The sequence below is a fragment of the Benincasa hispida genome, chromosome 1 (assembly GCF_027475165.1).
Source record: "Benincasa hispida cultivar pf3 chromosome 1, pf3_genome.v1.1, whole genome shotgun sequence".
NCBI classification, from domain to species: Eukaryota; Viridiplantae; Streptophyta; class Magnoliopsida; order Cucurbitales; family Cucurbitaceae; genus Benincasa; species Benincasa hispida.
This window is the reverse complement of record NC_143478.1, coordinates 8,756,897-8,828,985: the sequence shown is the minus strand read 5'-3', so window position 1 is coordinate 8,828,985 and position 72,089 is coordinate 8,756,897. Positions and strand designations below refer to the sequence as shown.

General features: G+C 34.0%; 5 protein-coding genes across 6 annotated transcripts in view; 3 read left to right on the top strand and 2 right to left on the bottom strand.

The window, feature by feature from the left end:
- The first annotated feature begins 11,719 nt into the window (after positions 1-11,719).
- LOC120083284 (BTB/POZ domain-containing protein POB1-like) lies at positions 11,720-17,683 on the top strand. The gene is made up of 6 exons (XM_039038962.2): positions 11,720-12,423; positions 13,071-13,196; positions 13,465-13,586; positions 13,700-13,763; positions 13,864-14,143; positions 16,524-17,683. The coding sequence occupies exons 1-6, from the start codon at positions 12,171-12,173 to the stop codon at positions 17,338-17,340; spliced, it is 1,662 nt and encodes a 553-aa protein (XP_038894890.1). The 5' UTR covers positions 11,720-12,170; the 3' UTR covers positions 17,341-17,683.
- A 1,750-nt stretch (positions 17,684-19,433) lies between these two features.
- On the bottom strand, positions 19,434-22,021 carry LOC120092349 (uncharacterized). Its single transcript, XM_039050511.2, has 2 exons — positions 21,113-22,021; positions 19,434-19,691 (listed from the first exon to the last, which is right to left on the bottom strand). Exon 1 carries the CDS (start codon positions 21,862-21,864, stop codon positions 21,121-21,123), a length of 744 nt encoding a protein of 247 aa, XP_038906439.1. The 5' UTR covers positions 21,865-22,021; the 3' UTR covers positions 19,434-19,691; positions 21,113-21,120.
- A 1,355-nt stretch (positions 22,022-23,376) lies between these two features.
- On the bottom strand, positions 23,377-26,004 carry LOC120069321 (CURVATURE THYLAKOID 1A-like protein). Its single transcript, XM_039021056.2, has 5 exons — positions 25,739-26,004; positions 24,502-24,599; positions 24,238-24,345; positions 23,977-24,048; positions 23,377-23,649 (listed from the first exon to the last, which is right to left on the bottom strand). The coding sequence occupies exons 1-5, from the start codon at positions 25,884-25,886 to the stop codon at positions 23,584-23,586; spliced, it is 492 nt and encodes a 163-aa protein (XP_038876984.1). The 5' UTR covers positions 25,887-26,004; the 3' UTR covers positions 23,377-23,583.
- A 28,826-nt stretch (positions 26,005-54,830) lies between these two features.
- On the top strand, positions 54,831-58,583 carry LOC120075757 (uncharacterized). The gene is made up of 8 exons (XM_090312476.1): positions 54,831-54,959; positions 55,073-55,779; positions 55,831-55,882; positions 56,177-56,441; positions 56,533-56,777; positions 56,843-57,073; positions 58,209-58,280; positions 58,389-58,583. Exons 1-8 carry the CDS (start codon positions 54,831-54,833, stop codon positions 58,581-58,583), a joined length of 1,896 nt encoding a protein of 631 aa, XP_090168602.1.
- Positions 58,584-71,566: 12,983 nt separating this feature from the next.
- Positions 71,567-72,089, top strand: part of GBF3 (G-box binding factor 3) — a 5,665-nt gene continuing 5,142 nt past the window's right edge. The window contains exon 1 of one of the 2 annotated variants that reach the window (XM_039043265.2): positions 71,567-71,754. The gene's annotated coding sequence lies outside the window, so the exon portion shown is untranslated. The remainder of the gene's footprint in view (positions 71,755-72,089) is intronic. The other variant, XM_039043273.2, reaches the window with a different exon arrangement.

Genomic DNA, 72,089 nt, shown 5'->3' with positions numbered 1-72,089 from the left:
GTAGGTATGAGTTTAGTATGAGAAAAAGTGCATTGCTTGTAGTTGGATGTCTGCATGACACACGTGGGGGCAAGCCAAAACGAAGGCAAGGCACTTGGATCAGCGCAAGGTCAGGAAAAAATAACAATGTCAAGAAATATGCAAGAATAAAAATCAGTTGACACCTCGGTGGAAAAGTTTTCTTTTTGAAATAAATCATGCGATGTCCCAGAATTTAGTAAAGTCCTTTTGAAGCTTAAGCTTGCGGTCTCTAGATCTTAGAAATATTTTAAGAGGAGACTTGAATAAGACATAAGGAATTTTTTGTATATACGTTTTGAATGAAGTATTCTTGAGAAATCTAGGAAAAGAGAATTGCGGTCGACTTGCTAAAGGGAATCTTTAGCTTATGCTTGAGGACAAACATTGTTTAAATTTGGTGCCTGTTATCACATGCTAAGTTCTTAAACAAATGTTAGCTTGCGTTGATAAAACATGTTAGATTATGTCCAAAAAGCATCAAATTCATAATATTGCGGTCGCATATGTTCATCGCATAGAAACAATTTATTTTTGTATTTTTATGCAGAAAAGCGTTGATGCAAGGCGAAAAGAACGATTACAGGAAATAATTGGTCGAGCGTAGCATTACCACAAGGCTTTCGATGATTTATGTTCACAGACATCTACTCAAGAAGGTCTGCCGCAAAGAGCCGACGCAACTTGGTGGGCGTATCTGGGTGAAAGGCATAATTAATCGCGATGGAACAGAAAGCTTATGACAGTCGAATCCAAATTAAGTTGCCAGCTGCTAACGATAACAAGTACATTCAGCTTTTCGGTGACAAATATTCGATGCATCAGTCAGGGAATTAAAGTCGTCTCATCTGTGCAATCATAAGAGATAAGCCGCTTTTCACCCTGGATGTTCTATAAATACCGAAGGCATCCTTCAGAAAAAGGGTTCACCAGTTTAGCTGCTTACGAGTTCACAAGTTCTGTTGATAGTTTAACCTTGTTCTTAGATTTTCTTTTATTTTAGGCAGACGTGAGAGTAGGAGGTTGTGCCGAAAAATCATTCCAGTAAGCTTGGAAGAGCGCTAGAAGCTTCAAGATCAGAGAGAGGGTTAGTTCCTGCGGAAGCAGGAATATCTTTTGAATCGAATAGAGATTGACAGTGTAAAAGCCTTGGTCAGCAAGGAATTGCTACCAGGCTCTCTACCTTTATCTTTCATTATTATTTTGTATTCAAACTCATTTATAGAAATGGAATTTACTTCTCTATATCTGTTCACTCTCTGTTATTTACGCATGAGTAGCTAAATCTGTTGAATGAGTTGAGAAGCACTTGGCTAGCTTAACTAGGGATCTTCATGCTATGCGATTATCTTGTATTATGTATGCTTCATTCGTCCATTAGAGATATTTGGGAGGGTAGTGTAAGGACAAGATCTAGGCTTGGGAAGGTCAGGTCAGAATCTAGGCTCGGGAGAGTCAGATTAGAACGCATAATCAAGAGATAGAAGCTTAGGAATAAGCATTGTTTGCTATTAACGCATCACATGCATCCTAGAGATAGGATATGATTGTGTGCGGTCACCTTCCCTTTGTGTATCTTGCATCATCGCATAAAAAAAAGTAGAGACTTAGGAATAAGCTCTATGGACACTTTTTCATTCAACACATGCGTCCTAGACTTAGGAGCATCGCATTTGCATTGGAAAATGACTTGCTGTGCATAGTTGTAGCATGATCGCATAGTCTGACGCATTCCCAAGTAACGCTAGCTAAAGACCTTCTCAACCCGTTTATTCGCATACTCAGTGCATCTATCACACAATCAGACTTTTCTCAAATCCGCCGCATTTGTTTATTTTTCATTACCGCAATCAACAAAAACAAACAACTATTTGAGTTACCGGTTATCGCAACGTTTTCTAAAAATTACCACCGCAACCTGTTTTCCCATGTTCTTGAGTTCGACCCTGGACTTACCAGGAACTCATGGGGTTTACACTTGGATTCCACTGAGAAAACTTTGAGTGCTCAATGCATTTTCATCATCGCATTTCATCCACAATTCCACATCATAAAATAACGCATCAGATGCCCATCAAGGAATTGTTAGCAAGGGTTGAGACTCCTAGAAGCAAAAGCTATGAGAATTGGTAATTTCGAGCGTAAGGATGCCTCGTCGAAATTTGTTGCCCCTATGAAGAGCATGTCAAAGAACTAAACAACTCGCAGAAAGCGATAATTCAGATGGTGATTGAGTTATTCAAAGACTTTTGGGCCACTCTCGATGTCGTCCTTGCAAAGATCACGGACATCAATGCAAGAGTTAACCTAACCATGAGACCGGTGGCAAACCCCAACTGAAGGTATAGTCCAGTTCAATAAGGTAAAAGTACCTGAGCCTAAGCCCTTCTGTTGGGCTCGTGACAGGAAAGCGTTAGAAAATTATATCTTTGATATGGAGCAATATTTCAGAGCTACGAACACAGCTACTGAAGAGTCAAAGATCACTTTGGTGACGGTAAATCTACAGAGGATGTCAAGTTATGGTGGAGGTCCTGTTTTTTTTTACATCCAAGAGGGTCGGTGCACTATCGACACATGGGAGAGACTGAAACAGGAGTTGTGTTCTCAATTCTTTCCCGAAAATGTTGAAATTTTGGCAAGCCTAAGCTACGATAATTGAAACATACTGGCACTATTAGGGACTATGTGAAACAATTTTCTAGGTTGATGTTGGACATACGAGATATGTCCAAAAAAGACAAAATTTTCTTTTTTTGTCGAAGGTCTGAATCCGTGGGCAAAAACAAAATTATATGAACAGAGAATACAAGATCTCCTAGTTGCATACGCAGCAACCGAATGATTGTTCAACTTAACTCACGAATCTCAAGAGATGAGGCAACACTCGAGATCCTCAACTAGAGGGAATAAAAGAAACTATTCAAGCCCATCGAGAAATAGTGTGGGAGATAGAGACACTAGTGGGGATGGAAAACCACCTCAACAGAAGACTGGAAATACGTGGCGAGGGACAAATCAACAAAGTTTTTATCAACCCTCATTATGTTATATATGTAAGAGGTAGCACAAGGCAAGCGGGTGCCCAAAACAAGCAACCTATAATGCCTTTAGCCTTATTAGCCTTGGACTCGAAAGGTAAAGTTGTTCATACAGAGGGCGAAAATATACAAGCAGAGGAAGATTAAATCCCACGAGTTAAGGCCTTAAGATTCTTAGCTGCCCTCCAGAGGAATATGAGAGAAACAAAGGAACCCTAAAAAGGCGGATTGATGTATGTAGATGCTTGGGTTAACCATAGATCGACCAAGAGTACCATGGTCGACTCTGAAGCCACCCATAATTTTATGTCTGAAACAAAAGTCAGACGATTGAATCTCCATTGGGAAGGAGGCACAAGGAAAATGAAAGCAGTGAACTCTACGGCCTTGCCTATTACATGAATGGTAAAGGGAACAGTCGTAAAGTTGGGGGATTGGAGTGGCTATGCCGATTTCGTGATTGTTAAAATGAACGACTTTGATGTGGTGTTGGGGATGAAATTTTTGCTGGAGCGCAAGGTAATACCGATACCCCTCGCCAAATGCTTAGTGATCATAAGGTCTACGCCTACCATTGTGCATGCTGGGATCAAACAGTCGAATGAGATAAAGATGATCTCGGACCTCCAGTTGGAGGGGGACCTTACCTATGACTCAGTTGAAACCATGGAAGGGAAATCCCCTCAAGACATTCTGTTTGTCTTGGAAAAGTGTCCCGTTGTCAAGTCGAACAGCTTACACAAGTCCCTGACTCCAAAGAGAAGGAAAAAGAAGCCCAGACGCCGAGAGTTCCTACCAAGGGACAAAGTTCGAGTAAGATTACGCCCATAACAGTTTCGATTGTAAGGCCAAAGAGAACGTCGCCTTATGAAGAGATATGAAGGACTGGTAAAAGTCATAAAAAGGTTGGGAAAGCCTCTTATCGGGTGCAATTACCGTCGTGGATGGAGATTCATCCTATCATCCATGTAAGTAGATTGAAGCCCTATCACCCTGACCATGCTAATGAGCGATGTAGTGTTGTGACATTTCTACCTGCCACGACGAAGAAAACGACAGAGGAAGAAGTCAATGAGAAACTTGCTAGAATAAGCTGAAGGAACCCTTGTGAAGGGATCCTTGAGCAGAAGCGGATCTTCCTAAATTCCAATTTTTACAAAAATCTAATTTTAAAGATGAAAAGAAAAAAAAATGCATTTACAAAGACAAATATAACATGCTAATTTACAAATAAAATAAAGAGGGTTTAGAAAACCCTTACCTTTGAATACTTTCTTCACGTATCATTCTCCCATGTACAAATCATGAATACACTACCATTTGGAAACCTTATTATTCTCTGGTAAGAATTCAAGAGGTGTGGGCTCTGATAATTTTGGATTGAGAGGGAAGGGAATTTTAGAGAGGAATTAGGATTACAGGAAGAAAATCACAGAACTCTGTCAATTTGTTATGTGTGTCTCTAAAAACTCTTTAGGAAGAAGATGATAAGATTTCAAAAAACCAAACTCCCACTAACAAGTAGTGGAGAGAAAAAATGGGAAGGAGTTACAACTCCCTCTCTTAAATTAATTTCAATTAATTTTAGTTTTAATTTAATATATATTATATGATAAGTTATATTATTATGATAACTAACTTATCATATAATATATATTAAACTATATGTTATATTAAATATAACATATAACATATAACCTATAGTCTTAATATCGTATCATATACATTATAACATATAGTTTCTTTTCTCTTACCAATGACATTTAATATAAATCATATTTACATTAAATTTAACAATTCGAATCCAATTCATATAATCAATATTTGAATCATATTCAAATATTTATTTCCTCTCATAAATAATATAATGTATTAAATATATTATAGAAATTATAACATATATAATTAATTCCTTTAATTAATTTGAACAATTCAAAATAATCCAAAAACTGATTCTCATTAAATCCCGTTGAGCTACTGAGGGGACCTCATGAACCTGTAGCTTGAAGCTCCAATGGTACGTGAATAATTAATTAAACTCTTTAATTAAATTATTCACCATCCGTTAACTATCGGACACTCCACTCAAAACTAACAGCTACACTCTTCGCACTATAGCACTATAGATATATTTCTATGTCCATTGGATATAACCAATCAACAGTACGATGACCTTTCACAAATTGCTCGTAAGTATAGCTGGACCAAAATTACCGTTTTGTCCCCATAGTTACATCTAACTCCTTAAGTAACTCTAATCTATCTGATAAACAATAAATCATAGTCCAACTATGACCAAACCCCTTTTGGGTCAAGAGAAGGTGTGACACCACATTGTTCAAGCCCTAGAATCAGCCCTTAAAGAAGCAATTTATCTATTTACCCCGACCTCAGGGAAAAAGTGAATTCTTTCTCGTGTAGCTGTATTCTCAACTCCTCAATTAGACGAATCCTTAAAATGGTAGGCTTATTGAGTCGATGATCTGACCATTCTCACTCGTACAAATCAAAGGACTGCCTTCATAGGCAGGAGTTCACAACTCACTCAGGATTCAGGTCATGTTACCTATGGTCATCTTGATGAAATGTAAGTCTCTATGAGATTAAACATTTCATGGTCTGGTCTTATACAAACTCCTTTGTATAGAATATCTCCGTTCACATGTCTCCACATGAATGATCAGGATCAAATCATTTGTAGCACTTTACAACATTTGTAACATCTACAAAGCGGGTCATGCTCATAGTGTTACCAGGATATGGTATCCAACCTTATCCATCTACTACATACCATTTAGGTTATCACTTAAACATGATCCACTCGTATGTCTCTACATACATGTTTAACCTACAAAATAACCTTGAATGTTAGTTTATTGATTTGTGGTTAATGCAACTAATTTTGAAATAAAATATCAAAATTTTATTACATAAATAAAATGTTTGTACATTACAATTACAAACTATAGGACCCTACGAGATTTAGAACATCAACCCCAACAGTCTCCCACTTAACTTAAAGTTAGTGAGGTGTATAGTGTAAAAGTCAAACTACAATACAAAGTACTCATAGCAATAAACTAAGGCACAAACCGCCCAATACAAATCTCCCACTTGCCCTAGTCTAAACGTGGCCTATCTCATAGACCCATATTTTATAGGTGACCCTCAAACACCTTAGTGTGAGGGTCATAAATGGATCAGCAACAGCATGCTCTGAAGCTATCTGCATGACAATCACGTCTCCTCGATGCACAATCTCTAGGATGAGATGATACTTTCGCTTTATGTGTTTCCCACGTTTATGACTCCTAGGTTCTCGAGAATTAGCCACAACACCACTATTATCACAATAAAGTGTGATTGGCTTCAACATGTCTGGAACAACTTCTAGATCCGTCAAGAACTTACTCCCCTAAGTTGTCCTATTTATAGTTGTCCAAGCTTGCCCAAATTTTGACACCTTTACCTTCTTGCATGTCGAGGTGCCTTCTCCTTGCATTGCCAACGCCTCCCCTTGACACCTATGCATGTCTCTTTGTGCATCCACCTCACCTTTGTCCAAGCCCAAATCACCCTTAGTCAACCACTTGTCCAGATTAACTGTCAATCTAATATTGTTCTCCAAGTCACTCTTGTCAATGCATAACACACCTTAAGGGCCGCATACCCATCTCGATCGCATGGAATTATTCAACGCTTAGCTCCTCTTGCCCACACTAAGCTCAAGATCGCATGCTTCTCATTGGCCGCACACTTCTTTCCACGCATGGCTCTCCTTGGCGCATACCTCTTTGGCCAACGCATCCTCACATGCGCTCACCATCCACATTTAGGCTTTTGCATGGTCTCTTCATCACATGTCAACCTAATACAACGCCAAGTATCCTCGCCTAGGCCATCCTTGTCGCATGCATCCATGAGGCTTTCCTATCCTTAAGATGGCTTAGCCATCATACTACTTCAATGCAAGGAACATGCCTCGTCTCATTCTTGCGTTCAACCAACCTCAAATCACTTAGTTGTCGCGCATCCTATCATTCCTAGTTCTTGGCAAGGGCTCGACCACATAACCTGAAAGAATCCTTGATGATCGCATACCTCATGCATCCACTAACCTCCACGTCTTCCTCTTCCACCCTTAACCAACAACTTAACTCCCCCAATGACAAGGTCAACGCCTAACCTCACAATTGCAAAGTCATTGTTTTCCAAGTCCTCACCCAATGCATGGCATCAATGTATGGTTCTCATATTTAGCCAAATTTTTGTCCTCTTACTTTATTTACCTACAACTTATGTTTTAGCCTTTAAAGTCTAGTTTTAACACTTAAGGCATTTTTCTCCCATTTTATTCCTCTTCATACGTCCTTGCTATCCAAGTTCTAAACTAATTTACTTAGGTGAAATTTCGAGGGTTTACATTTTTCCTTCAAGGCAAGACTCGCATACTGGTAAAGAATTTTCTTTTAACTCACTTAGAAGTCCATTATTCACCAATGTCTCAATCCTATTGAGATTGATGTATCCTAGTCTTAGGTGCCAAAGATGGACATTTTCTTTAGGATAAATTTCAAGTCTTTTATTTTGAGTTACCATAGATTTAAACATTTTAGTGTTATGGAATGCCTTAGTTGCTAACGATCTTAGCACATAAAGGTTGTTTTCCAGTTTTGCAAAACAAATATCAACACCATTTTTGGAAATAAACACTTTATTTACATTGTAGAGCAAAGACTTTACAGAAATTAGGATCCTTTTTAAACTAGGAACTACATAGACATTTTTTAGTAAAACAAATTTATTCTGTAAAGTCAACTGGAGACCTCCATTGCCACAGTCGAGATGGTGCCCAATTCCAACCTGCATCATCATCTCCCTAGCATCAAGTTACTACCAGGAACTGATTCCCTGAAGGTTGAAATGAAGAACAAACATGATTAGTGGCGCCAAAATTTATAATCCAAGCAGAATCATCATTCTCCACTAACATGTTTCCAAAACAAGCAAATCACATTTACCTTACTTGGTCTTCTTCTTTTCTGTCAAGTGCTTCGGACAGTTCCTCTTCCAATGTCCCTCTTGGTTACAATGGAAACTGATTCCCTTTGCAACATTGGCTTTCTTTTGAGTAGCAGCGGGTGGGTTAGCTTTCCCCCTTTCACCTTTCTTCTTCTTCCACTTTTTGGTGCCGAAGGAAAAAGGTACAGACTTTGTTCCAGAGGTCGAATCTCTGTGAAACTTCTTAGAGGATGAAGCAAAATTTGTTGAACCCTTTTCTCCCTTGCTTTTCATCAAGAACTGGAAGGTCTGTAGCTCATTGAGGAGGGTCGTTAGGTTATAGTCAATCCTGTTCAAAATAGCATTGCTACAAAAGTGTAGGAAACTTCCAACCTTCAGGTAAAGATTCCAAAATGATGCTAACCTGATCGGCTTAATCAATGACAAGCCCATTCGTTTCTGCCATGTTAAAGTGAACCATCGTGTTGAGAACATGTTCTCGAACATATGCCTCTTCTTGCATACGGGCATTGAAGATGTGTTTGAGAGGGTCATGCTTGAGCTGTACGGACGGTTGTCCGAACATTCCCTTTAGGGACTCCATGATCTCACGGGTTGTGAACATGGGTTCATGCTTCTTGGCCAAGACTTCAAAAAGACTCGCTAATATATACGCTCAAACCTTTTCTTTTGCTTGTGTTCAATGCTCATATGCTTCTCGAACATTTCAAGCAGCATTTGGAGCTGGAATGGGAGGACAATCCTCCATAAGGACAAAATGAAGGTTATCAATTATAAGAATTGTGTTGATCGTGTTTTTTCATGAAATGTATTTTTCGCCCGTTAATTTTTCAGCGACAAGTAGATTTAATGTCACAGAAGTCATATTGATAAAAGATTGTTGAAACCATACAAATTATTTATTGATAGGATATACAAGCATGCAACGGAAGCAAACAGAACCAATAGACACTCTAATTACATTTAATTTGAGTTCCAAAGCATGCTTTTGCAGAAAATCACAAATGGGTTTCAAGTTTCACATACCTTTGATGAATTTTCCCAAATCCAAGCTGCTCTTCAAGTCAATTCAGCTCCAAATCGTTAGTGAACCACCAAGAGATCTTCTCTACTATTCTCAGCCTTGAATTTGAATGGTGGAACTCGAATTTGAGTGAATTTGTTAGGTGAATTTTTCTGGGTTTGAGAGGGAGAAGAAGATGATGTAGAAAATATTTTTCCAACTTCTACCCTCTGTCATCTTCAAAATTAAGCAGCTTTTATTACTCTACAACATGCATCCATTTTAGGAATGGATATGGCCAGCAACTACTTCAAATTGGAATGTGGGATTTGTGTGTGCACCAAGGAGGAACACCTCCTACTATGTTCAAAAGTGGGAGAAACCCACTTAGAGCATTTTTTTATTTTTTTTCTTTTCCCAAATTAATTTCAAAATTTCAAAATTTTAGTACTTTTAATTAATTCTATAATTAATCAAAATTTGATTTAATTAATTATTAATTAATTAAATCTAAAATTACAAAATCCAATTTCTTAAATTGAATTTAAAATTGGAAATTCATTTGATTTTTACTTAATTAAACATATTTAATTAATTAATTAATTTAATATCAAATATTAAATTAACCACACACTTAATTTTAAACATGAATCTCATTCATGTAATTGATATTTAAATCAATATTTAAATATTATAAACTCTTCAATTTCGTTTAATTTCAACAAATTAAACGTTAATTATATCGAATATAATTAAACAAACCCTAATTTGAATTTGACCTTATTCAAATTCAAACACTAATTTTAATTCGAACAATTTCAAATTGAAATTCAATTTGTACAATTCAAATTTGATATTATTCCAAATTCACTCAATTTAATAATTCAAGGTGTTCATATTTTACGAGCTAGTAGAGGGACCTTATGGACCTACAACTCATAAGCTCCAACAATTTAAGATTAATTAACTAAAACTCTTTAGATCAAATTAATTAGTATTTGCTAACCATCAAGTCATACCATTATAGCTCGATAGTTGCACTATTCTTACTGTAGATATATTTGTGTCCACATGATATAACCATAACCAGTAAGTTGACCATTCACAGGTTGTTCGTAATACTGGTTGGGTCAATGTGTTGTTTTACCCCCGATATTACGTCTTGCTCCTTAAGTTTCACTGATTCTCTTATGAACAATTGGTTTATGATCCAATCATTAAACTAGATCTCTCTCGGGCCAATGAGAGGGTGGGGCCCCTAGTTCAAGACTTGGATTCAGTACTTAAGAGAACAACCTTTCTCCTATCCCTAAATCGGGTAGGTGTGAATTCCGTCTTGCATCCTATGTCCCCAACTATCTACCCGATCTTACCCCTAAAATGGGAGGCTTATTGAGCCGACGCTGTTGAGCCAACCCTCACCTATGCAAATCTAAGGATAAACCCAAATAAACAAGAGTTCATAGTTAGCTCAGGATTAAGATCAAGTTACCTAGGTCATCTAATCGAAATAATCAGTGTTAAACAGTAAACAACGTTATAGAGTAAGAATGACTTATTCTTTTATCCGATTTTAAGCAAACTCGTTGCATAGGACACCCTCACTCCTCATGTCAATCCATGATAACGTTCTCATTTCTCATTTCGTACTTTTAAAGTCTATAAAAAGAAAAAAAATTATTGATATGTTTGATAACGTTCCCATTTCTCTTTTTTTGAGAAATAAACTTGGCTATTATCGTTTCTTATTTCAAATCTTTAATAAATGTTTCTAAAAATGGTGCAAACTTGAGGATTAGAAAAAGTAGTTTTTTTCGAATCCATTTTCATTTGCTATTTATATTCAACATTTCGTTATAATAATCAAACTTGATGATTGATTTGTTGGTGTTAAGTCACGTATGAGTTAAACACTTTCAAGTTTTGGGTTTGAAACTCAGTCTCGTAATTCTTTTTTTAATGATTCTAATGGGAAATGGGAAGATGAGGGCAAGAGCGAAATGTTTGGAGAGATGAGGAGATTGGGGAGATGAAAGCAAAAACCGGATAAATGAAAAAAAAAAAAAAAACCAGAGAAAGGAAAAAAAAAATTAAAAAATTAGAGAGAAAAAAAATAGAAGGAAACAAATGCAAGAGAATGAAAGAAAAGAAAAAAGAAAAATGCATGCAACATAACAAGAGAGTACAAAATTGAAACTTAAAAAGATTCTAAAGTTGACTGATTATCACTCCTATATTTACAAATGATCTAAAGAGCTACCATATTTTTAGATTTTTTTTTTGTTTTATTGTTCATCTATCACAAATATCCTTTATTTATTTGTTTATTTTGGCAACCAACTAACTTATTTGTTTGTTTGTTTTTGAGTGGAACAATGTTGGAGGTGAGAATTTGTACAATATTCGTAACTAATCTAATTTTCCTACCAACCTAACACTTATATAATGTTTAATTAAAATTTGTATACTGTTTACCTTCACATATTTTTAATATGAAAATTATGAGATTAAAAAATGGTATAAAATAATAAACTTACAAAGAAATTAAAGAGTCAAAGAAAGAATAAAGAAATAAAATAATTATTAAAAAAATGGAAAATGGAAAGAAAAAGGAGATTAGATGGAAATAATTAATGAAAGAGAAATAATTAAGGGGGAGAAGTAAAGAGGAGGGAGGGGCAGTAGTCCCAGAAATGGGACAGTGTGTTCGGGACAGGTCATGGGAAAATTGATAAATCCAATCCACTTTAGGGTGGGAAATTGTTAGGGGCGCCCTCTTATTCCCATAACCAAACAAATAGGCAACAAACGGATGATTAACTTCTTCTTCTTCTTCAAAGGCGCCTTGTTAGCGCTTTATTTGTTTCTTCTTCTCTCTCTAGAAATTCTCTCAACGTTTCTCGATTGCCGAGGGCTCAATCTCAAGCCTGAGTATCGTTCTTCAAATTGAAATGTAGCGCCTTCCATTCCATTAGGGCTTCGAAATTGTTTTTCGTGTTTCGGTTGATTCTGGAGATTTAGGGTTTTTTTCCCCTTTTCTTTCTTTCTTTCTGTTTTGGTTCTGGGGGTTCAGTGGGGGTGGAGAAATGAAGGATTTGAACTCGGATATTTTTGACCCCACGGCCGGGATGGATTCGGATTATTCGCGTGCTTCTTGTGCTTCATCGTCCGACGCCGATTTTGGATTTGCTTTTAACGACAGTAATTTCTCTGATCGCTTGCTCCGGATTGAGATTATGGGGGAACCGGCTGAGTCCCGTCCCGATTCTGTCGGATGTACTAGCATCCTCGATTGGGCTCGACGGAAGAGACGGAGAGAGGATTGCAAGAAGGACAACGGTAAAACTTTGGTTTTTATTTTCCCCCTTTTGGAAGGAGATAGCTACAGCTTACAGGACTAATTTATATTATGATGATTGTAAAAAAAAAAAAAAAATGATGGGAGACCTCAGTTTGCAAGGTGGAAATAGGAAACGGAGAATAGTGGTTAATGTTGTTTTATTAAAACATGAGAACTGAGCGTCGCTGGATTTTACATTTTCACGATTGTGTATAATGGGGAACGGTCGCCACAGCAACGGATGATATACATCGGCAAGGGATTTTATTATAACTTCTTCATTATGTGATTTTCAGATACAATGAACCTAAATAATTTCAGTTTTCATAATTTTATGTCTGTTTTCAGCATCTGAAAACGAAACTATTGATTTACCTCATAGGAATTGCTCCGGTTTGTTTTTCTGTTGTTTTGATAGAACTGATCTGTGACCAAGAAAGTCTCTTTGTTGACCACGTCTTTGTTCTGTAGACATCAAACTGACTATTAGTCTTATATTGCATTGTCATTAATTGGAGATGGATATTGTTAAATTGCACCGTAATTTCAATTATTGTTTTATATGGCCTTTTGTGCGTATTCACTGTGCATTTGGTTCCTCTTTTTGTTCAAATTTTGTTTTCTTTATGATCAATTTTCCTTGCAGTTGTTGATCTTAATGGATGCCCCGAGGAACAAGTTTTAAATGGAAACCAACCTGATATGGATGATGCCATACCTTGTGACAATCTAGACGATGAACCTGCTCAAATGATTGAAGAGTTACATTCAGGTATAGACAATGCAGCTGAGGAGGCGAGGCCAACTTATGGTGTTATTTTGGTCTCCTTAGTGCAAATGAGTTTTCTTGAATTTTTTTTCTTCAGCGTGGTTCAAATCCTTATGTATGTGTATTAAGTGTTTATCAAAGATTTGAAGTTTTTTTGTCTTCTGTAACTTACTCTAAACTGAATGGTCAGTATCATTGAAATGGAGCTGACAGCCTATTTGGAATCATTAGATTATAAGAGTAAGATGTCTTCAAATTTCATGTACTGCAGGTGATGAAGCTGCAAATGGTGATGAATCAAGCTGGGGGATGGATTGTTCTACTGTTATTAAAGTTAAAACGCTGCACATCAGCTCTCCAATTTTGGCTGCCAAAAGTCCTTTTTTCTACAAGGTAAAAGCAAATATGTGTTTATATGATTCATAAAGTATATAGTTTCTTCTCCAGTTACATTTTGTAGGAACTGTCTTCCTTTTCTCTTATCTGAGAAATAATTTTTTGTCTAGTTGTTCTCTAATGGGATGAGGGAGTCCGAACAGCGGAATGTGACTTTACGAATCACTGCCTCGGGTACACATACAAAATTTCACCATTGTTTGTCTGTCTATCCTGTTCTTTGTTACAAACCACAATGTTTCTAATTTGTTTTCTTATTCCTTCTATCAAACAGAGGAAGCTGCACTAATGGAGTTGCTGAATTTTATGTATAGTAATACCCTATCTTGTAGCACCGCTTCGGCTTTGCTGGATGTGCTTATGGCTGCAGACAAATTTGAGGTTGCATCATGCATGAGGTATTGCAGCAGGCTTTTACGAAACTTGCCCATGACACCTGAGTCTGCATTGCTGTATCTAGAGCTTCCATCCAGTGTCCTAATGGCCGAAGCAGTCCAACCATTGACTGATGCAGCAAAGCAGTATCTTGCTGTTCGCTACAAGGACATTACCAAGTAAATTTCTGATTCTTTTGAGTTATACCTAGTCTTTTAACTTTCCATTGTTTTTTATTTCACCCCACACCCCACATTTTTAACCTTTGTTATGGTGGTGGTAGTAGGTGGAATGGGACCTTCCTGAGGCCATTGTTCCCTTTATAAGGAAACATATATTTATCAACATAATTGTAACCATGAAAAAATATCAACTACATCCCAAATGTTAGTAGTATGTTAGGATTAGGATACCACCTAATAAGAAAACTTAGAGAAAGACAAAGATACACAAAGATGGTAATATATTGCAATATCAAGAGAAGTTACGATATACCCATAACCTTAACCATCATGGGTTAGCCTAGTGGTAAATAAAGGACATGAGTTTGATAAAGGACTATGAGGGAATAAGTTCTATTCATGGCGGTCACCTAACATTTCACAACTAAGAAGCACAAGCACGGATATGAATACAAGATACGGATACGCGATACGATACGGCGATATACCAATTTCTAAAAAAATTAAGACAGATATGTTGAAGATGCGTTATTTTATATATATACACATGTGATAATGCCCAATTAATTGTTATACTTATTTTAAGTTAGATTAAAGTAGATTCAAGAAGAGAGTGAAAGCTAGAAAGAAAAATCCAACAACGTGGTTGAGCAACTAGAGTAGAGACAGGTAGGAAAGAAGTAGAAGATGAAGATTGACGAATGAAGTTGTGGATGAAGGTGGGTGTGAATCATGATTTAGATAGTGAGAGAAAAGAGAAGAATGAAGATTTAATTATGTTTAGTTTTTTTTTTTCCAACTTTTTATGTTTTTATTCTTTATGTTTTTATGATTTTCAATCTATTTTGTTTTGGAATGCTAGATTTAAGTGGACTTTTAAATAAAATGTGTTGTGGGTTGGGCTTAAATATGGAGGGGAAAAAAAGATATAACGTATCCCCTTCACATCCCTGGAAGCAAATACGCTTATCTGAAATTTAAAAAAATCAGATACTTCAAATCATTATCTATCACGTATCTGGACGTATCCGTATCTGATACTGATTCTCTACACGATTAGAAGTATCTATGCTTACTAGTTCTACAAGTTTCCTTGACACCCAATTGTTGTAGGTTCATGTGGGTTGTCCCGTGAGATTTGTCGAAGTGAGCACAAGCTAGCCAACTGGGGGATATAAAAAAAATACCCATAGCCTTTTGAGAGGGCTCTCTCTCTCCCAAAGTCCCACTATTGAAATTTCTCTCCAAAATGATCCACACCCTTACTAACCCTAAATCACCTTATTTATGACTAAGATCCCCTACCTAATTATCACTATACCTCTTACTAATCCCATACTAATCTTATATATGTAGCCCTGGCCCTAACTAGTACTCTCACAGTGGTAGTGGTAGTGCTAGATGTTGGACCTTCAGTCTTACCTAAAGTTTGATCAATGGAGTTGAATAGTCCAATTATTTCAACTTTATCCATGTGTTTGGAAGTTAGAGAATCTTGATTCTGTGGTTAGTGCAATGTTTTCTTCAACTAATACTTTAGCCTCATTTTTAGGTCTTTTTAATACTTTCAGGTTTCGTGGTCCCGCCTCACTAAGAAAGTTGGTCTTTATTTGCAAGAAAATTGCCTCAAATTCACTTAATTTTGCATTGTGAACCTGTTAGGTGGGGTGGCCAACTAATGACCTGAAAAATAACACAGAATATACACTTAAAACAGAGGATATTTCCAAGTTCGGATGCACTGGTGATAGTGAGAGTTCTTCAATATCCAGTGATGAGATATTCGCATTAACAAGTTTAGATAAGAACGATAGCAACCAAAGATAACATAACAACCAGCTCCTTCAAGTGGTGCTGTCAACTCTCTCCACAATTCCCTTACACGATTTCCCTAATGCTTCTCCTCTCCCCCAAAACAATTGTGTAGCCTCACACCCATCCCCACAGTTGTACAATCCGCCCCCACTAACTGTCCCTGTCCCCTATAAAATACCTCTCTTGCCATTCCAGGACCAAGTACGGTTGCGATTGATTGGAGGCCTTATAGTTTAAGAATTAGGTTAGAAAAGATTGAATAGGTAAAGGCAGGTTAGAAATTCATCCATTGCATCTTCATGATATAACATGAACTGAAACATTTAGATAGGTTTAGAATTTGGTTAGAAAGCTAATTTGATTGTTTTTCCAGGAATCATCAAGCTATATGTTAAGATAAAAGAAAACTTTTAGACAATATTTGCGATGTGGATATTGAGTCTAATTGTTTCTTCATGTTGTTTATGTTTGAAAAAATATTCTTTTCCCCCTTGCGTCTTTCATTATTGGGTACTACTGGGAGGGAAGCAATTTCTCAAATAGGCTTCTTGCATTTGACCAGGTTTCAGGACGAGGTTATGGCTTTGCCTCTTGCAGGAGTGGAAGCAATATTGTCCAGTGACGATCTTCAGGTTGCATCAGAGGATGCAGTATACGACTTCATCCTCAAGTGGGCTAGAACTCAGTATCCAAAGTTGGAGGAGCGACGAGAAGTGCTGGGGGCTCGACTTGCTCGTTATATTCGATTCCCCTTTATGACATGTCGAAAGCTTAAGAAAGTTCTGACCTGCAATGACTTCGATCATGATGTTGCTTGCAAACTTGTGCTTGAGGCCCTTTTCTTTAAAGCAGAGGCTCCTCACCGGCAGAGAATCTTAGCTGCTGATGAGGCATCTACCTCAAACCGCCGCTTCTTCATCGAGAGAGCATACAAATATCGTCCAGTCAAGGTTGTTGAGTTCGATCGTCCTCGGCAGCAGTGTGTGGTATACCTGGACTTAAAGCGGGAAGAGTGCACAAATTTGTTTCCATCCGGGAGAGTGTATTCTCAGGCATTCCACTTGGGTGGTCAAGGATTTTTTCTTTCGGCTCACTGCAACATGGATCAGCAAAGCTCATTTCATTGTTTTGGGCTTTTCTTGGGAATGCAGGAAAAAGGATCAGTTTCTTTTGCAGTTGACTATGAATTTGCTGCAAGATCAAAGCCAACGGAGGAGTTTGTAAGCAAATATAAGGGCAATTACACGTTCACCGGAGGCAAGGCGGTTGGCTATAGAAACTTATTTGCAATACCATGGACTTCTTTCATGGCTGAAGATAGTCACTACTTTATAAATGGAGTCCTCCATCTTAGAGCTGAACTCACCATCAGGAGCTGAACTTCCTTGACCACATTTCTGTTTGATCGGTTCAGTCTCTAAAGTAACCAAGGGTATTATTATTCTCAATTCTCTCTGGTCTAGGTTGTCTAACCATCTAATTTTTGTATGGCTTTCTTTTCTTGTTTGCCGTTTTGACATCCATCCTTCCCTCTACTCGACTAAGACAATGTAATAGTAAAGCTGTTTTTTAATATTAATACTTGGCTCTCAAGTATGTTATACCAAAATCTCTCTGGGGATTGCTTTACTTTCCTTCGCCATACTACTTAACATCAACATTTGTAACCTGGAGTTCTGGTATCCTTGGATCTTTGAAATGTATTTGGTAGGCTTTGAAGCTTGACTGATGTGTTGTTATTACTATTATCATTGTTATCACTACTACTGTGGCATGTTCATTCAATGAGCTGTTTTCTAAGAACAGTGGTTGACTTTGACATGCCTAATTTCATTTGTTGTACGCAGTATTAATTGACTAATAAAATATTTCAATCATCCAAGTTCAATGAAGCCTTAATTTACTAGTGGAAAACAAAAGTATATGAAGAATTTTGGCCCAAAAACAGAAAAAGATCTTGCTCGGCCCATCAGAATCTTGTCATCAAACGGTGCCATTTCTTCTAGTGTTCCTCTCCATCAGTTCCTTTCGTCTTGGATGAATCTAGCAGGGTGGCCTTCTCGATGACTAAGAGTTGGGAATATGTTGTTAAGGGACATTATTATTATTATTTTATTTATCTATTTTAGTATGGAAATAGGAGATCAAATTTCTAACTTCTAGAGAGTGAGAACATATCAATTATCGGCTATTAGTCCACAGCATTGAATAACAGCTTCACAATGTCTTTGTTCATAGAATCATCCAAACATGGACAAATTTGGACAATGTTTTGCTTATTTTGGAGTGATTTTAAAATTGTTAAATTTGTTATCAAATTTTGAATCACTTTAAAATTTGCTTTTAATATTCAAAATTGGTTTTTGAAGTTTTTTTTTTATAAAAAAATTTATTTAAATAGCAAACGCTACTAATGCTTGGTTAATAAGAGGGTTGATGAACAAATTTACAAAAAAATCCTTCTGGCTAAAGAGGAGAGCCAGAAAGGAAAAGAATCAGTCCATAAAAAAGATTAAACGAGAAAAGCAAAAACAGCCAAAGAGTAAGCAGCGGAGTTGCAAGTTCTATCTTAGGGGAATGTGATTACAAAAAGGAAGAAAGCTTGCCTAGTGAGGCTTGGCGTCATCGAGCCAAACACCAATCTCATTTCTAAATAAACTTTGGTTTTGAATGAGAAGCTGAAAATCAAGATCCAAGGCTATTGAAAGACCAAACTAGATGGTTGCAAGCTCCAAATCTCAAATAAATCTTTAGATATTTTGTTCTTGCTTAATTCTCTGTGTTTTCTTTTTCAAAAGGAAAAAACAAAAAAAAAAAAACAAAAACAAAACAAAACAAAAAATACTAGTTTAAAAAAAATAAAATAACTCATATTTCCCAAATATAATATTTTTTTAAAAAAATATCTCCACCTAAAAAGACGATATCTTTCATTCATGGAGTGTTTTAGGAACTAAAACATATTCAGCCCCTAAAAAATCTCCACAGCATTTTATCGTTTTATTACACAAAATATGTATGATTAAAAAAAACTATGCGTTATCATTTTTATCTTCTAATGGATTATTTTGAAATATAAAAAAATGACCAAAATATTTCCGGATATAACAAAATTTCACTGCCTGTCTGCAATAGACGGCAATAAATTACTATATTATGATATTTGTTAATATTTGTAAATATTTTCAATAATTTTTTCATTTAAAATAATTTTCCTATAATTTAACCTAAATATGTTGTACCATATGAAGAACAATTAAAATATATTTATAAACATTCTCAAATGCGTTCAATTAGCTATGAGTTATCATCAAATATATATGAGTTGATTTTGGTCGAAAACTTACAAGTTTTAAAAGTTTAATTTCATAGCAATATTTTGTATTGATTGTCGTTAAAACAATGAAATTATAATTTAGAAAGTTCTCAACGTGAAAATTCGATTTTGCTCAATGTGAAAAAGGTGCGTCAATTTGACAAAAGAAACCTGTGAATTTAAGAATATCACAAAGCCATCGAAATCAATCCAAAAGCTCAAAACCAAAACCCAAGAATTTGCTTGAAAGAGGCTTGAAGTTACAGGAGTTAAAAATTCAGGAGATTTTATTGTACCAGACATCCAATGATTCGTGGCTGGCTTTCTTGGAATGGCAACCACCTGCTTGGTTTCTAGACTCTTAACTGCTACAAACTCTTCTTTTCCAGCCTGCAACCTTCATCTACTTGTAGTCTAATGCAACCAGAGAAAAATAGAAAAAGAATCATCAGACACAAAAGTTTAATTTATCATATGGTATAAACATAACCAGGGAAACCATGAAATCTAACAAATATTAAGCAACTAAAACACATACCAATTTCTTGGTATAGATGTTTCCTAATGTCAGTGATTCCGAAAGACAATTACAATACTTATTCATGGTCAAATTTGCATTTTTACGAACAAGGCAGTAAGATGTCAGTGTATTCTCTATATGGTGATAGTCAAACGCACTATAAAAAAAAGCCAAATTGTATGTTTCCTTTAGGTGTGAGACCAAAGTACCTGGTTACCGAGTGGTTTTCTGATATTTGACCAAATAAATCAACGTAAATTGAACGAGTACTTATGAGGAAGAAAATGAAAATTCTCCTGGATAGCCATAGCCTGCTCTAGGTTAAGGACATAATGGGACCCTTAATATTTGTTCAACTTTGAAGCAAATGGTGGGAGGAAAAGGAAAATACCGAATTGAGAGTTGAGATTATAATTCTACATTGTTTTAATTTTAAAAGGCATTATATGAGTTCCCAACAATTTGAACTGCGGTGCAATTCATAAAACATGTCTTTGCGTTCCTATGAACCCCTTTCAGCTTCAGCTATTCCATACCAAGATATTAGGAAAACAGGGTTGAATTCATCTAGAAGATAAATTGCTTTAAATTGGTTCATTAGCCAGGTAATTCATGAAAAATGTTTTTGCGTTCTTTACTATGAACTCCTTTCAGCTTCAGCTATGCCATACCAAGATCTAGGGAGAACAAGGTAAGATTCATCTAAAAGATAAATGGGTTAGGTTCCTTAGCCAGGTAATTCATAAAGCATGTCTTCGAGTTATTAACAATGAACCCCTTTCAACTTCAGCTATTCCATACCAAGATCTAATGAAAACAGGGCTGGATTTACCTAGAAGAGAAGCTGATTGTTCCTTAGCCAGGTAATGACAAAAATCATCCTAATAATGAAAAAATTGCACATGAAATTTCCTAAGATGAATGTGAGGAGCACAAGTCAGCGATTCCTCAGTTGAGAAGGTAGAACCCTCCCCTCCAATCTATATTAAACCCTGGAAGTTGTTCCATAAACTAGTAAAGGCTTGATAAATCAATGCTAAAAGAGAAGCCATGCTTCAAAAAGTTTATCAGACAAAAGAAAAGCACCAAAATGCATACTTTGCTAAAATGAGGGGAAATTTTCGGTTTTCTTTTTCCTAGTTAGCTCATCAGTGAAGTCAGATAAGTTTTATAACTCCATTCAGATTTTGATTCAATATAAGCCTAGACTTGAGCAATGCATTCTCTGAAGATATCACCACAACTGGAATAAGAAAGAGGCCAATCTACGGGATAAGTTTGGTAAATTAGAACACAAGCAAAAGAAATCTCTGACCTCTCAGATTATCTAAGCTTCTCTTTCCCGCTACTCCTCCTCGCAGCCTCCTTGACCTTTTCAATATAGCCTTCTATCGGAGGCGTCAAAGTGGCCATGAACCGGTTCGCGGGGAACAATGTCAAATCTGGGACCAAAGCAGCAGCTTTCAAATGCTCTGGTAATGCTTCAATAGCCTCTTTCTTCATCTGCAACAGCGTCGATTCAGCTGCCCGCCTTGCACGATGCCGCCTCATCAACACCCGACTGTATTCCTTCGCAAGCCGCCGCCCATCTTCCACTGTCAACTCGTACTTCGGAATCTTATCCGCATCGACCAGACCTAGGGATATCAAATCCAAACCTACAGTTCCAATGATCGACGGAGTATCAGAAACCCCCAATTTCGATTTATCCATCTTCATCATCTCAATCTCGCGTTGGCGCTCTTTGCTGATGAGCCCGAGCTTCTCCCGTTCGGCCTCACGTTCTCTGTCTTTGGGCTTCAAGAACCGCAGAGGCGTAGGAGCATTTAGGCATTGGTCATAGAGCTTTTCCTGTTCGGGAGGGATTTTTCTTCCTCCTCCTCCTCCACCACCTTTGGATGTGGCTCCGCCTTTCTTGACGGTGATTTTGGAGCGCTTCAGCGGTTGGCCAGCTTTGATCTTCGATTTGCCTTTGGCAGTACCACTAACCCAGCATCTTTGGAGCAATTGGTGGCCGCCGGAATCTGCAGATAGGGCCAGAGATTTGAATTTCGTGAAACGGATCATGTCTCAAAGCTCCGAGCTAAAACCCTTCTTCACCGGCTTCAGCATCAAATCTAAAAACAGAGTCGAAGGTTTCTAGGGCTTTTCTTGAAATACAGTAACGCACTTGAAGCAACTTGAACCACTGCCCGCGCCCAAAATGAAAACTGTTTCAGGTTTTTTTTTTTTTTTAAAAAAAAAAAAAAAATTATTTATTTTATTTTTATTGGGTATTATTATTTTGATAGCCAATTTAGTTAGGTTAGATACATCAATTAATCTCTTAAAAAAAAATCATTCATTTCAAAATCAACACGAATTTATTATACCATTTTAAAAATTGACAATCCAAAATGACACAATTAAATGGCATAATTCTCGAATTCTCGAAGTTCATGGACTATATTTATAATCTAACGATGTATTTTTTTTTATTTATGAAAAAATTCGATTTTACCACTAACTTGTCGAAGTTGTAACAATTTTTATCCTAAAACCTTTTATTTTATCAAATTTTATTCTAAAATTAGATAAATGTTATGATATTTACCATTTGTTCAATTTTCACTTGTGCACTCATAAATTTTAACAATAAAAAATGGATACAATGACCATATAAACGGGCTCATTTCTATGAAATCAAGTTTTGCAAGTGTGGTTTATTCATAAATTTATCATTGAATAACTTTTTCACAACTCACATACTTCAACAAAAATTGACTATAAAGCCATTCTTTGAAATTTGATCTATATAACACAACTATGTATTTTATAATTCATTGAATATGACAAATAGTACATTTTTAACCATCTTAGGAATGAAACTTATGAGATGATAAAATTTGCATCTAAATTTGCATCTATGTTTTAAGTTAGATAGTAACACTTATCTAAGTTTGAGGTGTAATTTGAAGAAATTTAAGATTTAAGGTAAAAATTGATACAACTTGTACAATGTTATGGGTAAAAATTGATTTGTTCTCTTTACGTGTATACCTCTAAATTTGGAGATTCAATCACTTAAAATCTCAAAACAATGATTGTATAAAATAAACCTTCATCTATGAATCAATTAGGCCTTGTTAAGAATATATTTTAAAATCGTCAAAGCACGATCCTCTCATATATATATATATACAAACTTCTGCAATGAACTTAATTTTAGAGAAACATATGGAAATAAAAGGCATAGTAGTAACTTTCACTAAATTGTATGGTTTTGTTTCTCTTCCTCTAATTTTCTCAACAATATATATACATACCCATAGTTATACATGTATAATAGTCAAAATGTGGCTACCTATGTTAATGAAAATCTATAATGGTAAAGAACAGTGGTTATTCATGTTAAATCTCTTGATGCTAATCTGTGCTTGATTTATTATCAATGGCACCAATGAGCTCTGATTGAACCTTGCTGTGCTATATGTATGTATGAGAAGCATGCTACACCCAACATTTGTGCAAAGCAAACTCAAAAAACTAACATCAAGCCATCAATCAATTTCACCATTTTCTTCTGAAGCAAGAAGTAAATTTGAGAAAAAGGGGGGTTTCCCATTAATGAACTTGACAAATCTTATTACACAGATGTAATGAAAGGGAACATGAGTTACAGGGATTAAAGCAAAACCTATTCCACATTACATGATTTAGATTACCTCTTATAAATGAGAGAATAGAGTACAAAATGATAATAAGAGGAACCAAGCATGTCGAACATGGCACCCGATAACACGCATCTTATTCGGTTCCAGCAATCTTCTTCTTCAATGCTTCAATGTCATCAGCTAGTTCTTTTCTGCTTGACTGAGGAAGGTGGAAAAAGAACATACAAAGAACATTTTTTCAGTTAGTATCTAGTTGCAGAGCCAATCAAGATCCAAGATTTCTATGGTTTCTTAGAACTCTAGATTGTATTCGGCATATTGATCCATTATAACATCGGATTATTCTAGCCTGACGATCTCATGAGAAACATGTAACTAGAATTTCAAGATTTTTATTCGCAAACAAAACTTAGAAACTATACCAAAATTCCATTAAGGGTGAAGCTTGGGAAAACATGAAAAATTAAAGTTTTGATAGGGTGCAAGACCTTGTTTGAAGCAAACCATAGTTCTCTTCTCAACTTACCTTGAAGAGTAGATATCGGTACACAAACCACCCCGTATATCCAAGTCCTACCAACTCCAGGATCTTCGGAAGCTGATGAGAAGATGGATGGAGAGTAAGTGTCAAAAGGCTTTAGAAGGGAAGAAACAATTTCGAAGTATAAATTTGAAAGCAACATTTTTTGTGGATAACAAGGGAGAACATCAACTAGCAATGGTGATATCGATCAGTGAATATAGATGATAAAAAATACAAAAGCGCGAGTTTGATGGAATCATATACCAATGGAACTGAGTTGATTGCACCAACAAGAATTGAAGAAAGCCAAACTGCAACAATCGCCCCACCTCCGTAGAGAAGTACCGTGGATTTGTTCTCAAGGGCATCCCACTAGTAAACAGTAGGATGAAATTATATCTTAGAGTCATCTCAGAGTCAGTATTAGACCATAAAATGAATGATGAAAATTTATAAAGAGATAAAAAATCAACAACTTTCTCAGAATTATGACAATAATGGGCCTCGTTATGTTTCCTGTGGTTCTACCTTTTCTTTCAAGTCTGTAAAGAGCTCGGATGCATCAGCAGCAGATGATTCTTCTGAAGATGAGGCTCGGGTTTGAAGCAGAGACGATCTACGTGACTCTGTCACCAAATGGTAGGTTGGGAAAATCCAATAAAGTTTGGGTGTAAAGGGTTAAAATCAAGAAACTAATGTGCCCAGTGAAAGTTCACCCAATTCAAAATTCAGAAATAGCAATGAACAATAAAAGAAGACAATTTAGTACACAAAAAGTGAACAATGATCTTAAACAACAGGCCTCATTTCCAACTTCTTTTTTTTAATCAAGGTGGGACAGGTTTTCCTCGATGAAAATTGTTTCTATCCGAAAAAAGGGGCAAAGGTTGCTAACAAAAAGATTGGCTTTGAATTCCCGAAGTGCATATAATAATACACCAGTCCTCTAAAACTTAAGTTTCAAAAGCCACACAAATCTAAGATATTTAATGGATTAAAGCTATGCATTTGCACATTGAATATCTTGATCTAAAATTCACACATGGCATGGTTTCTCTTCAAAGTAAGCATGTTTATAGATTTATGATGCGTGAAATCGGTTTGAAAAACTTCTGGATGCTATATCACAGCGCATTAATCCGTTTCTTCCAAATTTAAGGCCCCTGATAAAAAGACTATGGTCAAATACCTAGATGTATAATGCAAGATTAATCAGCAAACTTAACGCATCCAATCTTGTAGCAGTTGAGTTGCCAGAACTGAATGAACTATAAAACTAAATACACTTCTGGCTCCAATCACATGAACAACAACAATCCATTTTCCGACACAATGATAGTATATGCTCCTGTTCACCGTTCGGTCACAAAATGGAACTGTCTCCAAATTTAATCACCTAGAAGGCCACTTGTGCTCCATAAGAAAAAGTACAATCTCTTCTAATCCAAAATTTTAAGGAACCCCAATCTGAGTCCGAGTAGCTAGCATATTAACGTAATGTATTTTGAAAATCCAAATTGCATTGACTCCATAGTTGCATTTCAGTTACCTAGCAAATTTTCTTCATGAACATATAAAAGTGATTTGAAGGATAGATATTCGACCAAACTCAACCAGTTAATGTCCAACTAAGAGACTACCCAAATAAACAAAACAAAACGAGAAACGAAAAATTAGAAGTCAAACAGACCTCAATTTTCGATTCCTACAAGGTGTTCGACGAAATGCCTCAAAGAAAATTAATGGAATTGCACGAGAAATTTACCTGAGGAGAATTTGAGGGAAGTAGAGAAGGACGGGGAGCCGAAACGAGGGGGAAGGAGCGGCAAGACCGAGCGGCGAGTGGGTTGAGAAGCAGCCAGAGAAGGTCTCAGAACGGCGGTGGCCGCTGTGGGGGAGGCCGTGGCTGCCATTTCTTTCCAGAAAGTTAAATCAAATTAAGAATCAGCGCCGGAAAGAGAGGACAATACTCAATCAACTGGCCGTCAAGGAGCAGCTGACGACTTAGCAGAGATTTTTTTTGTTAATTTCGCCATTTTCTATGCTCAGAAATGGCTTGTTTATCCGCGATCGCATTTTGGGAAGATGGCCTCTGGTAGCGACACGTGGAGAGGTCCTTCGTTGTGATTGGTTGGTTCTCTATCTGAAATCCTTTTTTGAGGACTCTATTTTCTCCCTCACGAAATTGGGTTTTTTGTTAGCCAATACATTTTTCATTTTTGCCTTTTTTTAAAAAATGTTAGCCAATAAACTTGTGCCACTCCAAATAAATATTTATACTTTATAACTATTTAATATGTAGAAATTTGTCTCCAAGTCTAGGCATAAGATTATTGTATTCTAAAATAAAATATTAGGTTTTTGGTATTTATTTGGTTTTCGAGTTAGAGGAGGGATATTTTAGTCACTTGAATTTGAAAACAATTATAAATGTTCTTTGACCTTATATTTACTAGTAGTGCGTTATAAATGGTGACAACCATGTTGATTGAACTCTAATAATGTGGTAATACATGTTGATTGGATTTTTTATGTGGTTGTGTACTTTCACTGCTTATTTTCTCTATTCTTCTTTCTCTTTATGAACTCTCCTTTTCATACTCCTGTATTGAATTTTGGATTTGGGCTCCAGGGGTACCCATGTTTTAGAGGGAGTGAGGACAATGTGAGTAAGGTGGTAATCTCACACATACGCCGTCCGGACGTGGCGCAGCACATGTGTGATTATTTCTCTTAATAAAAATTATCATTTATTATTATTATTATTATTTTGTTATAATTATTATTTTTAAAATCTTAATTAAATGGAGTTGGTCTTCTGCGCGCATGCTCTATGGCTAAACGCAATTCCCTCCTTCAGTCGTTGGGTTTTGAGGTTTATAAAAGGCGCAACATCTCAACATTTTTCATCATATTAGTTTTCTATTCTCTTAACAACAAAATCTCTCCCTTCCATTTTATTATTTTTTTTCTCGTTTTTCTCGAGCAAATTAGTTTGAAGGTGTGAGTTTTCAATCGGCAACGGTGCATTTCCGATCGATACCTTTTTTTGGGTTGTTTTATCTTGGGATGACGTGGCAGTATCATTGACCTGCTTACATACTTGGGCAGAGTCGTGAAACGTCTTAAAGAGAGCGAGATCCGCGGTTCAGCCTGTAATGAGCTTCTGTTTTGCAAGTTCCATTCTTTGCTCAACTGCCATTACCTGACCGTTCGCTACTATCCCATTTCACCGTCATAGGGTTTCCATTTACAACAATTTTAAGACGCTTCGTCTACCAATTCTGTAATGGCCCTCACAAGCAACAACAACATTGTAACATCCGACCTCAACCGTCCATTTCGGTTTGAAGGAGCGAACTTCAAACGGTGGAAGCAAAAGATGCTATTTTTATTTACCATAAAAAAAAGTTGTCGACACTTGTACCACAGATAAGCCAACCGTCCCGATAGAAGATCCAACTAAACAACAGATAAAAGAAGCTACTGACTGGGAGGAGAAAGATTTTTTATATAAGAATTTTATATTAAATGGTTTGACTGATGGTTTGTATGACTATTACAACACAATGAAGACAGCAAAGGCAGTCTAGGATGCCCTGTAAAAGAAGTATGACACCGAGGAGGTCAGGTTAAAGAAATGTGTTATCAGCCATTACCTCAAGTTCCAGATGACATATGACAAATTTGTGGAGGCTGTAGAAATATATCAGCAACAGCGGAAGCAACAAGAATCATTTAAGCACTCTAATTCATTGATTTTGGGAAAATATAAAGCATGCTCTTGAAAACAAGTGGGTTTCATGACATACCTTTGTAGAACCTCTTTAAAACACGATCTCCAGCTGCAATCTTCTCCGAATCTTGTTGCATACCACCTCAAGATCTTCCCCACTATTCTCTTGGTGCTCTAGATTGAGTTGTGGGACTCAAAACAAGCTTAAATCAAGAAATTATGGAGAATTGCTCACAACAACAATCTTGTTGAATAACACTTTTTTCAACACGAATTTTCTCTAAAATTCTCTCTTGATTGCATGTCCGAAATTCACTTCAAACTCTTCAATATATTGCAGATCATCATGCAAGGAAGAGAGTTGCATGAGTTGCAACTCATGCTTGAAGTAACACAAGGCAATGGTGATGGATTTTGTGTGAGCAAGTAGAAGATGGAATGTTTTTCCATTAATGTATTTTTTTTTTCCAATTTTCCAATTTTATCTCAAAATTAAAACTTGATTTTTAAAAAACCATTTTTATTTTAAAACTGGAAAATTTTATTAATTTTATAAAAATTAATTTCATAAATTAATTTTTAAATAAAATTAATTAATTTAATATCAAATATTAAATTAATTTTTCACATATCTATCTTTATATATTTAAATCATATTTAAATATAAATTCTCTTATTCTGTTTAATTCTCAAAATAAACATGTAATTATATCTCATATAATTACTAATTCCCTTAATTCTAATTTGAACGTTTCAAATTAACTTATCACATTATTCTAGAGCTAGTCCAATTACGAGCTAGTAAGGGGACCTCGCGGACCTACAGATCATGAGCTTCAACGATCCAAGATTAATTGATTAAATTCATTAGACCAAATTAATCCACATTCGTTAACTAATGGATCACTCCACTAAATCCCATAATTGCACTCCCCTCACTGTAGATATATTATGTCTACATGATTTAACTATAATCAATAAGTCGACCCTTCACAGGTTGTTCATAATAACGGTAGGGTCAAATATCTGTTTTACCCCTGAGATTACGTCTTATTCCTCAAGTTCCTACTGATCCTCTAATGAATAATTGATTTGTGATCCAATCACTAAACCAAAATCTCTCAGCCTAGTGAGAGGGTAGGACCCTTGTTCAAGACCTGGATTCAGTACTTGAGAGAACAACTTTTCTCCTATCCTTAAATCAGGTAGGCGTGAACTCCGTCTTGCACCCTATGTCCCCAACTATCTATTAGGACTTACCCTTGAAATGGGAGGCTTATTGAGCCTACCCTCACCTATGAAAATCTAAGGATAATCCCGAATAAACATAAGTTCATAGTTAGCTTAGGATTAAGATCGAATTACCTAGATCATCTAGGTGAAATAGTCAGTTTTATACAGTAAACAACGTTATAAAGTAAGAGTGACTTATTTCTTGGTTCGATCTTATGCAAACTCATTGCATAGGACGCCTTCACTCCTCATGTCATAACATGTACGAATTAGGATCACTTCATAGTAGCACTTTAAAACTCTTTGTAACAACTACAAAGTAGGCCGCATCCAATAGTGTTACCAGAATAAGGTACCCAACCTTAGTCATGTACTATAGATCATTTTGACTATTTACTCGAACCTGATCTACTCTTATGTCTCCACATAAAGTTCAAGTACTCATGTAATAGTCATGGGTCTTATTTTATTGGATTTAGATTTTCATACAATTTATAAAATCAATAATAAGTATATTGATTATAGAAAATGTTTATCATTTTATAAACTGCAAGTTTTAGGACATAAAACCCAACAATACTCCCACTTGGATTAAAACTCCAGTGGATCAATATATACAAATATATACAATGTTGAGTTTACATGGAGAGAATAAAATGTATAAATACAATAAACTAGGGTATTACAATACCCATAAATTCTCCCACTTGCCCTAGTGATACAAAACTCGTAGACCTAGTCCTACTAGGTGAACCTCAAACACTTTAGCCGAAAGGGCCTTTGTAAATGGATCGGCTAAGTGTTCTTGTGAAGCAATCTGGGTGACGATTACGTCTTCTCAGTGTACAATTTCTCTAATGAGATGGTACTTCTGCTCGATATGCTTTCCTCTTTTATGGCTTCGTGGTTCATTTGAATTTGTAACTGCTTCACTGTTGTCACAATAGAGAGTGACAGACAGATGCATATTAGGAACTACTTCCAGATCTTTCAGGAACTTTCTGAGTCATACTGCTTCTTTTGTTGCTTCACTTGTAGCTACATACTCAGCTTCCATTGTGGAGTCAACAATACAACTCTGCTTGATGCTTTTCCACACATCAGCTCCTCCGTTTAGAGTGAATATTGACCCTGAAGTCGATTTCCTCGAATCAATATCGATCTGAAAGTCAGAATCAGCGTATCCAGTAAGGATCAAATCCTTAGCACCATACACGAGCATATAATCTCTCGTTCTCCGAAGATACTTGAGGATGTTCTTAACAGCAGTCCAATGATCATATCCAGGATTGGACTAAAATCTGCTGATTATTCCAACAACATAGCATATATCAGGGTGAGTACACAACATTGCATACATTAAACTCCCTACTGCTGATGCATATGAAATTCGATTCATCTCCTCATCCTATTGAGGTGTCTTAGGACTCTGTTCCTTAGACAGGTGAATTCCATGCCTGAAAGGTAAAAATCCTTTCTTGGAATTTTGCATTTTATACCTAGACAACATCTTGTCTATATAAGATACTTGAGATAATGCTATTCTTGTGATTCCGAACTATTTGGATTCGAAGAACATACTGTGCTTCTCCTAAATCTTTTATTTGGAATTGTGAAGCCAACCATCTCTTAATGTCGCAAGAAATTCTACCTCATTCCCAATGAGTAGAATATCGTCAACATACAACACCAGAAAAGCGACAGTTTTGTTAACGATTTTCTTGTATACACAAGGTTTGTCAACATTTTGTTCAAATCCATAAGATTTGATCGCAGTGTCAAATCTCATATTCTAGGATCTAGAAGCTTGTTTCAATCTATAAATGAATCGATTAAGTTTGGAAACTTTTTGCTCTTGATCCTGCTATATAAACCCTTATGGTTGAGACATATAGATACTCTCTTCAAGATAGTCATTAAGAAAAGTTGTCTTGACATCCATTTGTCATATTTCAAAATAAAAAAAAATGTAGCTATGGATAAGAGTCTTCTAATAGACTTTATCATGGCAACTAGAGAGAATGTTTCTTCATAATCTACCCCTTCTCTTTGGGTAAACCCTTTTGCCACAAGTTTAGCTCTGTGGGTCTGTACCTTACCAACTTGGTCTCGTTTTCTCTTGTAAATCCACTTGCAACTGATGGGTTTTACCTCTTCAGGTTGATCTACAATATCCAGAAAAAATTGAAATACATAGATTCCATTTCAAGGTCCATAGCTTTAATCCATTGGTCTTTATCCATATCATTCATTGCTTGATTAAAAGACAATGGATCCTCTAAACCATCATCTGGTATGATGATTTGAGCTTCAGTTAAACCCATGTACCGGTCAGGCTGTTGTAACCCTTCCACTACGACGAGGCATTCTCAACTCTTGAGAATGATGTAAAGTCTCAGTTTCATTAACAACTCTTGTTTATGGACATGCTCTATCAACAACTCTTATTGAAGGACCTGCTCTATCAACAACTCATGTTGATACATTTGTCACTTCTCTGGACATTTCTTATATTACTAGCTTACTGCGAGGTTGATGATTCTTTACATAGTCTTCTTCAAGGAAGGTTGCATTCGTCGATACAAATACCTTATCTTCCTAAGGATCGTAAAAGAAACCACCTTTTGTTTTTTTTGGGTAACTTACAAATAGGCATAGTTTTGAATGGTGTTCCAACTTTTTAGGATTATGCACCAACACATGTTCTGGATAACCCCAAATCCTGAAGTGACGTAAATTTCCTTTACATCCTCTCTAGAGCTCATATGGCATTTCAGAAACACTTTTTGAGGGAACCATATTCAAAATATACACCGCATCCCAACTCGTGTCCCCAAAAAAGAATTTGGTAACTGAGCGTAACTCATCATGGAATGAACCATGTCCAACAAGGTTCTGTTTCTTCTTTCTACCACACCATTTTGCTGAGGTGTGTCAGGGGCTGTGAGTTTAGACTGAATTCCCTGTTATATCAAATAGTTCTGAAATTCTAAGTCCATATACTCACCACCTCGATTCAATTGAAGCGTTTTAATCTTTTTACCTAATTGGTTTTCAACCTCAGCCTTATACTCTTTGAACTTTTCAAAAGTTTCAAACTTTTAATGCATTAGGTAAATATGTCCATACCTAGAATAATCATCTATAAAATGATGAAATATTCATACTCTCTCGCTCTAACATTTAGAGACTCACAAAGGTCTGAGTGAATTAGCTCCAGGGGTTCTTTGGCTCTAAGACCTTTTCCAGAAAAAGATCTTTTTGTCATTTTACTTTCGAGATAAGACTCACATGGTGGTAATGAACTGTCTTCCAACTTATTTAGATGACCGCTCTTAACCAATCTCTCAATCCTGTTGAGATTTATGTGACCCAGTCTCAAGTGCCAAAGATAAGCATTTGGAGAAATCTTCCTTTTCTTATGAGTCTCAACAATTTTAAATATCTCTATGTTCAATACGGCTTTAACCTCAGTTGGTTTTAATATATACAAGTTATTTTCTAATTTTCCAGAGAAAATTTGTTTACTTCCTGTGTTGATGAACACTTCATCATTTTCGAAATAAACTTTATAATTTTGTTCTAGCAAACAAGAGATAGATATTAGATTTCATTTCATAGAAAGAATATAATATACATTTTTCAAATAAATGTACTTATCCCCTATAAATAACTTCATATCTCCCACTGTTTTAGCTGAAACAATCTCCCCGGTCCCTACCTTAAAGATTGTTTCACCTTCTGTCAACTGTCTCCAAGAACTTGTTTCCTGTGAGATAGTATAAACATGATTAACAGCACATGAATCAATTATCCAGATTTTATTGTTATCCACTAAACATGCTTCGATAACAAGTAAATCATATTTAACTTGTTGTTCGAATTCTACACTCTCATCTACATAATTCACAATTTTATATGAGTTGGGAGATAGAGAACAATCCTCTGTTAAAACTCTTTTGGTGTAATCAACAGCTAGTAATTTATTTTTTGATTTGATTTTACTGTTATTTAACTCATAAGTGAGTATTCTAGAAGAATTCGACATGTTGATAAAATTCAAACAAATTCTAATTAGAAAATTGCAACTAAATCCAAAATCAAGTTTTAGCAAAAAGTAATAATGTACCCATAATCATTATTTATTTGCAACGATACTCTAGTGGGTCAGAATATGTGCTACCGAGGAGCAATCAGATACTCCTTCACTAAAGCAAACAATTTTGACCAAACACTATCTCTGGAGTAACTCTTATTCTTATTGTCTCTGGAATAACTCTTATTCCTATAGTTGTTTATTTATCGCTTTCGGTCAAGATCTTTACTAACAATTTAGTAATTCTTGTAAGTGTGACCCACTATTTTCAGATCTTATAGGACGGTATGAATACGCCTCCGAAATATAAGACATTATCCAAGGCGAAACTATAAAACCCTATTCATTTTACTGAAGCCTGAGTTGTTCCTAATCCTATGTTACAACCCTCCGTGGGGATCGCCGCGGTTAACGACTAGTTAGTGCCGCATAAAAACGACAGCAGGCGCAACACAAGAATCTCATGGTACAAACTAATGGAGAAGACCGTAGGGATAATGTTGACACATTTCCTTCACCCATTTACTATGAACTACTTCCCCCGTTCATCTTGGTGTTGACTCATACATCCACTTTCCGAATGGAGGTCACTTCCAGGCTAACACGAAACGTCATATGAATCTCACGGTATGAACTATGTGGAGACGTGACAGTTTGAAATTGTACACTTGATTTCTATTCGAACAACTTCCCCTTGTTCACCAGAATCTAAATTTAAGCTAAAAAGTACTTTCCGAATGGAGGTAACTTTTAGGGTGACACAAAGTACCGCTTAAACTGCCACTAAAGTGTTCTATTGGGTAGATTTATACTTAGGTTCTTTTCGGATAATAAAATTGTTGGGGTTGATGCCCTAAAGTCTCATGTCCTGTAGTTTGTAAATAATATATACGAACACCTGTGATTGTTAATATATGATATTTACTTCACATCTTGATGTTTTGCTTGGTTATTTGTTTTATTTGCTTTACCACAAATCAATAAACATAAAATCCCTGGTTATTTGTATGTGACTCAAGCATGTATGTGGTGACATACAAGTGGATCATGTCTTGAGTGATAACCAAAATGGTTTGTAGTAAATGGATAAAAGAGGGAAACCTTATCCTGGTAACGCTACGGACGCAGCCCGCTTTGTGGAATGGTCACAAGTGTTGTGACTTGCCACAGATGGTCTGATCCTGATCATTCGTGTTGGGGACATGCGAGCAGGGGTGTCCTATACAAAGAGTTTGTATAAGACCTGACCACAAAGTGTTAACATCTCGTTATATAATATCGTTCATGACAGAGACTTCACTTCACTAGGATGACCATAGGTAACATGACCTCAATCCTGAGTGAGTTGGGAACTCCTACCATTGAGGGTGGTCCTTTTATTTGTATGGGTGCGAGTGGCTAGGTCACAGATTCAAACCTACCATTTTGGGGATTCGTCTGATTTGGGAGCTGGGAACTCAGCTACACAAAATGAAATTCACTCCTTCCCCGAGGCAAGGGTAAGTAGATAGATGGCTCACTTCATTAAGGGCTGATTCCAGGACTTGAACGATGTGGCATCACACACCTTCTCTTGGCCCGAGAGGTGTTCACACATAGTTGGACTATGTTGTATTGTTCATTAGAGGAATTAGTGGTACTTAAGGAGTGAGATGTAACTATAGGAGCAAAACGGTAAATTGGCCCACATGTACTTACGAGCATCTGTGAAGGGTCTTCGTACTCATGATTGGTTATATCCGATGGACACAGAAATATATATGTGATAAGAAGAGTTCAACTGTTGGTCTTTAGTGGAATCACTGACAGTTAACGGATGGTGGATCTCGTGGCTAAAGAGATTAGTCAGCTATTCACCTACCGTTGGAGCTTCGAGCCACAGGTCCATTAGGTCACCTGAGTAGCTTGGATAAAGTCGAGAAGCAGTATTTGGGTTAATTTAAAATGTTCAAATTGACAAGAGTAAGTTCAATTATATATAATATAATTGGACTAGTTAATTATATATGATATAATTGGCTAAATGTATGAGATACATTATTTTGGAGGAAATTAAATATAAATATGATTTATATCAAGTAGAGGAGAAAATAATATAGTAGATATATGATATCAAACTAAGGATATAAATATAATATGATTATATTAATTAATTAAATTAATTGGTTAATTATTTGATAATTAACCGATTGATCCACGTTCGGACGTGGGAAGTGGGGCTACGAAGGTTATGGTAACCAGCGGATTAAAACAATGAAAATCGTTTTCATTTGATAATTCAATCGTGCATTCGTATCGCCTGCACCTAAAAGAATCCGTGAAAGAGAAATCGCGAGAGCCTATACGATAGAATCTCGTTCATCTAAACGATCGTCTAACTTACGCGTTCTCTAAACGATCGTATACATTTTTCCTAAATGATCGTTCAATTTTTCCTAAACGATTGTGTAGATCTACTATACAATAAGCATTTCCGCTATACGATAGCAGAGTTCATCTCCCACTTGCTTATCGTCTACACGACGTCTTCTCCTCCGTCCTCTACCAAACGCACTAGAGCCCACTCTTTGGGTTTTTGACGTCGAGGATACCCAGGTTTCTCTTGCGGTGGTGTCGTCCCCGCGGCATTGTTCATGTACGTTTGGATCGTGTTGTTACAGTTGACATACTCGCCGGGTGTCGGTAGATCAGTGGGAGGTTTTCTTCTGTTGAGGGTTTAGACATACGAAGATAGTCTTCATTTGGTATGAACCTTTCTTCTTTGTTAATTTTTGTATTTTGAGCATGCTGATAATGAGTTTTATATGCATAACTGTATGTTTGGAATGTATGTTGTTTGTGTTTTGGTCACTATGAAATCGGAGCGATCTAAGCCTGCTCATGGAACTCTCGGTATGATATCCTTAAAAAAAAAAAACCCTAATTCTATGTGGTTTATCCAAGTATAACTCTTATAATTGGATTTTAACCTGTAATCTTTAGGTGATAAACCCTTTAATTACCTCACATCGCTCACATATGCTTATAAAACCCGTTACCAACGCTCAATAATTCGGCCATAATCCCCAGGTAGGAGATGTTCCGTAAACCGTCAACTTAAGTACCCCCAGCCTTAGACAGGATTATATACTAGTTGAGTTTGTAACCTGAGTTTTATAAGTGTTAACTATTAAAACAGATGGTCAACCTACGTGAGCATGCAACTGTTGTTTATGGATTTTAAACGTTTAACCCAATTTTATAACAACTTATAAAACTTTAGACATACTAAACATCCATAACATACATAAAGGCATTCAATATTTAATATAACACAATATTAAATACAAGAAACCCTAACATGCATACTATATATTATAAAAAATTATAACATACTTTCAATGCATGTAACATGTTTTCTATGGTGGGATTTTAAATCTAAATGGCATACTGTATGCACATACAAGATTTATTTAATTATAACATGCATCAACTACATAAATAATTAAATACAGACTGATATGGTTTTAGTTTTGGTATAAACAAATAAACAGAAGCCTAACTATTACAAACATCTTCAAAACCGTCTTTGAACCGCTCCAAATCGAACCCAAGCATCTTGAACCAGACTGGATATGTAACATCTTGATTTATTTTGTAATTAAGTTTTTTTTATGTTGGCTACTTGGATAAATTATATGAGATTTATTTTTTTTTTTTTTTGTTAAGCTAAAATATGATTTAATTGTTTGGAATTAATTGAGTTTTATTTTGGCTTGCATTTGGGAGATTTGATTATTTATGGAGATAATTAAATGTGTATATTGGATTTTTTTTAAAGGAATATATATATAAGTATATATATTTTGGGAGATTTGATTATCTATGGAGATAATTAAATGTGATTTTCTTTTCTCTCTCTCCTCACGTAAGCAGCCTCCCCCTTCTTTTCTCTCATTCTTCTTCTTCAGTTTCTTCCAACCCTAGCCGCCACCGTTGATCTCCTCGTCGTTCTGTCGCTGCCAAGCACCATTGTCTCTTTGCCAGCGCCACCTCACCGACGTCAGCCGCCAGCGCCTCGCCGTTCTGTCACCGCCACAAGCAGCGCCAACGCCAGCGTCACTGTCTCGCCGTCGCGCAAGTCGTCCGCCACTTGTCTCGCCGTTGTCAGCCCGCCGTCCAGTTTTGTTTCTGCTGCCGTGCCTAGCCAAGTCGACGCCATTCGCCGCCACTGCCTTTTTGGAGATGGGGAAAGAGATGGATTATTTTTGGGTAAGTATTAGTGTTTGAGTCTTTTTGAAGTGTCTCTTGGTGTTGGAAACAATTTTTTTACTACCCTTTGTGTCGACTTTCAGGATTTGGATTTTTGAATATTCTGGGGCGTTGTTATCAAAGAAGAGACCACTCTTTTCATCAGGGAGCTTTAGTTTGGGTAAGTTTTGTGTAAGTTGGTTGGTTATTCTTCGGACTTGGACTCCGGGGATTTACTTAATTTTTTACTCACTTCCTAGGCCATAGTTGCTAAACTAAACTTGTGGTTAATGTCTTAGGGTTGATTTGAGTTTTATCCAAGGGCTATTAAGGAGTTATTTGTGTAGACTTTTGAGACCAAGTTGAGGTAAGTGATACTATTACCAGTGCCTTCGTGCCAGATGACCTAGATTAGGCCTATCAAGTTACTTGGTGGACTCTGGAGCATGATTTTGTTTGACATTATGTTTTGCTAGTTGCATGGCAGTTACAAGTATTATGAGCATGTTAAAATTTCTAATCAGTACTGATATTATGTATGTGATGCATGAATAGACCAGTAGAGCAGTTTATTGTCTCGCCTTGACGCATGTTATTATTATGTTTGACGGTGTGCCTACAGGCCGCTAGACATGCGTGAACCGACAGGTTTACGTTCATGTTTTTATCATGTTTGATGGTGTGCCTACGGGCCGCTAGACATGCTTGAGCCGACAGGTTTACGTTCATGTTACTTTTATTTTCATGTTTCATGTTTTGACAGTGTGCCTACGGGCCGCTAGACATGCGTGAACCGACAGGTTAACGTTCATGTTATTATCATGTTTGACGGTGTGCCTACGGGCCGCCAGACATGCGTGAGTCGATTGGTTCACGTTCATGTTATTATTATGTTTAATGGTGTGCCTATGGACCACTAGACATGTGTGAGTCGACGGGTTCACGTTCATGTTATTATCATGTTTAACGGTGTGCCTACGGGCTGCTAGATATGCGTTTCAAAGCAAGATAGTACGTCTTTTGGTTTTCCTTTCATCATAAAAAACCGATGTAGTTGTATGAGCCACGGGCTATCTTTCTTTGCTCGTGGATGCATAGTCTGATCCCAGTAATGGGATCACTTATTGAGTATTTTATACTCAACCTTTATCTTTATTTTTTTTCAGGTAAGGGCAAGGACACTCGGGTGACTAACAAGAGGAATCTGTGACAATGCCAAAGGAACCAGAATTCGCTTCCGCATTTGACCTTTTATATATTTTTTTTTAATTTCATTCTGGATTTATTATAATTTAATTTATTTATTATTTTATATAATTTATTTCTTATTAAAAAGGATGCCTGGGTTGAACGATTTAAGATTTTGAGATGATGTCAGAACATTTTCTTATATACCTAAAGCAGTTCAAAATCATGATTATTCTATTTTAATTTACTTTATCTTTCCTCAATGAGAATATTTATGCATGCATGCAGTAGCGATCCCCTTTTTAGTAGTCCTAGAAGGTGGGGTTGTTACAGGATAAGTCTGAACCGGACCAACAAAGTCTAAACTGGACCAGCCAAAAACACTTTAAGGTTGAACCAGATTAGACCTCGAGAAAAACTGGTCAAACCTCAAAGTCTTGTTAAGGTCGATCGTGTAGCGCTGAAGGCAATCGTCTAGCACCATCGCCTTGTGTTGAGAAGAGGTACACGATCACTTAATGTCATCTATCTATCGCATAAAGCAATCATTTAGCTTTTGGGTAGAACAAAACGATCGCTTAACATCATCGCCTAGCGTTTCATGTTATCGTTTAGTGTCCGCCGCAGCTAAATGATCGCTTAGCTCTATCGTATAGAACAATATCGCATCGTTCAGCACCGTAGCTAAATAATCGTTTAGTTCCATCATATAGAAACTTCAACGCATCGCTTAGCACCGCATCTACACGATCGCTCAACGCCGCATCTAGACAATTGCTCAGCATTATCACATAGCACTTCATCGCATCACTTAACGCACGCCGCAACTACATGACCGTGTAGTGCCATTATATAGCAAATCCAACGTATCGTTTAGTTCCCACGGAAAAGCTAAACGATCGCGTAGTGCTATCGTATAGCATATCAACGCATCGTCTAGCTCTCGTAGGTACACGATCACTTAGCATCCATCATCACAATGACCATCGCCCATTGCTTTACGACCGTCTAATTTTTCTTCACACCGTGTAAGGCCTGAAACTAGTATTAACTTTAGGGCTTCAATCAAACCAAGTATTTTGATGATAACAAACTCAGATTTTTTGTACTAACATTTTCAGTGTTTCAGAGTTACTACCTTGTAGAGCTCGGAAAGACAATTCCAACGCAATTTGAATCGCTCAAATCGGAGTTCAAATGAGAAAGTTATAAGTAAAAGAAGATTGGAGAGGAAATCCAACGTGACAGTGACACGTGGCACCTTGCTGACGTAGCATCCGACGTGGCGGCTGACGTGGCACACAAACAGTCAATATTGATGACATGACAGCTTACGTGGTGCTCCAATCGGTCACTTTTTGCTGACGTGGCACATGATGTAGCAGTGACATGGCGACACGTGGCACGGTTTAAGATTTTTTAGCCTTTTCAAATTTGATCTCCTTCCTAAATTGTCATCCTTCAAATCCTTTTTATTCTCCAAATCTCAATAATTCCAAAATTTCAAAACTCCTTTTCAAATCCTTTCCTTTTCTATTTTTATTCAATCTTCACCCTTCATTTGCAATCATATCCAATGGCCAAAATTTATCCCCCTCGCCTATAAATTCAACTTGATTTTACTCTTCATGGACACACTAAAAAGCGATCAAGTCTTAAGCTCTCAATTCTCTCTACTCTCAAATTCTTGTCCTCTTGCTCCTAAATTGGCCTAGAGTTATTTTTGTGAGTTTTTTTCTAGGTGCTCAACTTGTGTATTTAGCCTTCAAGAGGTAATATTGTGAGGTTTTCTTTTAATTTTTGGGAATTGTATTAAGGTGTGGGTACACCTTGGGTTGTGAGAAAAAGAAATTGGTTTGATCCTGAACCAGTAAAAAGGATCTTGGGTTTCTCTTTAGCCTAGGAAAAAAAGGGTCGTGTGTCAATTTGGTCCTCACCTGCAAGAGGATCACTTAGTGAAATACCCAAGAAGGAGTCTTGGAGAGTGGAGTAGGCAATTTGCCGAACCACAATAATTCCCGGTGTTTTCTCTTCCTCTCTCTTTTATTTCTTGTTTTCAAATTTTTTGCTTCTTGTCTTAGTTATTTTTTTAATTTGGATTTAATTTTTAGTGTGATTTAAATTTATCCTTGATTAAATTGTCTTTAAATTTGAAGTTATCATAGTTTGCATGATTTAAGTTTTGTCTTGCATAAATTTTATCAAATTAGTGCGTTAACTTTATTGAGCATTGTTTGAAGATAAAATTATTAAAAAAAAAAATTGGTAGTTAACCCTATTCACCCGCTCTAGTGTTGCCTTTAGATCCTACAATTGGTATCAGAGCAGGTAGCTCGGTTTTCTTATTTCAAAAAGGTTTTGTATTTTTTTTTTATTTTACATTATGTTTTTCTTTTTTAATCTTATTAAATCTGGAATTTTTCTAATTTTTGCAAAAAGTTTGAAAATTTGAGTTTTAAAAGTTGTTTTCATTAGAAATTTGTTTTCTTGAAAATTGGTTATTAAAACCTTTTTTTTTTCTCTACTTCTTAATCTTTGAAATCTTTTTGGTTAAAATCTAAATTTTGGAAAAGTATTTCTCTTTACAAAAATCTTTTAAAAAAAAAATTATTATATTCTCTTCCTCCTTCGAAAGACTTAATTGTTCGAGCTTATGGCAACTACTAGAATAAATGGGTATGGTGAAGGTCAATCAACCACTAAGCTACCTTTGTTTGATTAAAATAATTATGCAGGGTGGAAAACTAGGATGAGAATTTATTTGATTTCTATTGACTATAATCTATGGGAAATTGTTTTTAATGGTTCTTTAATTCCTACTAAGATAGTTGATAATAAAGATATTCCTAAGGAAGAAAAAGAGTTTAATGATGAAGATAAAAAGAAGTTTTCTATTAATGCTAAAGCCATGAACTGTCTGTTTTGTGCTTTATGTCCTGATGAGTTTAATCGATTCTTTGCATGTAATTCTACTATAGAAATTTGGGATATGCTTGAAGTAACTCATGAAGGAACTAATCAAGTTAAAGAGTCAAAGATTAGCATGTTAGTTCATAAGTATGAATTGTTTAAAATGGATGCAAATGAAACTATATCTGAAATGTTTACTAGGTTCACGAATATTGTTAATGCTTTGAAGGGATTAGGAAAATCTTATACCACCTCTGAAAATGTGAGAAAAATTCTTAGATCATTGCCTAAGAGTTGGGAAGCTAAGGTGACGGCGATCCAAGAAGCAAAAGACCTCTCAAAACTTCCACTGGAGGAGCCCGTTGGATCTCTCATGACACATGAGATAATCATGAAGGTCAATGTGGAAGAAGATGTCAAAAAGAAGAAGAGCCTAGCATTAAAGTCCACTCAAGTTCAAGAGGACTCTGAAACTGAAGCTGAACTAAATGATGAGGAGTTCGTTTACTTGACCAAGAAGTTCAAAAAGCATTTTAGGAAAAAAGAACTTCTCAAAGAAAGTCAACAATCAAGAAAACAAAGGAGAAAAAAACAACAAAGATACAATCATCTGTTATGAATGCAAAAAGCCCCGACACGTGAAGTGGGACTGTCCTCAAAGAAAATTCATTTCAAAGAAGAGCAGGAAGACCATGAAAGCTACTTGGGACGAAAGCGATGAAAGCGAATCTGAAAGCGAGGAAGAAGTAGCAAATCTGTGCGTTATGGCTTTTGGAGACGATGATGAGGTAAGTCCTGAAAACCTTACTTTTGATGAGCTCATTGATGCATATAATGAAGTTAAAATTGAATTTGAAAAACTAGTTTGCAAATAAATGTCTCTTAGGAAGAACAATGCTAAATTAGCTCTTGAAAATAATAATTTATTAATTGAGCTAGATAATCTAAACGAGAAAAATGAGACATTAGGAAGAGATCTAGATTTATCTAAATCAAATTTGCATGTTTTAAAAGAAGAGTATAAATTATTAGAAAATAAAAATGAAGATATTTCAGCTACTCTTTTAAAGTTTACAAATGGGAAAAAGAATTTAGATATCATGATGGGTAAGCAATAATGCATATTTGATCAAAGTGGCTTAGGTTATAAACCTCATCAAAAACAAAAGAAATGTACAAACTACTTTGTCAAAGAAGGTTCTATTATTTGTCATGCATGTGGAAAACATAGTCATAAAGCTTATGCATGCAATTTAAGAAAAATCAATATTATGAATGAAAAGAGATGAATTCCTAAATTTTTGTTAGTTAACCCCCAAGGACCCAAACAAATTTGGGTACCTAAGGTTACATCTTGAGAATTAATTCTCTCAGGTATGTTTGAGATCCATAAAGAATAAGTGGTACTTGGACAGTGGATGTTCAAAATATATGACTGGGGACCACACAAAATTCACATACCTAGAAAAGAAAGATGGAGGATACGTTACCTTCGGTGACAATAAAAAGGGTAAGATTGTTGGCAAAGGTAATATTAGTAACAGTTCGAATTTTCTTATTGAAAATGTTTTGTTGGTTGATGGTTTACAACATGATTTATTAAGTATTAGTCAATTATGTGATAAAGGATATAGAGTAATTTTTTGTGATAAAAATTGTACAATAGAAAATGCATGTGATGGAAAAGTTCTGTTTGTAGGAAATAGAGATAAAAATGTTTATACTATTGATCTATTAGATTGTCCTATAGTAGAAAGTAAATGTTTATCTACATTGCATGAAGATTCGTGGTTATGGCATAGAAGGTTAGGTCATGCTAGCATGCATTTAATTTCAAATATTTTTAAAAAATCCATTGTTAGAGGTCTTCCAACATTAAACTTTGAAAAAGATAAAGTTTGTGATGAGTCAAATGGGTAAACAAACTAAGTCTTCTTTCAAACCAAAGAAAATGGTTTCTACTTCTAGACCTTTGCAACTGTTACATATGGACCTTTTTGGACCTACTAGAGTTGCAAGTCTAAGTGGAAAACATTATGCGTTTGTTATAGTTGATGATTTTTCGAGATTTACTTGGGTTTTATTTTTATCTCATAAGGATGAAGCTTTAAAATCTTTTATTAGCTTTTCAAAAAGAATTCAAAATGAAAAAGGCTTTATGATTTCGAAAATTAGAAGTGATCATGGTGGAGAATTTGAAAATGCTTCTTTTGAAAATTTTTGTGAAGAAAATGGAATTTTTCATGATTTTTCCTATCCAAAAACACCTCAACAAAATGGTGTTGTAGAAAAGAAAAATCGATCTTTACAAGAATTAGCTATCTCCATGCTTAATGAATATGATCTACCAAAATCTTTTTGGGCTAAAGCTGTTAATACTGCATCTTATGTAATGAATCATGTTTTAATAAGACCTGTTTTAGATAAAACTCCTTATGAGCTTTTTAATAATAAAACTCCAAATATTAGCTATTTCAAAGTCTTTGGTTGCAAATGTTTTATTTTGAAAGACAAAGAGAAACTGGAAAAGTTTGAGTAAAAAACGGACATTGGCATATTCTTAAGATATTCTACATGTAGTAAAGTATATAGAGTTTTTAATAAAAGAACTCATGTACTTGAAGAGTCAATGAATGTTGTTTTTGATGAAACACATGTTGCCACTAATAAAGTTTCTGCTAGTGATGAATTAGAAATACCTATTGAAGATCTTAGTATTAAAGATAGGAAAGCAGTATCAAATGAATCTCAGAAAGAGCCAGAAAAATCTCTCCCTCGGGATTGGAGATTCTCCACTCACCATCCTCAGGAGTTAATAATAGGTGATGTATCTCAAGGTGTAAGAACTCACTCTTCTTTAAATGCTTTAAATAATGTTGCTTTCGTGTCTCAAATTGAACCAAAGTCTTTTAAAGTTGTTGAATCTGATGAATTCTGGTTAATTGCTATGCAAGAAGAATTAAATCAATTTGAAAGAAATAATGTGTGGGAACTAATCTCGCGTCCTAGTGATCATCCTGTTATAGGTACTAAATGGATATATAGAAATAAAATGGATGAATCTGGTAATATTGTTAGAAATAAAGCTAGACTAGTTGTTCAAGGCTATAGTCAAGAAGAAAGAATATATTATGAGGAAACATTTGCTCCTGTTGCTAGATTAGAATCTATTCGCATGCTTCTTACATTTACATCTCATAAGATTTTTACTTTAATTCAAATGGATGTAAAAAGTGCTTTCTTAAATGGTTTCATAATGGAGGAAGTGTATGTTGAACAACCTCCTGGTTTTGAAAGCTTTGATAATCCAAATCATGTTTTTAAATTAAATAAAGCACTTTATGGTCTTAAACAAGCTCCTAGAGCTTGGTATGACCGTTTGAGTAAATTTTTGCTAGAAAATGATTTTAAAATGGGACTTATTGATATACTACTCTTTTTTATCAAAATTAAAGATAATGGTATTTTATTAGTGCAAATCTATGTTGATGATATTATATTTGGTGCTACTAACTCTTCTGTTTGTGAAGACTTTTCTAAGTGTATGCATAGTGAGTTTGAAATGAGCATGATGGGAGAACTTAAATTCTTCCTTGGGCTTCAAATTAAACAACTTGAAGATGGAATCTTCATAAATCAAGAGAAGTACACAAGGGATCTACTCAAAAGGTTTAAGTTCGATAATGCAAAAGTACCAAAGACTCCGATGAGTACCACTACAAAGCTTGATAAGGATGAAAAAGGTAAAAACGTAGATATTAAAGCTTATAGAGGTATGATCGGATCCTTGCTTTACTTAATTGTGAGTAGGCCTAATATTATGTTTAGTGTATGCATGTGTGCTAGATTTCAATCATGTCCTAAAGAATCGCACTTGCATGCTGTAAAAAGAATTTTTAAATATTTGCTTGGTACCGTTGATTTAGGCTTATGGTATTCTAAAAATGCATCTTTAGATTTGATTGCATATTCTGATGTTGATTTTGCTGGTAGTCTAACTGATAGAAAAAGTACTAGTGGAACATGTCATTTTCTAGGTAGTTCTTTAGTATCTTGGTATAGTAAAAAGCAAAATTTTGTTGCATTATCTACCACTGATGATGAATATATTGTTGTTGCTAGTTGTTATTCTCAAGTTTTATGGATGAAACAAACCTTGCGTGATTTTGGTTTAAATTTTGAACAAGTACCAATCTTTTGTGATAGTACTAGTTCAATTAATTTAACTAAAAATCTCATTCAACATTCTAGAACAAAGCATATAGATATTAGACATCATTTTCTTCGAGAGCATATGCAAAATAAGAATATTGTCATTAATTATGTTAATACTAAGAACCAGGTAGCAGATATTCTTACAAAGGCATTAAATGAAGAAGCCTTTTGTAAAAATAGACTTGCACTTGGTATTATTAGAATTGCCTAATTATGTTTGATAGGGGGAGCATCATTCATATTTCTATGAATATATGTGTTATAATTTATTGAGGGGGAGCATTATTTGTATGATTAAGGGGGAAAGAATCACTTGTATATCTTTTTGTTGATAACAAAAGGAGGAGAAGTATTTTTGGTATTATGGTGGTTTGTCATCATCAAAAAGAGGGAGATTGTTAGCTTTAGGGCTTCAATCAAACCAAGTATTTTGATGATAACCAAGTATTTTGATAATCAAACCAAGTATTTTGATAATCAAACCAAGTATTTTGATGATAACAAACTCAAATTTTTTTGTACTAACATTTTCAGTGTTTCAGAGTTACTATCTTGTAGAGCTCGGAAAGACGATTCCAACACAATTTGAATCGCTCAAATCGAAATTCAAACAAGAAAGTTATAAGCAAAAGAAGATTGAGAGGAAATCCAACGTGGCAGTGACACGTGGCACCTTGTTGACGTGACATTCGACGTGGTGGCTGACATGGCACACAAACGGTTAATATTGATGACGTGATAGCTGACGTGGTGCTCCAATCGGTCACTTTTTGCTGAGGTGGCGATGGCGTAGCAGTGACATGGCGACACGTGGCGCGGTTTAAGATTTTTCAACCTTTTCGAATTTGATTTCCTTCCTAAATTGTCATCCTTCAAATCCTTTTTATTCTCCAAATCTCAATAATTCCAAATTTCAAAACTCTTTTTCAAATCCTTTCCTTTTCTATTTTTATTCAATCTCCACCCTTCATTTGCAATTATATCCAATGGCCAAAATTTATCCCCCTCGCCTATAAATTCAACTTGATTTTACTCTTCATGGACACACCAAAAAGCTATCAAGTCTTAAGCTCTCAATTCTCTCTACTCTCAAATTCTTGTCCTCCTTGCTCCTAAATTGACCTAGAGTTATTTTTGTGAGTTTTTTTCTGAGTGCTCAACTTGTGTATTAAGCCTTCAAGAGGTAATATTGTGAGGTTTTATTTTAATTTTTGGGAATTGTATTAAAGTGTGGGTACACCTTGGGTTGTGAGAAAAAGAAATTGGTTTGATCCTAAACCAGTAAAAAGGATCTTGGGTTTCTCTTTAGCCTAGAAAAAAGAGGGTCGTGTGTCGGTTTAGTCCTCACCTGTAAGAGGATCAGAAGGAGTCTTGGAGAGTGGAGTAGGCAATTTGCCAAACCAGTATAATTACCAGTGTTTTCTCTTCCTCTCTCTTTTATTTCTTGTTTTCAAAATTTTTGCTTCTTATCTTAGTTATTTTTTTTAATCTTTCCAAATTACATGATTTAATTTTTAGTGTGTTATTTAAATTTATCCTTGATTAAATTGTCTTTAAATTTGAAGTTATCATAACTTGCATGATTTAAGTTTTGTCTTGCATAAATTTTCTTTAATCAAATTAGTGGGTTAATTTTATTGAGCATTGTTTGAAGACAAAATTATTTTTAAAAAAAAATTGATAGTCAACTCCATTCACCCCTCTAGTATTGCCTTTAGATCCTACAACTAGACGACCGCTTAGCAACTGAACCTTGACAACAATTTTGAGCAGAAGTTGAAAAACTGGAACAACAACTTGCCCTCCTTCACTTGTTTCTTCAATTACATCTTAATTTCAACTCTAGTGACTCCAAATAAATTATAGACTCTTGCTAACATATAAAAGCTTATCAAACAAGAGCCAATTACAAATTTAAATGAGAAATTAAAGAGAATTAAAAGGTCAAAACTCAGAAAACCATATCAGTGCATCAGTTTCATATAACTCATATAAATACCCACCAAACCAAAATTAAACCGAATTGAATGCTTATATGATGCTTTGATACCAATTATAGGAATGTATCAAAAATAGTGGAAGCAACAAGGATCATCTAAGCACTCTAATTCATTAATTTTGGAGATAGCGGAAGCAACATGCTTTCGAACTACACCCTAATGAGTGAGATGTTGTTAGAGATAGAGTTCAAAACCAAGGGTTACTTTAGTATATTATGAATCATCTGCATTACGTAAAGGTTCAAGTCATAAGACACATTTGCTTATGTACAGTGTTATATAGACTGAAATTGCTCGATGGAAGTGAAAAGACCCACTAATGTGGATATGGTGGAAATTCCACACACGTAGGTGCCGTCGTCCATTGACGAGGCATGTGTGTGATTTTTTTTTAATAAAAATTATCATTTTTTTAATGATTTGTTGTTATAATTATTATTTTTAAAATCTTAATTGAATGGAATTGGTCTTCAGCCATTGGTTTTCCACTCGTGTCGACTTCTACGCGTACGTTCTGTGGTTGGACGCAACTCCCTCCCCTGATAGTTTCGCGTTGCAGTTGGGTTTTGAGGCTTATAAAAGGCGCAACATCTCAACATTTTTCATCAGATCAGTTTTCCATTCTCTTAACAACGAAATCTCTCCTAATCCCTTCCATTTTGTTTTTTCTCGTTTTTTTTTTCAAGCAAATCTGTTTGAAGGTATGAGTTTTCGATGGGCAACGGTGCATTTTCGATCGAGACTTTTTTTTTGTTGTTTTATCCTCGGGACAATGTGGCAGTATCATTGACCTGCTTGCACACTTGGGCAGAGCTGCAAAACATCTTAAAGAGAGCAAGATCTGTGACTCAACCTGTAACGAGCTTATGTTTTGCAGGTTCCATTCTTTGTCCAACCGTCGTTATCTAGCCGTTTGCTACTATCCCATTTCACCATCAGAGGGTTTCGTTTCCAACAACTTCCATTGTTTTAAATCTAAAACGAACATCCTTTCTTTATCTGGTCGAGGAGAGACTGAAGGTCAAAAAAGGGGAAACAACAACCGGGGTTGTCAAAGAAGAAGGGAGGAGTAAAGAAGACAACAATTCACTTGGCAAAAATGACCACATCATCAAAGTTTAATCAACAAGTAAATCTCTACTTCAGCATTCCATGGGTGAACTAACGATCAAATAAGACCATAAATTGTTTAAAAAAAATTTCTTAATTTCAATAGTTCTTTTAAAACAATAATGACTAAATCAACACCAAACTTAAATTTCAAATGAAAGAGAAAAAAATAAAAGAAAAACATTCTCATTTAAAAGGACCAACAAATTAAGACAAATCCCTTACCTTTCAAATTTAAATTCGATTTAGGATTCAAGCTAATCTAAACATGCTAACCTAAGTCTAATATTTTTGATCGAAAGATCGAAATTTCAAATCTTTATTTCTCATGTTATAAAAAGAAGTCTAGATATAAAGAAACAAAATAAAACAGTTTCTGACTTCTCACCGAGTTAGTTATTTTGATTCCAATTGCAGTGGTAATACAATGTAGTGGCTTTCTACACTCATTGTCTATTTAAATAGACAATTACACTAATAGCCTAAAACTATTATTTTTTTTTCATGAATAGCTTATTGTGCTAGGATATTTCATAAAAATCTAGCCTAAATGTCATATACACTCTTGCATAATTTTGACCATTTTTTTAACCAAAAAGGAAATATGAAACGCACATATGGAATATATTAGAAAAATGCCACATATGTAAAATATTAGAAACACTGCACATATGAAAAATATTTTTTTTAAAAAAAAAAAAAAAAAAAAAAACGCCACATGTAGAAATATTATATTAAAATAACCATCATCATAAATAGGAACATTCAAATCACATGTAGTTATATAATGTAAATTTATAAAAGCACGACGAATGATAAAAAAAACCAAAATCACATATAATCCATTGTAATACAATAAATATACGTCTTTTAATGGAGGATTCTGCCGGTTGAATACATTCAAGATTCGAAATATTGATGTTGATGTAAATATTGGGGTCCCAATTTTATGAAAAGATCGACTTTGATGAAAATTTCAGGAAAGTTTAGGAAAATTGATGAAAATTGTTATAATTAATTAATGAAACTTTGATTATGACCTATATTTGACCATTTTTAATCATAATTTCTATTAAGTAAGACGGTATTTAGAGGTATAGTGTAAATATTTGTGTAAATGTCAATGCGAGAGCATAAATTTAAAAAAGAAATTGAAAAATAATTACAAAATAATATCAAATATTGGCAATTAATTGCAAAATTAAAAAACATGAAATGTTTGCCTACAAAGTAATTGTAAGTTATTTATTGTAAAACCTACATGTCTAATACCAAAAAGATGACCTTAGAACATCTAATCCATAATTCTGATAATTCTGGTAGAAACTATATTATTGCTCCCAGATCATCCTATATTGAAAATGTTGAAGATAGTTACTTAGATGAAAATGATAGGACTCGTATAGCCAATATATAGACTCTATTAGTGGATACATCTCATTAGTCGATGATCTTCTTCCTTCATGTGGATAATAACCATTCGGTGAAAAGTTAGGCCGGAAATTGTTACGGTCAAATCTTGAACGACCATCATAATATGAGTAAAAATAATTATCTTGACCATAGTTTTGTTGTGTATTACTACTACTTATGACCATAGTTTTCTAAGTCTTTTTCTTTGAAATTAAAACTTTGGATGGTAAAAGAAGCAAAACTCACGTCAATTCATTTTTTAAATGAAATTATGTAAAAATTCAATGGAAAAAGATTTGAATGAAATTAAAAATAAATACATGTTATTTTTATCAATTGTGATTCTTTAGAAATGAAAACTTTAGATGGTAAAAAAACAAAACTTACATCGATCCAATTTTGAGGTGAAATTGTGTGAAAATACAATGGAAAAATGTTGAATGAATTTAAAAATAAAGAGAAAAATGTCTTTTTAGTCTCCGAGTTTTCCAGAATAAATGTGTTTGATCCTTGAAGTTTTAAGTTAGCCGTTTTAGTCCCTAAGTTTTCATTAATATGTTTAAAAGGTCTTTTTCATTAACAAAATTGTTTAAATTAACATATCTGTTAAAATAGATTATTTAAATGATGACGTGGTTTGCTAACTAAGTTGATGATTTGGATTTAAATTCGTCTCGTGAAGTAACTAGACGAATTTCAAGAGAAATGAACTCAATGAACTCAACTTCACGTCATTTCTGTTTTTATCTCGTGAAATAACTTCGTGAGACGAACTTTACAAGATAAATTTAAATCCAAATCATCAACTTAATCAGTAGGCCACATTATCAACATTTAAAAAAAATTGCTTGGATAGATTGTTAATTTAAATAGTTTTGTCAACGAAGACTTACAAACCTATTATTGAAAACTTAAGGACTAAAATGACTAATTTGAAACTTCAAAGACCAAACGCATCTATTCCAAAAAACATGGGGTCTAACCATGTATTTTTCCCAAAAATAAACAATTGTTATTGTTTTTCTCAATTTTGGTTTCTTAAAAATGAAAGCTTTGGATGATAAAAAAATAAAACTTACATCGATTCAGTTTTGAGATGAAATGATGTGAAAATTCAAAGGTTTTTATGAAGTTAAAAATAAATAAATTTTATTAACTTTCTCAATTTTGGTTTCTTTGAAATGAAAGCTTTGGTTGGTAAAAAAAACCAAAACTTACATAAATTCAATTTTGAGGTGAAATTATACATTGATGTGTGAAACTATACCGTTCATATAATCAAAACAAGTCTATAAGCATTAAAAAACTTCAATCGAGCCTATTTCTTAAAAAAATAAATAAATAAATGAGCATGTCAAAATCTCGAAATTTCAAAATTTCGACCAAATTATAAACAATGAATCTATTAAACAATATATTCTAGTATATATGAAATATATAGTTGACACAACTAAGGGCATTTGTATTACTTGTAATGAAATAACATAAGTTTATAAGAATATGGCGAATAAAACAAAGTTTATAATCAAACAACTAAAATCAAGAACAATATACATTCTAATATATTAAATGTAAGTTTCTTAAATGCATGAACGATTCTATTGGGACAATATATCCTATTATATATGGAATATATAAGTAACACAACTAGCAACATTTAAATTACATCCAGTGAAATAATGCAAAATTATAAATATATATATATATATATATATATATATATAGTATGAAAACTAGACTAACAAAGGTAATCACAGATCAAAGCAATGGAAAAAGTAAAGAAAAAAATGGAGATGAAAAATTAGCACACAGCCCGACGAAAAAAAAAAACAAAAGTAGATGGAAGTCTCAATTGTAACTACCATAACATATTCCTTAGGAATGTATATCATATTAATTAATGAATAAAATAAGAATCATTAAATGAAAAACACAACATTAATTCAGATATATATTGTAGTTAATGATCCTTCAAGAAAATTTATAAATGATTTACATTAAATTCAATATGATTTTTTATTAATATTTAATTATACAAAAATACGAAAATTTAATAAGAGCGAATGTACCATAAGATTAAACGTGTCCCAAGTCTTGCAAAAATGTAATTGTGAAATATAATTCAAATTTAAGACATTTGTAAAATATCACATCTGAATTTGGTCAAATCTCTTAATCTTTCTATCATGAGCATCAGCTAGAGCATAATTTGAGCCCATTAAAAGTTTTGGGCCAATATCACCCAACGGATCGGCCCATTTATTTGTGGGTTGCCTAATTACGACAGGGCCGACCTGCTAGACGAAGCTACCTCCTCCCCAGATTAAAAACGACAAATTATCAAAATAAAATGTTTATTTATTGCCTTTGAAAAACAAAAAGTTACGGGGCAAATCTACAATATATATCTTTTAGGGGGGAAAAAGAATAAAGTTATATTTGATGGGGTGAATGAAGGTGACGCTGACGTGTACTGTACACTAATTTCCCGTTTGAAAAGTTCTACTTGTAACGTTACACGTGGAGGCAGACAAATATGGTTAATAATAGCTGCCACTTCTCAACATGAACTGGAACCAGCGGTCAATTGTCCGGATTCAATCAAAAGCGGCAGGTGGGGGTTACATTCGTCATTTTGCTCGCAATATCAGGGGCATTATCGGAACGTGGAGAAAAAAACGTAATTTTCGACCCGCAATCCCAAATAATATTTTATTTATTTATTTAAAAGAAAAAGCACGAAAATTTAAGGGGAATGAAAAGGGTAAATGAAATCCGATCTCAAAGCATTTGCTTCGAGTCCACGTCAATTCGGGCCCCACACGAGGTGAGCCGAACGCCTGTGAGACACGTCACGCTGTCGGTAAAGATGCTTCGTCTCATTCGCCTCACCGTTGAAATTGTTAACAAAAAATAAAAAAGGAAAAAGGGAAAATTAAAATATATTCAGAATAAAGAGGTTCTTGCCACGTAAGATCCACTTCCTCTCTCACAAATTGGGTTATGTGGCCACCGTGAACCATGTGCAGCCGTCGATTTTATGCCACCTAATCAACGGTCTTTAATGTTCGGATTTTTTAATCAGGCTTATATGTTTTTTTCCCCTTTTTCCACGCCCGCGTTGCGTCACAATCCTACCATGCCACGTAAGGCCGAGCAATGAACTGGTGGTAAGTGTGACAAAACAACTAATCCTATTTTACTTTAATAAATAAAAATAAAAATAATAATCATATTTTATTATTTTTCTTCTCTTTTTTACAAATTAATTTTCCTTGAAATTGGTAGGTACAGTATAGGGTGAATTAAATTAATATTGCATTAGAGAGAGGGGAAAAAATAAAAGCTGAGACGAGGTATTTGAAAACTATAGAGAAAAATACAAGGTCTTTTTGCATTTGTTAGGAAGTTTGGCAAAACTAGAATGCCTCTCTTTAAAAAATGTATTTTTTTTTTTTTGACAGAATTTTCAACAAATGGATGGTCGTGGTTGAAAATTGTATAACAAAATTCGTCTATTAGAGTATGCATTTTGGTAGTTGTTTTCAACTTTTGGTCAACTTCTTTAGGATGTGTATTTACAGAAAAGTGATTTTCCAATAAACGATTAAAAGATTGTTCTTCCTAATAGTTTCCATGTAGTTCGTTTTGGCTTTTTTTAATATTTTTTTGGGGTTCCCTTTTAAATTCATTAATTTTGATTTGTAATATCTTAATCTCATTGGATAATTATTTTATTTTTAGTTTTTTTTTTTTAAATAAAGCGGACATTACTTTCAATACTTTCATCTCAAAAAAATTTCATCCGTTATCTGTTTTTCACCAATGGTATAAAAAATAAAGTCAAATTGTGAGAACTACAAAAACTAGTTTTCAAAAAGTTGTTTTTGTTTTTTGAATTTGACTAAAAATTCAACTATTGTACTTAAAAAATATGCAAATCATGATAAGAAATGTGGATGAAATTGACTTAATTTTCAAAAACAAAATCCAAAAATTAAATGATTACCAAATGGAGCCTTGATTTTTAGTTTTAAACTTTTTAAAATTAAGACTATAAATACTATACTCACATCTATATTTCCTACACTGTTATCTATTTTTTACTAATATTTTCAAAAACTAAACCAAATTTGTAAGCTTTATATATATATAAAAAAATGTTTCTATTTTTTAATTAATTAATAATTCAATTCTTGTATTCATAAAAGATGAAAAATTATTATAATAAATGGAGAGAAAATAGACTTTAATTTTAAGAAAAATATATTTATTAAATGGAGCTGAAATATTTGTTAAATTTTTAATGCAATGGTAATCTAATTCATCCGAACGTGACAAGTTGTGGAACTCAATCTTTTGCTATAATGTTTTATCTACATTCAATTTTTGCTAAATTCAATCGCAAATTTTAATACAAAGTAATAAAAATAAATAAATTCGTTCATTCCAAATTTTCAACAAAAGTAAAGTTTTACACAAAACTAAGCCCTCATTATTATACAATATATATATGATCGACATGGTAACTCTAAAAGGGTGAATAGGGTTTAATCGAGGTAATTAAAAAAATTTCATGATGTGGGCCCACATAAATAAATTAACAATATGTTTGCTAACGAGTAATTTAAACTACAAATTCATGCAAATAAATTCAACCCAAAATAATCAATAAGTTAATAATACTTCTTTAGTACTAAATTTGATTGTAATAACAAGATTGGTAATGGATATAGAAATTCAAGAACAACTAATAAAAATAATTCAATATGAGCAATTGGGTAGTTATAGTGTGCAGGGAGTTGGGAGGATCTGGGTGATGTGGCGGAAGAGTATCTATGATTTTTCCATTGATGTTAGTGGGGATCAATTCATTTCTTGAATCTCAGTGGATATTGTATCTAGTGCTAGGGTACATATTGGTGCTGTGTATGCCTCTATTGACGTAGTGAGAGGAGGAACTTGTAGTCTCAGTTGATTGATGTGTGTGCCTCGTGGCAACTTCCTAGAGTTGTTTTGGGGGATTTTAATGCTATTCGTAGTAGTTCGAAGAATTTTGGTGGTTGCCCTAGCTTGAGGGAGATAGAGGAGTTTGATGGGGTGTTATTGGAGGCGGATCTGGTTAAGTTGGGTGTGATAGGTAACTGGTTTGCCTGGACTAGTAAACTTCAGGGGAATGGTATCTTGCGTCGATTGGATCGATGCTTGTCTAATAAGGCGTGGAATGTAACTTTTCCGTATTTGGATATTAGGGTTGGTCAGTGGGGGATTTCTGATCATAGCCCTCTTTTGGTTTCTACATGGGAGACGAGGAGTAGGTCGCCTTCTACGTTTTGTTATTTTTCTCATTGGGCAAAGGTAAAGAGTTTTCTTGATACTATCAGGTCAGTGTGGAGAAGGTTTGAGGATGTGTCTCATATGGTTAGTTTTGTGCGAAATTTGAAGGTAGTGAAGCAGGTTTTTCGTGCATCATTTGGTAGGCGTATCTTTGTGTTAGCTGATGAGGTGTGGCCGGTTGGGCAGGTTATGGAGGCTGCTCAGGCTGCGCTAGAAAGGGATCCTGCTTCAGATTCGATGTGTGGAGGCGGCTCGGACCACCAAGGTGTTTTGGTCAACGGCGAGATTGGAGAAGGCGTCGCTCCGACAGAAGGCCAGGATGAGGTGGCTGAAGTTAAGTGATATGAACACAACTTTTTTTTTCATCGCTGTGTTCGTTCTCGTCACAGCTACAGTAGTTTATTTACGGTTGTGGATGCTGGAGGGGACTTGCCAGACAGTGTATGATAAGGTGGCAAGGGTAGGAATTGAATTCTTTCGGGGTTGCTTAGGGCTCAGCATGTGGGGTATAGGGATCTTACTGCCCGAATTGAGGATATTGTGTAGTTCAGCTAGTCTGAGGAAGGGGTGGAGGCGCTTAGTCGGCTAGTGAGTCGGGAGGAGATTCAGAAGGCTTTATTCTCAATGAAGTCTGAGAAGGCTCCTGAGCCTGATGGGTTTTTAGTGGACTTTTACAGAGTTGCTTGAAGTATGGTTCGGGATGATTTATGTGACGCTGTGCTGAATTTTTTTTAGACATGTTACCTGCTTGGTGGAATTAATTCTACTGCTATTACTCTCATCCCAAATAGACGGGGAGCTGAACGTATGGAAATTTTTCGTCCTATTTCATGTTGCAATATTGTGTATAAGTGTATCTCGAGGATCTTAGCTGAGAGATTGCAATTGTGGTTGCCTGGTTTCATCAGTGGTAATCAGTCTACATTTGTTCCGAGTAGGTCAATTTTTGATAACATTTTATTGTGTCAGGAACTCGTGGGGAGCTATAAGGAGGGCAGAGGTAAGTCACGTTGTGTGTTAAAGGTAGACCTTCAGAAGGCGTACGATTCGGTAAATTGGGATTTTCTGTGTTTGTGTGTTGTTGGCTATAGGTACGCTCATTCAGTTTGTTAGTTGGGTGAGGGCTTGTGTTACTTCGCCTAAGTTCTTTATGATGATTAATGGTTCCCTCGAAGGGTTTTTTTTTTTTCCTGATATGAAGGAGTTGAGGCAGGGGGATCCACTGTCTCATTTTTTGTTTGTGATGGTGATTGAGGTCTTGTCTAGATTGTTGAATAAACCTCCTGTGCGGTTTAGGTTCCATGATCGGTGTGAGTGTTTAGGCCTAACTCGTTTGGTTTTTGCAGATGTCTAATGATTTTTCTATGCAACTGAGAGAGATTTTTTGGAGTTTTGAGGCAGGTCTTGATAGAGTTTACAGGGCTGTCTGGGTTAGTTGCAAATGTTGGGAAGAGTTCCATGTTTGTTGTGGGTGTGGAGTCTGGGGAGGCGGAGGAATTAGCTGCGTATACGGGTGTCTATCTTGGTTCGTTGCCTGTTAGGTATCTGGGTTTACCTTTATTGTCAGGCCGGTTGAGGGCTATGGATTGTGTGCTTTTGATACAGAGGATTATTGCTCGTAGCAGAAGCTGGGTAGCGTGGTCCCTCTCCTTTGCTGGGAGGTTGCAGTTTGTTAGGTCTATTTTGTAGTCCTTTCAGGTTTTTTGGTGTAGCATCTTCGTGTTGCCTACGTGTGTAACTCATGAGGTTGATCATTTATTACGTAGTTATTTATGGAAGCGTATTGTGGTGAGTCGGGGTGGTGCACGGGTGGCGTGGGATGAGATATGCTTGCCGTTGGGAGAGGGGGGTTGGGTGTGAAACATGTGGCCTCTTGGAACCAGGCTGTTATTATGAAGCTGCTCTGGCTTCTCTTAATTAAATCGGGGTCACTATGGGTGGCGTGGGTGGAGGCGTACGTTTTGCGTGGGCGGTCGTTGTGGGTTGTTCGGAGTGAGGTTGAGAGGTCTTGGTGCTTGAGGACTATCTTGCGAAGTAGAGATAGATTCAAGCATTTGGTTCGTTTGATGATCAACGATGGACGGTCTTGTTTTATTTGGTGGGATCCTTGGCTGCCAGGGGGCATGATTTTTTATCTATATAGGTCTACGGTGGTTCATGATGCAAGGAGTAGTTTGGAAGAGCGGTTGTCGGAGTTCATGGATGGTGAGAGAGGTTGGAGGTGGCCTACAGTGTCTTGGGAGCTGTTTGAGATCTAGGGTCTTATCCAGGCAGTGGGCTCTAGGGTGAGAGGGGAGGATTATTAGTTTTTGGTGTCGAATGCTAGTGGTCGATTTTCTATCGCTAGTGCTTGAGAGAGTATATGTCCTCGTCGTCCTAGGGTGTCTTGGGCTGGTATTTTGTGGACGGGGGGTGGTATTCCGCTTCACTCCTTATGTGCGTGGTTAGTAGTGAAGGACAGGTTGGGTACGCACGATTGGTTGGCTCCGAGTTGTTTTTGGGTGGGATGGCGAAGAATTGGGGTGTATTGTCGGGGGGGAGGGTGTCTTATGTATGAGGGAGGTGTGGAGTCGCAAGATCATTTATTTTTCAGTGTGAGTTTGGGAGAGAGGTGTGGTCTAGTGTGTTACGTCAGTTGGGTTCGACACATCGGGTGACTGGTTATGATGTAGAGTTGAGTTGGTTGTGCCGAGTGGAGCCGGGTAAGGGGGTGCATAGTAAGTTGTTCCGTGTTTTCTGGTGTGCTTCCATATACTGCATATGGCAGGAGCGTAATCGGCGGCTACATAGAGGTCGAGCGAGGTCGGTGTCTGCTCTGGTTCACCTTATAGTCTCTACGGTTCGTGCTTGTGCTACTTCCTAACGGTTTGACCTTCTTGGTCTTATCTAGTGTGTGTACGGATGTTTTTTCTTTTTGAAGTTCACATTGTTCTCTGTTTTGCTGTAGCCCCTAGTTTGTGGGGTTATGGGTTCTTTTCTCTGTCTTTCTCCTTGGTGGTCTGCGAGTTTGCATTTATCTGTTGGTTTTGTTCTGGTCTTATCCTGTTGGCTTTGTTTTGGTTTTGTTGCCCTGTCTTTGCTTATGCTTTGTTGCTTTGATGCCTTGATCTCGGGCTGTGGGATCCCTCTTGTTGTTATATAATAATATCACATATTCTAAAAAAAAAATATGAGCAATTAATTTTAAGAATAAAAATTGCAATTAATTTCAAGCAATAAAATATAATAATAAATTAATTGCAAAATTAAATAGGAGAGAGATAGAGAAATTGACATCGAGAATTTTATAGTGGTTAGGCACAACCGACCTACATCCACTTCCCAAACTCCTCTTAGGTATATCACTACAAACTCGACTTTTTTCACGACTTAGAGTCGAATCGTACAACATTCTTTTTCCGAGCACAAGAACAAACCTGATCTTTCCACAGTTGAGGATCAAACTGTTGCAACGACTCTTTTTCTGAAACAATATTTTGGAAAAATAAATAGCACACTCGACAAACTCTCTAAATAGTAGATTTACAAATTTAGCACTCAATGAATAAATCGTCACAACATAAAATATCTCTCTCAAGAAGAATATTGAAATTTGGAGAAAGAGCAACAATGATGGCTTAATGAGTCATGAAGGATCGAAAATAATAAAAATTGTTGTTGAGATCAAGAGAATAAGATTGGTTTAGATAAAGAGGAAAATTGTTAAAAACCACATTTAATCTGGGCTATTCAATCTTGGAAAAGAAAAACCAATTGTAAAGATTTTAAACTAAATTAGTCGTTAGATACAAACAAAATATAATATTAAATTCATTTTCTTTTTTTAAAAACCCAATAAAAAGTAAAAATTGTCCAAAATTAGCGATTAGAGACAAACATAAAACATAATTAAATTCATTTTCTTTTTAAAACCAATCCAAAAAATAAAAGCTCAGCATGTGTCACTCATCCATTGTTCCAAGTGACACGTTTCAATTGGTTCACTTTGATGAGAAAAATTATGTCATGTCACCAGCCCGAGATTTTTTTTTTGTTAAGCTGGTTTTGGTCATGTTTTCTTCGTTTGAACTCCGACTTGAGTGATTAAAATTGCGTTCGAACCTTTGTTCCAAACTATACACAATGAATATTTTAAAACACTAAAATTGTTAATAAATAAAACATATCTATTATCAATAAAATATTAATTAATTAATTAATTTAAAATTAGGGCCAAAAAGCAAAAAAATGTTAACAAATGAATCAATCTTTCCAAACTTAAAATTTAAAGAAAAATGTAGCTTTGGTGATTTTACAAAGAAGCTCCATACATAAACATATGTTTATATTTATAAAACACATGTTGTACATAATTGGAACATTACATCATCCTATACAATTCCACACATTTTTATTGACAACATCTCAAATATGCAAAATTATTTTCCAAGAAAAAGAAAAAAAAGAAAAAGAAAAAGCAGCTTACTAAAGTCATTTAAGATTAGTACTCCAACACTTCTCAAAGTTGGATTGAGAATATGTCCAATCTCAAGTGAGGATGAACCCAACTAATATATGTCCAATCTCAAACACGTGTTTATTTAATTTCTAAATTTCAAGAAACTTTTGCGTTAATTACGTTTTATGTTTTTTAAAAATTGTGATGGTTTTTTTACTGTTTATTTATTAATGTGGATTTCACATTCTCGAAAGAAACATTTAATTTCGGAAAATTTTGAAAAGAGAAAACATAATATAATGTTAAAATCTAGATCTAAATAAGTCTTTTAATTTCCACTTAATATTCAAGTTCTTACTAGTTAACCCACTAATAATATCAAGCTTGGATAAATACAAATTCAATCAATGCATAAATTCACCATTGAATAACTCTATAAAAACTCACTCATGTAAACTTTTTAACTGTAATGTCATTTTTACTTTAAATCCATGTATTATCATTCATGAGAATACTCTTTTGAACAAAAACTTATCAAAGCCGGAAAAATCCAACATTCTCCTGTGTTTAACGTTTAAGATGGATGGTAACACAATGTATATCTAAGCTTAGAATATACAATTTTATGCAAAAGTTAAGGACAACAATGGTATAGACAATTTGACAAGTTGAGAGGTCAAAATTTATTTCTATGATTATTAGCATATATTGGAAAACCGAATTGATATTTGATTTATTACAAACTAAAACAAAAATTAAGTATATTTTGAAGCTTTTCCTTTTTTAATACACCATCTTACTAAAAATAATTACATAGATAGTAAACATTTCAACTTGCCCCATTTAAACAATCTTATGAATAAGAAATTTTATATAGGGACATTATATGTGAGTCTAGTAAAAAGTATAAATTATATATATATATATATATATATATATATTCATAATTTCATATATTAACTAATTTATTATATTATAATTGTATTCCATGAATTTTCATGTTTTGAAATCGATTCAGATTCTTTACCTACTTTTGGTTTGAATAGATAATAACATAAACAAAATGCAGCATCCTCTGAAATGTTATATTAATACTAATTAGAATGTTCAGTTAACAAATCTGTATTAAATCATCTTGACTTTATACCAAAATTCTTGGAAAAGTATGATTTTGAGGCTGACAAGGACCTCTTAGTACATATGTTATACGAACTTGATCTCAAATATTATAATTATAATAAAATTTTGGTTCTTAGACCAAGATTTTTCGGTAGTTTTTTCTAGATTGATTTCTGTATAAAATCGATAAGAATCAAGAACATTTTTCTTCTTTCAAGATGATACCTCTACAGTCTCTATTATTGTTTTTCTTTTATATTATCTCTCCATATTATCTGAATTAACTCTACAAAAGTATTAATAAGAAGAATATTACATCTTATTATATATATTTAAAGGCATAAAAACTTAAAGTCTAAAAAGATTTTAAAATTTACTTGTTGAGTTCATATATCCAAACGAGTGACGGCGAATAATGCTCTTGCTTGAATTTTGAAATTAATTTTAAAAACATATACAAGTAAATGTGAATATAAACATAACATGGAAACAAACAAAAATATATAAAGTGTAATGTGAATATAAAAATTATGTGTAAAAAATGGTGGATATCTTTTTAATCGAATACTCTGGAGATTGAAAAATGAATTTCAAAAAGAAAGAAAAAAGTTTATAAACTGCTCAGTCTTGTTACTAATAAAAAAAACATCGTTTGATTATTTATTAAAAAAGACACATTATTATATTATAAAGTGTTACATTGTCTGACCTACATTCATTTATTATTCTTTACATGAGTTGGGCAAAGTCCATCAGAGATGAAACACTACTTACCAATCCATTGCCAACCAAACAACACAACATGCTAACAAGTCAGTGTCATTCTTGTTACTCAACTCTCTCTCTATATATATATATACTTTATAATTTATATTAAAAATATAAAAGACAGATAAATTAAGGAGTAGAGATGTCCATAAAATGCACATGGTCGGACCTCACGTTGACCCGCCTGAACAGAGCGGGAATTCCCCGAATGTCGAAGGATGGGGAGGGAGTGGGAAATTTTTTTCCTTGTTTGCAATAATGTGTATTATTGTTTTTTATTATCAAAATTGATAATATTTTATTTAAATGAAAGTTGTATTAGACATGCTTAAGGGATTGTTAAAAATATATATTTAATTGAAGTTAAAAGAAATATATATCAGAGATAGATGAGGCGGAAAAATTTTTCCCGCGGAGAATCCTCGTCTCATTCTTTGCGAGAAATTCATGGGGACGGATAATGAAATAAGAGGATAAGGATGACAATGGGGAGAACTTTCCTGTCCCCATCTCGTCTCGTGGACATCTCTATCGAGGGAATACGTACTCCCTACGTGACTCCATCTATGATGTTACCAATAGGTTACTTATATTTGGGTACCTTTACTTTACTTTATTGTAAAATGCATAGTGGTCATATCGTATTTTGGTTATTTTATGTTATATTGCATTGTTGTCAATTTTTATGGTTGATGCAAATAATTAAAATCATTCTATTGGACTTAGAAAAGAGAAAAAAGGGCAATTGTGATGGAACTAAGAGTCCAACTACACATGGGTGATGTGGACAAGAGGTTTTTTTCCATTAAAAAAAAAAGATTAAATTATGCATAAATGTTCTTACAACCTTGTTAGACAACGTTAGCAAATCATGTAGAAGAAATGAAATTTGTTGGTGAAATGATATGTCAAATGAACGTTACACTTAAGAAAGAGGGAGAAAAATAAGTGGGTATCACATTAGATATGTATTTCCGTTTTCGTTCCATCCCTTTCCCTCATCATTTGAATCTCTAATTTTTTGATCGATAGTTTAAATTTATACTAATTAAATTATATTTTCGTTGACGCTTTGATTTTTTATTATTGTTATGTTATATTCGTCTTCCTAACATTATTATTATATAAATAAATAAACATATTAATCTATAACCTTAAAACTTGGTGAGTTTTATCAATTTAAACCATAAATTTTTGTTAGTGTATCAATTTACAATTTCCATTACGTTTCGTTTCGACATGTGAAACTAATAATTTTATCAATTAAATTCCTAATTTTCATAAATGAATCAATTAAACTCTTTGTCAAACTTTTCTTTGAAAATCGTTTATGCACTTTCTCTAATAGTTCATTTTGTAAAACCTACATTTGAAAAAGTTTATACATATTTGAGGATCAATACATTGATGATCTTCAAATGCAATCGTAAAATATTTAAATTGATTGGCTTATAAAAATAAAGAATTTAATAAACTCAAATGATGAGTTTCACACATTATTGGTTCAACAAGTTCTAAAAATAACATAAATTATAAAAATCATGATATAAAATGATACAATTATTAGTCTAGTATTTTAATTATCATGACAAAAAAAAAACAGAGATATAAATTGATATTTGTTTAAATAATAAACAAAATATACCGAGTAAAAAACGATAATTGTGGATAATCTTCTTCTTTCTTTTTCTTTTTCCTACCCTCCCATTTTCTATTTCATTGGGGATTCTCCACTCTTAATGGAGCAAATCTCCGTAGGCCCCGACCCATATGAACATTCTATATATTAAATCTTGACCAATCCTATGAAGTTTGAAATGTGATGGACAATTATCATATAAAATTTTGGACATTCTTTTCCCCATTGTTGACGCATGCGATCAATTGACGCAACAATTCACTATGACCTTGGGCCTATCTAGAAAAGGCTAAGGTCATCCCTAGATAAACATTTCATAGGTCGGCTCAAAGTTCAATTGAAATGATAATTCTTATGTATAAAGACTAAACTATTTTAAATCATAAAATTTTATTTTAAAAAACTACTTGATAGGTTTATTAATAATTTATAGCATATTCAATTTTTAAATTCCAATTTAAACAACTTTTTAAAATGTGTTTGATACTATTTATAAATCATAAGACATGATAGTAATTACTCACTATATACTAGGTTTAATCTAAACTATTGCTAATTAATTCATGAACTTGTTTTATGTTACAAAAATTGTATAATTATTATTTTGCAATATCATACGATATATAATATATCAAATATTTTAATTTAACAAAAATAATTAAGTTTGTAACATAATAGACTACTTTTGTTATTGTTTTATCTTATTCAATATGATTCTACATTTACAAATTTTAACATTCAAAATCTGGATAAGCTGAAAATATAAAATTGTTTTTTTTTTCTTCAGTATTTACATTGTTTGGAAATATAACAAGACCTATAAATAATTTTTAAAAATATCGTTTACAAAACGCATATTCGTTGAGCTGGAGAATCTAAAAACATATTTTGAGTTGCCTATCAAATATGCCTTAATTTCTTAACTTTATTTTGTATTAATATAGATCACATACATACATTTTATTATAACTTTAGTTCTTATATTGATAAATCTAATCAAAATGAGTATCAAGATTTTTTTTTCTCAAGTGAGATTTTAAGTCAAAATGATAAATCAAAATGACAAATCTAATTGTGGTTTTATATAGAGATATGAACTCCTAACATATTTATCAATTTAAAAAATTTCATAAAATCTTAATCGTATTGCTTATGTCATTATATTGGTTACATTTTTTTGAAAAACATAGTCATTGTCAAAGAATCTTAAAATTAAATAAATTATTTTACATGGAGGACAAATTCTAGGCGAGAATTCGAATTGACTCAAGCAATAAACACGGCGAGCAGTCCCCATTGCCGTTGGAAATGGAATAATCTCAATAATAAATATTTAAGAAAAATGGAAAAATAAAATAAAATCAAACCTTGGCTATATAAGTTGCGATTTTTTTTACTTCAATAGTTTTTCTGTTTGAAATCATTGCTAGAAACAAATAATTTCACGTGTACTTTAATAAATTATAAAATACAACGACGATAGATTTTAAGGATGAACCAAATGAACAACACTATAGTTGTGGTGGTTTTTTTCCCCTAATATTTCTAAATATAATTTATTTTAAAGTTCAAATTTAGATTTAAACCTCCATTCGTTTATCAACCTGTTAACTAAGCATATGGGTTTTGTAAATTTAACATACAATATTTTAATATTACAAATATATTTAATCGAGTAATTATTAGGTGCAGCACTGATTGTATCTATAATATTAAATTTTTGACGACATATCGATATTTTTATGTTATCATCCATTCAACAATACAATGGGTGAATCAATATTTCCAACATATAGAAACTTTATAAAACATAAAAAAAAATAGGTAACAAAATATAAAAAAAGTAAATTAATATAGATAATAGACATATTCGAACCATAAAATGTTTATTTACTGACTTAAATTATTTTTTGAATATTTTGTTTTTATATATATTTTTAAGAAGTATCCATCAAAATCGTGACTTTATATGAAAAAATTTGTAAAATTAAAACTTCAATATTTCTGTTAAAATCAATATTTTAAACCTGAGGTGTATCTCATCCCATGCTCCCTTCCTCTCAAAATACCATTTTAATCCTTTAAAAAAATATCACACGTCAAATCTTATCTGGGTGCAGTCCAGCTCAAGTATTTTCCTATTTGACCGGTATGACCCTAACTAGATTTCTATGTCCATTTTGTAACTTTTTTTAATTATTAAAATTAAAGTTTCCACACAATAAACATTACTTTTATCTATTAACTTTTGTTTGGTTATATATATATTTTTAATAAATGCTTTCAAAATTTAGGCTAAGTCTTAAAAAGTTAAACTAATAGCTTCCATTTTTCTTAATTATACTAAAAGAAAATTAAATATCTATTTTTTAAAAATATAATGTGATATCATTTCAGTCCACGTGTTTTAGAATTTGTTTGATTTTAGTCTTATTATTTAGTTTATGTACTTTCTGTAAATTTTCAATTTTGTCTACTATTTTTTATTTTTTATTTTATTAAAGCTATTTTTTGTTACGTAGTATTTTTACTATAATTTTTTTAAAAAACTAAAGTTTATATTGTAATTTTGATGAATTAAATTTAAGATTTATTAAAAATCTAGATCAAAATTCAAATAGAATAATGGAATTTCACCTGAAATACGAAAATGATTGCAAATATTTATTTAATTGTTTAAAAAAAAAAAACACAGATTCTGGGTATCCCTTCATTTCTTTATCTTTTGATCCTCTTCCTCCAATTTTGAAGTTGAAAGCGGGGAGAAGAATTAAAATGAGGGCCAAAGCGCAATAATGAGTGATGGGCAACGCGTCCCACGTGGCAGTCGGAGGGGCTGTGGGTGGGATTATTTTATTTTATTTTTATTTAATTAAAAAAAAAGAGCGCTAGAAAAGTTTTAAGGAGCGTGACGGTGAGCTGGCTACGCAATCGTAGGCCCGTGGTTGTGCTGGGGACACGTCACCCCAGGACCACGTACAACCGGCCCCTTTCTTTCCAGTGGGGACCATCCCCAAGTACGTGTTCAGTTCCATTTCCCTGACACCTGCTTGGGTGGCGGAGATCCCCTCCTCCGCATCACATTCTCCGTGGCACTCTCCTCACCCTCCGATCCTCTCCATCTCCACTGCTCCAATTATTTTGACTTAAATTGCTGTGGCCCCCACCCCATTTCAATTTTCTTTTACAATTTTTTTTACGATAAAAATACCGTTTTGTCCTTATAACACTTACTTATCTTCCATTTCAGTTTTTGTATTGTTATCTAAGAAACACATACATCGATACAGATATAAAATATGGATACGATATAATACAGTAATACGTCAATTATTAAAAAAATTAGAATATATATATATATATATATATATATATATATATAATGACCCGTTAGTTTTTACAATACTTATTTTAAGTTAGACTAAAATAGATTTAAGAAGAGAGTGAAAACTAAAAAAGAAGAAAAAAAATCCAACAATGTTGAGTGGTGGTTGAATGACTAGATCAGACAATGAAAATGAGGTGGATGATGAATATTAAAAAATGAAGTTGAGAATGAAGGGGAGGAGATGTAAATCATGATTTTATGTAGTGAAAGATAAGAGAATAATGGAGATTTATTTACCTTTTTCTGATTTTTTTATATTATTTGTAATTTATTTTATTTTAGATTACTAGATTTAAGTAGACTTTTAAATAAAATAGGGTTGCGCTTTTTAAGTGGTTGGTTTAAATTTTAATAAAATAAAATAAAATAAAATGTATCACCTTTAGAAGAGATATGTGTATCTAAAACTAAAAAAAAATCAAATTATGTATTTGTCACTTATTTATATGTATCTGTATCATATACATATATGATATCCATCATTTGCACAATTAGAAGTATCTCTGCTTTCCTGTTATTAAATCTTAAATTTGTCATCAGAAAGTCAAATTTTATTGAAGTTGACTAAGAGTGTCAAATGTTGATTTTAAAAACAAGTCATTTTAAAAGAAATTTGATGGGGCATTTGGGGCAAGAAATTCACTATTATAGTCCTAGATTATTATAGTTGGGTTATAATAGTTTGTGTTTGAGATATAGATTGTTTTAGTTTTTGTTATAAAATGATGTGTTTGAGGTGTAAACCATTTTACTTTCAGAATGAAATAGTAAACATCGTAGCAATAAATAAAAAAATGATGAATGTAAAATAATAATTGTAGCAAATAGTAAATACGTTAGCAAACGAGAGTTTTGAAATAGTATTGATTGTAGAATACAAAATAATATCTACTGTAGTAAGATGCAGTTATTGTAGTCTTAGGATAATTTTTGTCCCAAACATATTATGAATATTTAATAACCACTCGAAATAGTTTTTTAAGTATATTTTAATTAGTTTTTATAAAAATATTAAAAAAAATTGAATTATCTAACAAATATTTATTTTTTCTATCATCAATCCAAACGGACCTTAAATAATAAGTTTCATATAATAGAGCGTGTGGTTATATTTTCAAAATTTATAGTAAAATGTTAATAAACAATAACTTGTGATTTAAATAAAAAAAAAAGTACTAAATTAACTAAAAGTATAAAAACTAAAACCAAATATTTGAAATTATACGGACTAAAACTATAAAAAATTTAAATCACATTAACCAAAAATAGTATTTTAACATTTAAAAAAAAAAAAAAAAAGAAATCTGCAAAAACTACTAGCCATTCATCCAAATGGTTACTGTCACATTTAAATTACTAATGTCATCGGCTTGCACCTTAAACATAATAATTGTTATAGTTAAAGATCTAATTGATAATTATTTCGTTTTTTATTTTTGATTTTGAAACTTAACTCTATTTATTTTTCGTTTTCTATAATAATACATATTTCCTAAGTATAATGGTTGAATTTTTTTTTTATCAAATTCTAAAAGTAAAAATAAGTTTTCAAAAGTTATATTTTTAATTTTCAAAATTTGGCTCAATTTTTTTTAAATCATTAATAAAAAATAATAATAAATAGTATCAATGAACTTAATTTTCAAAAACAAAAATAATAGACGGGACCGAAATCTGGCAAATTACATGGTTGTTTTTTAAATATAAGTATTGGTTCTCCGGGTAGGGTGGAAAAAAATATTAACTTTGGACTTAAAATGAAATTTGAACATACTACAATTCATTCGTTGAGTCTTTAGTCAAAACAGTAGAGTGAAGATTAAATGGTGAATGAGAAACAAAGTGTAAAGTTAATGAAAAAAAAGTATTAGATTATATAATATTAAATATTTCTCTACCCATCAACTAGATCTTTTAGGTCAACTGGTAATTTAAGATTGTATCAGAGAAGTTGAACTCCACAAAAATTGAAAATAACATGCTATTACGTGTAAAATCTGATCTTATATTTTTCAAACTAAATTTAAGTTAAATTTTATATCGATGTAGATTTCCAAAATGAATTAGATCAACGATCATTTGCATGACTTTCTTGTTTAGAGACGATCTCCCATCATTGTCATTGTTATACTAAAAAAAAGTGTGATTTGTTCATTTTATAACATTTAATAACATAATGGTAAATATTAACTTTTAAATGAGTATAACTTAATTGACATATACTATGTATTAGTGACAAAAAAACAAAAAAGGAATTGTATGAATTTAAACATATAACTAATAATTGTACAAGTTTAAATCTTGAACGCTTGTAATTGTTTATTAGTAAAATTTAATTTGTGAGTTTTTTTTTTTTTTTTTTTGTTAATAATAATAGAGGTGAGTGAATCGAACCAACGACTTTGAACTTAATTTATGAACTTGCGACTTCGTACGTTTTGAAATTGCTTTTGGGAGAGATAATAGCTATTATAGAATAACCTTAATTATTTGTTGCATTTGGTAAATATATCTGAATTAAAACTCTTAAAGTCATTTTTAAAAACACGTTAACTTCACTTTTATTTTAAAAACAAAATTCTATTAACTTTCAGATTCTCCTAAAATAGATAAAGTTTTGAATGAATATTTAATTTTTCAATTGTATACTATATATATATATAACCACATAATCAAATCTATTTTCTATTTTCTATTTTTTTTCATGAGTTGAATGCATCAATTTTTAAAAAAATATGCGGTATTGTTTTTTTTAAATAAAGTTATTTTTTTTAATATTTAAAAATTGATGTATACCAAATAAAATACATCATTCTAAATAATTAATTAAAATTTTAAATAAAAAACCAAAAAAGTTATATATAAATCTATTTTAATATATTTTTATATCCATTTACCAAATATTATAACTTATTATTTTAAGCTTAAGCTGAAAATTACCAAACACAAATTCTCAACGGGAAAAAGAAAACAATTACCCACCATTATTTTAAAAACTAGGACGACATCAAAGGAAGCTTTGAATGGTGTTAAGGTGATTGTAAATGGTAATATGATATAGATTCATTGTTTTAAAAAAGAAAAATGTGGGACCGGGTGTATACGTGGGAGAACTGTGAGGTGACTTGGAAAAGCGTATAGGATTCAGAGCTGGTGAGTGGACGGTCAGGATTTTTAGATTTTCCAGATACTCGACAGAGTGCGCCAGACAGGGATTGCTGCTATCCGCGTCGGATTGAGAGGCCCTCGCCCTGCCCCACCCATCTTCATTCACAATTACTTTTCTACCCTTTTCCTTTTCTCTAAATCTCTCTTGTGCCCCTCCTTCCCTTATCTTCCACCTTTGCCCCCACCACTTTTCCTATATTACGAATGATTCCCAACTAATTATTAAAAAAAAAAAAAAAAAAGAAAGAAAAAATTGCTTCTTGTGGCTAAAATTCATGACGAGACGTTTACCCGATATTAATTAATTTTATTGTCTGCCAATTATTCAATTTATTTTTGGTTCGAATAATATATATTTTTTTAAAGCTTTGTTTTTTTAAACATGCTTTTTTAGGATGTCGACTATGAATTATCAATAATATAGTTTTGGAAGTTATCCTTTAAGCTAAATATTTGCCGTTTAATATTTTTTGAAAGTTTAAAATAAAAGAATAATTATTACTTTTCAACCAACTAGAAAAAAGTAATTAATTATTAGCCACGAGTGTCCCTCATATTAATTTAAAATAAAAAAAAGTTCTTAAAAGATATATATATTTTTTAATTTTCAAAATTTAGGATTAATTTTTTTAAAAAATAATTATAATAAAACAAATAAATCATCTAGTAGAAGTAATTCTTATAAGTTTAATTTTTTAATAAAGAACAAAATGGTTATTCAGGCATAACTAATCTTACTTGAAATTGGAAGTGTGCGATGTGCATGTATTTTTTTTTTTATAGTTTAGGGTCGAGCTTTTTTTTCAACGAGAGTTATAACAAAAATTCAAGTTGCAATCATGCCCAAAGGTTTTTTTTTTTTTTTTTTGGGTATAATTTAAAATAAAATAAAAAACCGATGACTCATACGGTGGTGAATTTATTCCAAAAAAGGAAAAGAGGTAAATGCAGAAGCAAACTAGGTGAAATTACCTTTACGATCCCGTGAGTCGAGAGTGAAACATTTTAAATAATTTCCAATAAAAAGGAGAATGGAGGTATTTTCCAGGTGGGCGTTGCTGTACGTTTCCAATAAAATCAAACCACGTGTTCAACGCTTGAATAAATGAATTAAAAAAAGTAAATGAAAAATCAAAATCCAATCACGACAAAATATCTAAAACCCTTTCTCCCATCCCCTTCCCTTTTCTCCAAATCCTGTTTAAAACAATAAAACAACTCAATTTAGACCGTCGGATGAATGGCCGATGGCCAACTCGAAAGGTCTTTGCTGGCGTACAAACGTGGAGCAGTTATTTTAATGATAATAATTAATTAAATAATTCATAAAACTATCTTTAGCCACCACGTCAGCCAGATTGGGCCGGGCCGGGCCCATGACCCATCGAGACGACTAGATCGAATCTTGAATGGACACGTTTACGGAGGAGGTGATGTCAGAATAAAAAATAATAATAAAAAAGAAATAGGGTGCACGAATCTCGAGGGGCCAGCTCAACAACCACCATAGCCCACCACCCCCGTATATACGGTATACGTATACATTTTCTAATTATCGGACACGTGTATGGTGACGTGGACGGTGCCTTGGCGCTCCCTTTCTCTTTCTCAATTCTCTCATTCCCCCGCCTCCCCTCTTCCTTCACCACTTTCATTCTCTATTTCTCTCTCTCTTTCTCTCTGCGAGAAAACGTTTTCCCCTTTTTGAAGAGCCCTTTTTCCCCCCCCCCGAGAGATAATGCAGAGGATTCAAGCTGCGGTTTTCGCCATCGAAGTTAGTTGAAGCTCAAGCTGTATGGAATCTTCTCTTTCGTTTTTTATAAAATTTTTTTCTGGTTGTTTTTATTGTTTAATGTTTCATAAACTTTACCTAATCGTCATACAACTGAAGTTTCTTTGAAGAATTTTGAGGTGGAGAATAGAATTCTTGTGCATTTACTACACTTTTTTTCTTTTTTTGAAAGTTTTAAGCTCTGTTTGCTTGTTAGGGAATGGAAAACGGTGAGGTTTAATTCTGGAATTTTGAAGTCTGAATTTGATTATTGAAGTAAAATTGTAGTTTGTTGCTGAGAGAAAGTTTGAGAAAAATTAACTTTAATTATTTAACTGCAATTTTTTTTCCTGTTAG

What these genes read in the sequence shown, in the direction of transcription:
- LOC120092349 (XM_039050511.2), bottom strand. Translation starts at nt 21,864, where the DNA reads ATGATCCGTTTCACGAAATTCAAATCTCTGGCCCTATCTGCAGATTCC.
- LOC120069321 (XM_039021056.2), bottom strand. Translation starts at nt 25,886, where the DNA reads ATGGCAGCCACGGCCTCCCCCACAGCGGCCACCGCCGTTCTGAGACCT. An exon ending in TTCCCTCAAATTCTCCTCAG is followed by an intron (nt 24,600 to 25,738) that starts GTAAATTTCTCG and finishes ATTTGGTGACAG; the next exon opens with AGTCACGTAGATCGTCTCTG. An exon ending in ACCGATATCTACTCTTCAAG is followed by an intron (nt 23,650 to 23,976) that starts GTAAGTTGAGAA and finishes CACCTTCCTCAG; the next exon opens with TCAAGCAGAAAAGAACTAGC.
- LOC120075757 (XM_090312476.1), top strand. Translation starts at nt 54,831, where the DNA reads ATGGATATAGAAATTCAAGAACAACTAATAAAAATAATTCAATATGAG. An exon ending in GAGGGGACTTGCCAGACAGT is followed by an intron (nt 55,883 to 56,176) that starts GTATGATAAGGT and finishes AATTTTTTTTAG; the next exon opens with ACATGTTACCTGCTTGGTGG. An exon ending in TTGCTCGTAGCAGAAGCTGG is followed by an intron (nt 57,074 to 58,208) that starts GTAGCGTGGTCC and finishes TGCATATGGCAG; the next exon opens with GAGCGTAATCGGCGGCTACA.
- LOC120083284 (XM_039038962.2), top strand. Translation starts at nt 12,171, where the DNA reads ATGAAGGATTTGAACTCGGATATTTTTGACCCCACGGCCGGGATGGAT. An exon ending in GATTGAAGAGTTACATTCAG is followed by an intron (nt 13,197 to 13,464) that starts GTATAGACAATG and finishes CATGTACTGCAG; the next exon opens with GTGATGAAGCTGCAAATGGT. An exon ending in TTTACGAATCACTGCCTCGG is followed by an intron (nt 13,764 to 13,863) that starts GTACACATACAA and finishes TCTATCAAACAG; the next exon opens with AGGAAGCTGCACTAATGGAG.